The 72,089-nt window shown below is 40.1% G+C and overlaps 3 protein-coding genes across 8 annotated transcripts; 1 reads left to right on the plus strand and 2 right to left on the minus strand.

Annotated features, from left to right (window-relative positions):
* Window positions 1-478: 478 nt before the first annotated feature.
* Window positions 479-13,527, plus strand: CDV3 (CDV3 homolog). 4 transcript variants are annotated; one of them, XM_044456040.1, is made up of 5 exons: window positions 479-1,099; window positions 4,251-4,330; window positions 5,207-5,346; window positions 6,522-6,675; window positions 7,847-13,527. In XM_044456040.1, the coding sequence occupies exons 1-5, from the start codon at window positions 881-883 to the stop codon at window positions 7,971-7,973; spliced, it is 720 nt and encodes a 239-aa protein (XP_044311975.1). In that variant the 5' UTR covers window positions 479-880; the 3' UTR covers window positions 7,974-13,527. The 4 variants fall into 4 exon arrangements, with proteins under 4 accessions (XP_044311975.1, XP_044311972.1, XP_044311992.1 ...); XM_044456037.1 differs by having other exon boundaries at window positions 480-1,099; window positions 6,519-6,675; XM_044456057.1 differs by having other exon boundaries at window positions 480-1,099; window positions 6,519-6,675; window positions 12,960-13,527.
* Window positions 13,528-14,379: 852 nt separating this feature from the next.
* On the minus strand, window positions 14,380-48,033 carry TOPBP1 (DNA topoisomerase II binding protein 1). 3 transcript variants are annotated; one of them, XM_044456017.1, is made up of 28 exons: window positions 47,972-48,033; window positions 45,806-45,893; window positions 44,362-44,496; window positions 43,984-44,127; window positions 42,779-42,960; window positions 42,120-42,313; window positions 40,894-41,073; window positions 39,512-39,681; window positions 38,857-39,020; window positions 38,115-38,347; window positions 36,837-37,141; window positions 33,814-33,986; window positions 33,271-33,482; window positions 30,523-30,812; window positions 28,173-28,346; window positions 27,604-27,713; window positions 26,749-26,872; window positions 25,146-25,289; window positions 23,873-23,969; window positions 23,474-23,666; window positions 22,283-22,506; window positions 19,894-20,057; window positions 19,111-19,225; window positions 18,785-18,948; window positions 17,990-18,130; window positions 16,818-16,907; window positions 15,734-15,895; window positions 14,380-14,612 (listed from the first exon to the last, which is right to left on the minus strand). In XM_044456017.1, the coding sequence occupies exons 2-28, from the start codon at window positions 45,887-45,889 to the stop codon at window positions 14,469-14,471; spliced, it is 4,512 nt and encodes a 1,503-aa protein (XP_044311952.1). In that variant the 5' UTR covers window positions 45,890-45,893; window positions 47,972-48,033; the 3' UTR covers window positions 14,380-14,468. The 3 variants fall into 3 exon arrangements, with proteins under 3 accessions (XP_044311952.1, XP_044311944.1, XP_044311961.1); XM_044456009.1 differs by having other exon boundaries at window positions 47,930-47,984; XM_044456026.1 differs by lacking the exon at window positions 47,972-48,033 and adding an exon at window positions 46,157-46,516.
* A 2,159-nt stretch (window positions 48,034-50,192) lies between these two features.
* Window positions 50,193-58,076, minus strand: LOC123036670 (C-C chemokine receptor type 5-like). Its single transcript, XM_044456071.1, has 2 exons — window positions 57,913-58,076; window positions 50,193-52,632 (listed from the first exon to the last, which is right to left on the minus strand). Exon 2 carries the CDS (start codon window positions 52,622-52,624, stop codon window positions 51,557-51,559), a length of 1,068 nt encoding a protein of 355 aa, XP_044312006.1. The 5' UTR covers window positions 52,625-52,632; window positions 57,913-58,076; the 3' UTR covers window positions 50,193-51,556.
* Window positions 58,077-72,089: the final 14,013 nt, after the last annotated feature.

The raw sequence follows: 72,089 nt of genomic DNA on the forward strand, positions 1-72,089 counted from the left end.
AGATGTTTTATTCCACAAATCCCATCAGCCCTAACTAGCATAGCCTGTGGTGAGGGATGATGGGAATTGTAGGCCAAGGGGCTCCAGCTTAGAACGTCACTTCAGCGCGCGAGGCTTAGTTCTTGACCATGCGCACCACACCGCTTGCGTTCGACCCCACCCGTTTCTCGCCAACGATCCCTCGAGGACCTCGCCACACGCATGCACACAGTGGACCAATCACTAGCGCCGGTTCTAACGTCCTTTTCTACCGCGACGCTCTTCAATACGCACAAGCCCATCCTCTGCCACCTTTCTATTGGTTCAAAAGGCCTTTTCTTCCTTTCGGCGGGTTGGCCGGCAGGATGACCGGCGCATGCGTCTTCCGGCTTTCCCGCAACGATACCCAATAAGGAGTCGCCTAGAGTACCACGTTAGAGAAGCTCCTGCTTTTTGACTCCGCCCTTCTCTCTCTTCTTGCCTGCCCCCGCCCCCGCCTTTCCTTTGGCTGTGTCAAGTGGCGGCCACCAACGTGGAGAGCGGAAGCCGCCGTGATTCTCTTTCGAACGCCTCCACTGTGTGAGTTAAAAAAGAAAGAAGAGCGCAGGTGGCGGCGGTTTGGGACTGTACCATCTCGCCTACCTTGAGATAAACAGGGGAGCGGCTGGAGACCAGACAGATATAAGCAGCACGTGAGGCTGCTGGGTGGTGCCGGATTCTCACCTGTGAGAAGGGTCGCCACTTCCCTTCCCGGCACCCCCGCAGTCGCTGAAGGTTTGGCGCGCCCCAACCGCTCTCCTGAGTGAGAGAACCTGAGGCGCGAGGAGGACGCGGCGGGTCAGTCAGTCAGTCATAACCGGTTTGAACCGGAGCGCTAGGAGGAGCCGCTTCAGCTGCCGCCATGGCTGAGACTGAGGAGAGGAGCTTGGACGACTTTTTCGCGAAGCGAGATAAAAAGAAACGGAAAGAGAAGAGCAGCCGGGGAGGTGCCACGGCAGCGGCTTCTTCGGCCGCCTCTTCCAACGCCGCTGCCGCCAGTGGGACTGGGGGAAGCCGGCAAGCCGAAACGGGCTCTGGGGCGGCCTCTCATTCCAACGCCACGGCTAAGGTGGCATATAAGGTAAGAGGCCGGGGGTGCGAGACTCAATTTGGGTGGGTTCTGAGTTCGAGTATGGCCAGGAACTTGGGTGTCGGAAAATGGGGGGAGAGATTGGGGAGCAGGAGGAGGAGGAGTAGATCTTTGGCTGATAGCTTCCTGTGGGCGTTGGTAGCTTCCTGTCGGCAGAGGGCGCCGATGCGGGGTCAGCCAGACCTTACTATGAGGCGTGTGGAAGTCTCCTTTGCTTCTAGGGAGGTGACTGAGCTTGAGGATCCTGCGAGCCCCTCCTCTTTGGGAACTGAACGGTGTAAGGCCACAAGGGAACGTGGAGTGGGGGGAAGCTCTGCCCACTTCTCCCGTAACAGATCATGTCGTTTCAGTGGCAGAGCCTCTGTTCTCACTGTGGGATCGAGGCATGCTGTCAGATACTGACCTGGGAATTTATTTAAACTCTCATTACTCATAGAGTTTTATCATGTGAGATCGGGATTCATGGCTGTAGCAACCCCAGCCATAGCTTTCCTGGAGCTTGTTAAACTTCTAGCTGGTAGAAGAGGAAACTTTCTGCATTCTTAAAATCATGGCTATGAAGGCTAAGCAGAGGGGAGTATTCACCATCAGTTACAGGAGTAGACCTTTTATTGCCTTCTAAGAATGGTTGACATAACAGCTAAAGCTGGTAAAGGCAGTTTGTGCCACAAATCATTTGAGCTTCTAATGACAGTAGAAATCTAGGAGTACTTTCAAATTCATACACATTGTTTCAGGGGCTGGGGAAGTGTTACCTGATCCATAACAGCTAAATGCCATAGTTCTGTACCCACAGTGGCTGCCCAGCTGTCTTTAGGAAGCCCACTAGCAGGACGTGAAGTGGTAGCATCTTCTAGTTTATATTCCACAGAAGTTGGTATACAGAGATGTATGACCTTTGAGATAATAGGGTCCTGATTAGCAGCCCTTGGTAACTTTATTCTGTATGAATTTACCTAATCCTCTTTTAAAGCTGTTCATATTGGTAAACAAACAAAATTTGTTTTAGTTTATGAGCTGTGTAAAGAAGTACTTTCTGTCTCTTCAAGAAATGGATCTGGATGACCTCTTAGGATGACCATCTGAGATGGAGAAAAACTTTTCTCTATATGCTTTTTTCATACTGTGTATAACTAACTTCCCCTTATATTTTTCCAAGCGTAAAAAAGGCAAAATTGTAAATTTTCTTGGAGTTACATCTATGGTTAATATCTTTCAAGATTTGAGGCTGTGAATCTTCAAGATTCTGAAAAACTGAGGGCAGAGCTGTGTTTAAGTCATGTGTTTTCATTATTGTCACTAAAGCAGACCTTTGTCACAGAATAGTAGAGTTGGTAGGGGCAAAAGTGACCATCAGGTGCAACCTCCTGCTTGTGATTTTGTCACATCAAGTTTTATTCTTCCTAAATGTTACAAATGAACAGGTAGTTACATAAACTCTACTCTAAATTGTTTTGCTGCTCGAAATGGTCATCGTGCTCTTGTCATGTAGCCATAGTCACGTCTCAGTGGTCTGTCCAGAAAGATATTTCCAGTAGTATTTTAAGAAATCACTTTGTGGCAACCAGTTGCTTGCATACACCTGGCCAGGAATAGCAAGTACCATAATGAATGGATTAAAACAGCCTCCATGAGCCCTTGTTCATTCATATCAATAATAAGACCAAGTAAAGACTGTTTAACTGGTATTACATTTTCATCCTAGCAGAGCAAAGGAAATAGCAAGGGATAAAATCTTTATCAAATTCCATTATCATGCTTAATCTCTTTATCACTGTAACCATTTCTGAGTAGCTAAACATTTTGCAAGCCCCTAGTTCAGCTAAGATAATCTAAAACATGGTTTTGAATAGATGATCATGAGCAATTTAAGGCTAGCCTCAGGCTCATGTGATTTCCTTCTCTGTATTCTCTGTCTGTAAGAGGAGGAGAGTAATAGCCTTTATGTTCATTTTTGAAGACAGAATATTGCATCATGGTTAGGAGAAAGTACGCATTTATACATAATGGTAGACTATGGGTAGAGAGGGTAGAAGCTCTTAGTCTTCTCTTGTGTGCAGAAATGGGAGGGAGAATGTGTCAAAGCCTCTGCAGGCGAGAGGTTGCTCCTAATCCTTGTTGCCATAGGTAATGGTTTTCCAGTTGAAACTTAATTTTCTTCATGTAGGTAAATCATAACTTCAAAGGATTTTGATCCAAAGATCACATATTTCACTTTTATGATAGGATGTTCAGTTCTTCATTGTTTCCTGCACTCTGAATACTGGCTCTGGGACCATAGACTGCAACAGAATGAAAGAAATACAGCAAGAAATAACATTCTAAAAAATTCATGCAGTATACTACATTTATGTCTGCCATAAAGAGGTTTTAATTTTTTGGAAAGAAGACTTAAGTTGTAAAGCGATATGCCGCTTGTTTTGTTTTTTAAATATTTCACCTATTAAGGTCTGTTCCTATCAGGCACCCAGTTTGGATAGCATTAAAATAACATAATGTTAAATAAAAACCAGTTAAGACTCATAAATCACTTGGGTCATGGTTTGAATTAGTTATTTAGAAGTGTAACATAGCCATGGATCTTGTCACCATAGCTCGGTGCTATTCACATAGTTATCTGCCTGTTCTTGGCTCATTGTGTTGTGCCAGGTTGGTCAGTGTTGCTTGTTGAATCAGGAAAAGATTCTCAAATAACCCAGTATTGCTCCATCTAACAAGCCATGCTGCCTGGGTTCAGGCAACGGAACAAGTCACACTCGTTTAAGCAAATTACTCTCAGTACTCACGACTACTGTTTTGAGACAGTGTGGTATAGTGTTGGACTGGGAGGTGGGAGATGTGGATTCTAGACCCCACTCAACTATGAAATCTGGGTGACTTTGGACTATTCACTGCTTCCCAGCCTAACCTACCTCCCAGGGCTGTTGTTAAGATAAAATGGAGAGGAAGATTGCCTTGGCTTTTTTGCAAGAGGAAGAAAGTTTAGATATAAATGCAATGTAGCAATAAAAATAATGTATTTTAGGGATATATGTGAACACTTGAAATGTGTGTTGTGCTTCTGACACAGGGAGTGTTCTGCTTCTGACACAGCAAAATAATCTGAAGTGTTGATAATGAGTCTAATGTTTGCATTTTGCAGGAAGAAGATGACTGGAAGGAATTTGAGCAAGAAGAAATAGTTGACTACAGTGGTCTGAGAGTTCAATCCATGCAAATTAGGTATTACTGTCTATAAAGGACATATCTGTGAATATCCATAGTTTCCTAATTAGTTTTATGGGTATCACCAATTACACATAGGATTTTCAGAGTCCAGGTAAAGAAAAGCATCTAATCAAGTAATATTTCTAAATTTAACCTGTGACATGTTACATTGCTTCAGTGCAATCACATTGCATGTTTGCACATTTTAGCCATTATTGCATGTTTCTATATCTTATTAAAATGTTTTTAATATTTCTGTGCTTAGTATGGCTAACAAAACAGCCTGTTGACATTTCTGGAAGTTCTGTTCCTAGTCATTGGGCCTGTTCACACATTAATACAAGCAGACTTGCTGATATGTGCTGATTGATTGCTCTTGCTTCATTCCTCCCACTAGTGGAAGAAGGTAAACTATTAAGCCTCTGTCCATAGTTTGTCTAACATTATATCTGAACTGGCATCTTTGGTGTGTTTCTGTCCTAATAAGACAGTCAGAAGTCAGGGCTTAGATGTACCAGGAACCAAACAGAGTGATTGAATTTATACTTAATATTTTTATTGTTTCATTTTGCTTAGTAATACTATCCTGTATGATGTCCATTAAAGCAAGTGTGAGCGATGCATAATGACCTCTCCTACACCTTGAGATATATGGTTTATTTAGCCCTAAATCCTTAGCACCCACTTTCTTTACTAACCAGAGGCACAAAGTTTGATGAAGTGCTTATGTTCTACTTGATAGTTTTTCTTAGTATCAGATATCATGTTTTGGTTGATGATACACAGGGTTGGAACACTTCAGGAGCACTGTGTTTTATATCACAATTGGCCAAATGTACCATGTATTAAAATATACATGCTTGATGCAAGTGATGGTGTTTTTCCTATCAGTGAAAAAGATGATGATGAAGGTGAAAAAAAAGAAGAGCCAAGCGATAATAGTGAAGAACCAGGTGGGTGTGTGGATAAGGTGTCTGGTCCTTGGAATAAATCTGCTCCTACACAACAAACAACAGTTGTTGAAACTGTCGGTGAGTTTGGCTTCATGTTCATTTACTAATTAAGGAATGTCAGCTAAACTGTCTGTTTTGGGCTTTCTATTTTAATTTGAGCTTTTTATAGCTGCTAATCAATATATATGCCAAGTTCAAACATTTGTGTTATGTAGTTCATACAAATGGGTAAAATTGGTATTTGGGGGGAGAAAATGGTGAATTATATAGTGAATGTAGTAGGTCTGTATTGTTAAAACCAAATTAATGTTTACCCATTCAGTGGTAAGTAGAAATTGTATAACACAATTCAACCCTCTATCACTACATGTCGTTTTTTGTGCATAGCACCTTATACCCATTGTTGGAAGGATATATCAAATTCTTAGGTACCAGAACTTTCAGGTTTATTAATAATTAGACTTTAATTTTTATTACTTCAAGCATTTAGGAGAATGAAGAATATGCACTCATAATATTGTAGCAAGATAGTAACAGCAGAATATGTGATTACTACTATTCATTGTTTTGCTAGAACAATTAGCAGGAGATACAATGGTATTTCTCCCTTTGCCCAAAAGGGGTGTTTCTCTTTGGCTTGATATACTTCTTGGACAGCATAGGCTCTTGTCTTAATTAAACTAATAAATTTACAAGCCTCCTTATAACTAACTCTAAAAAAGGAACATTATGTATCATCTGAAACTGTCCTGGATTCTGATGCTGTAACATTTAGACATCATTTCAAACAATGGTGGTAAATCATAGCACAAAGGCGGAACTTATCTGAACCTTCTATTTGCAATTTGAAATAAATTACCTTCTTCATTGTATTGGATAATCCTAGTTTGTTAACTATGTTTTGTACAAACAACATTTTCCATATTTGGGTGAAATAGGTAAGCTGGCTTCTTTCAAACAGCAGTGAAATTTTCTTTCATTACTAACAGAGGAGAGCCTATAACAAATTATGGTTCTTGTTAGACCTGAATGCAGCAGGGAGGTGGTGGCATTTTTTTTTACTAGTTATGATAATAGGCTACGTGTTTAAAAAAAAAAAAAGATTCCCCCATACCATGTGATTTATTGTAATGTAGAATAAATCTCTTGATTTAACTGGAATCAGATTTGATGTATACCAGAATTATTCTGGTACTGAAAGTACCTCATTCATCTAATTCCATAGCATCTTTCTAAAACTGTTTCATTAGCAGAAAGCCCAGAGCCAGTGCAGTCCAGTGGAGTATATAGGCCACCTGGTGCAAGAGAAGGCAGGACACGAAAAGTGCCACAAGGACCCCCGGAGATCTATAGCGATACACAGTTTCCATCATTGCAGTCTACTGCCAAGCATGTTGATACTAGAAAGTAAGTATAGTAATAGCACTCTGCAGAATTATTTTGAAGTTGCTTTTTCTACCCAGCCACTTCTTCAGAGCTTCATAAACCTATCCAGAGATCAACAAGTATGTGGAGTGACTTGGACCAGAAGCAGCAAATGGGCTTTAGGTGCAAATGTGCTGTTTTCCACCATATGGTTTGAATTTGCATACATTTGAATAACAGACTTTCTAAATAATTTAAAGAAAGCTGTTCAGAGGGGTGGGATGGTAGAAAATTGGAAGGCTCAGTCTGTGCCCATTCAAGATTTTATATTGCAGCCTTGTATGATCTTAAATTTAGATCACTGATTGCAGGACTCCAGTACTTTTCATATATTAACAGAATGGATAGGCATTGGTTTAATTTTGTGCCTAAGAGGTGGCTTGCTCTGCTAAATTGCAACTTAAACCATATTGCAAGGGTTCTTTTGTTTTTGTTTTTGGTTTTTTTTTGGGGCGTGTTTTTGGCCTGTAGAATAAATTATACTGACATATAGCTGTTACAGGGAGACTCCTCCCAGTTTCTCACTAAACCTGGGATTGTAACTGAAATCCTGAGAGCAACTTCAGATGCTCCCAAGATCTTGGGTGCGCTTGGTGGAATTTCTGGTGCCATATTGCAAGTTACTAATGAATCCATGCAGCATATTTTGGAAGAGGTTTGCCAAGCAGCATGAAGAGCTTCTGTTTGAGGAACACAACTTCAGATTGCTCTTGGGCATACAGTTCTTTGGGTCTAGGCCTGTGCTTTGGAACAGCTTACTCAGTGTTGCTTTCAATAGGATGTTAACATCCATATTGTTTGCTTGTTGTGGCAGTGTTCAAATCTTCTATGGGAGTCTGTATTAGGATGGTTGCTTCTGGCCATGGTCCAGTGAACTACACCACTAGCTCTCCAGCATTTCGCAGTTCTACCACTGGTGTTTCAAAAGCAGTTTGTGAAAAGGCATGTAGGTTTGTTCAAAGAAATGTCATCCTACTGACATGCACAAGCCCTTAGACATGCCTGTGGGTAGCTCCCTGGATTTGTGGCCCATTATACATTGTCATTGGCCCTGGTCATGGAATTTTGCAGCCAAAACTAGTGTCATTGAATTAATATTGCTAGGGGGAAAGTGTGTGTAAGACACTTACTGATTACATTTATTTTCCCTTAGGGATAAAGAAATGGAGAAGAGCTTTGAAGTAGTAAAACACAAAACTAGAGGTAGGGATGAGGTTTCAAAAACCCAGGCAACTAAACTTCAGCTAGACAACCAATATGCAGTGCTTGGGGATCAGTAAAGCTGCACACACATTACAATTACAGTGGTTATTTGATACCCTTCCAGTCTTAAGGTAACTAAACTACACCTATTATGAATGTGCTGTCTTATTTCTGCTGGATCTTCTGCATCAAGTGCAGACTACTTTTCACGTGATTGGCTCTTCTGCACTATGGAAATATGCTTAATTTGGTACACCTGACTTTCTTCTTTGGATATGAGGGAAATTAATGTAAATGGTCGAACAAGAGTCCCAAGTGTTTTACTCTGCAGCCGGTGGTTATTTCACATTTTTTTATGTTCAGATACTGAGCCTTCGTAAGGGTTGACTACCTCAGACTTGCTGCACTCATTGTGGACACCATGTGGATCACAACTTCTGGAAAAGGTTACAACTCTTTAGTGGCCATCTGAAACTCGAAACCAGCTCTCCTGGATTCCTCTCAGAAACCCTGCAGAAGTCAGCCATTTGGGTTCTGGTTTACTATAGATGACAAATTTAAGTGACCTTAAATGAGCAATTTGTCCTTTGCCCCCATCTATTACATCCTTTCATATGTAGCCATAATTTACTGGGAACCTCTAGTCTATACCACTTTCAGACATATGCAGTATAGTGTTGAGCTGTAGTTTGTTTTTTATTTAGGTGGCCAGAAAATACACATCCAGGTAGAAAATGTAGGGATATTTGTCTGCATATATTAATTGGTGTCAGCTATGTACATTCTTTAATTACTTTCCTGGCTTGAGAAATTGCAATATAGACAAGTAGCAGCATGAAATATGCAGACTATCCATACTTTTTTTTAATGGTTTTCCAAGTGACGACTAGGATTTCTGTAGTTTGCTTCCAATGGCCAATAAATGTCTGTGCTCCCCTAATATCGGAAGCTCAATTTTTGGGGAAACATGCCATATACTTAGCCTTAACAATGTATTATGGCAAGTATCAGCTGTTGGTCGCACACACTATTGTATTTGCAGGATGGAAATAATTATGTCTCATGAAAAATGTCCATTGTTGTGGATTTTTACTGGTTGAAATGTGGAAATATTCTGGGAATGAGATGTACTTTTCCTCTGCTGCCCGAAGATTTAGTGACAACTTTAGTTGTAGGTCACTTTTCTGACCTATATGACCATGGAGAGTTACTGCAAGTATTTGTATGCTAATATTTGCATTATGGTATACTGTATAACATTGAGTGAATAAAATTCAAAACAACTCCTGGAGAGGTTCCTGGAATATAGATGGTAATCCTAGTTATTTTTTCCTCTCTTCTAAATCTTGAGGGGGCCCTAGCCTCCAAGAGTCCACCTTCTTTCTGGAGTTTTGAGCAGGAATTCAGACTTCACAGAATTATTGCTTTGTGAGACAGATAGGTACTTCATCAAAATGTGATGCCTTTTGCAATTAAAGACCTGCTTTGATGTGAAATTACTAATTTACTGAACAAACTTTTTTCTCTGCTTAGAATGGCATTGTCTTCATTCCCATAGAGATTTGTCATAATTGAGAAAAAAGCTACTAAATAGTTGCCTTTAATATAGAAATAAAGCCAGGTCAGTGGATGCCCAGATCACTGGAAGTAAACCTGCAGTTGACACCACTGAGTTCTGAGTCTTTCCCAAATATGTGTCTTTTTGCCAACAAAACATTTGCAGGGTATTAAAGCTTAAAAAAATTATGTGAAATTGTATGTCACTTGATGACATAGCAGAAACATACAATTTTAAATCCCAACTTTGCATTTTATTAAGAATGCTGTTACACATGAATCAGGTTTTCATATACTGTATGATAGGGTAGATGAAGCTGTCCTTTGTAATGTCTCTTGAGTAACTGGGCATAGATGGCAGAGCAGAATAACATTATAAAATTAATAAATATAATAAATAGCAATGTACATGTTTTCATGATACCATGCATCATTTAAAATAAGTATGGCAAACCTGATGTATGATCATGATCTTCAAACTTGAGGCTGCAATCTTATGCACATCATGAGAAAGTAAGTCTGATTTAATCCTGTGAGCTTACTTTTGAATAGTTGGAATTAGCTTTACGCTGTTGCTAAGGATGGATGGCCCTCAGCTAGCTGGATACGTCTGGTCACGGTCTACCTCACCCTGCATGCATACTACCACTAGCAAAAACCACAGACAAATGTGAAGTGGCTAATTAATTGATGGCTTGCTATTTGTGAGGAAGCAACTCTGCTGAGGATGACAGGTATTTGTACTGAAACAACTATTCACCCAGCAGTTCCATTTTAGTACTCTTTAGAAGCTGTAGATTTATCTGCAAACCCTGTAACTCTTGGGTGCTCCCTAAATGACCCTGAAGCCAGCAGACCCTTACCCACTTAACACAGAGTCTGGTTGATCTCCTGGGCTTTCAGGGGGGAGATGTTGTTTTCTGTCTTTTGAGATTGCCATTTTTCTGCTTTAAAGCAGCAGAAAAACTGCACTTGGTTGTACTTATAGGGATAGAAGATTTAACCCTCTGTAATCCTAGATACCAATTGAGCAGGATGGGGAGATGGGGAGGGAAAATATCTGCATGCTCCAATGGGATCCCCTGAGCCAAAACAAGATGTTTTACTTGAGGCTGAAAAGGAAGTGTACCCCTGCCCTGCATTCTGATTCCTCAGTTTTTTTTCACATTGAAGAACATGCTTTGATTGAAATAGTAAGCCACTAAAATTTATCTAAAACACTGAAATGTTTTTTTTTTTAAATTCAAGATACAGTCCTAAAAAATAAGATGCCTAGTTATTTGATACAGCTGAATTATCCCATTAGGGCTAATTGTAGTCTTCCTCACTTGATCAAGTTATATTTCTGTAGGTGATCTTTGCCCTCTTAACACTGAAGTTTCTGGACATTAATAGAAGCCTAACTAGCTCTCTTTGTGATAACATATATCCTATTATAGAATTCCTTTGCAGATTTGAGAAGTGAGGAAAAAGTAAAGTCATATGGACTGCAAATGGTAATGATATATTTTGGACATCTGTTTTTCAGTTAATTTCTGGTAAACTCTCAAGTAAGATTTTTGGCTATTTACTTGAAGAATGGATCTAGCCTACTGTAGCCACTTGCTAAAATTTCAAGAAATACCCTAATATTTCTGCAACTGAAATCAAAGCTGACCTGTAGGAATCCATTACGGACTTGTTTCGTTTAGCTACTTATTCTATAGATGGATGTAATACAGAAATACTTCTAGTAGACTGTATACCATATTACTAATTGGTCATACCAATCTTTAGCTGCATCACTGAATTACTGACACTTTATTAAAAGTCCATGTCATTGTCATGTCCAAAACTGATATAGTAGTCATAACCTATACTTCAGTCAGCACTTGAAAACCAACTTTGGACAAATGAATGTGAGGGTCAATTAAGTGAGGTGTGTATGGTTGTTTTTTTAATTTAAAATGTTGGTAGCTTAACAAGGAATACATGTTGAGAGTAGAGTTTGTGGAATAGCCTTTTTATTCTGTATATGGCTGCGTAATTTTAATACACCTGATATTGGGAAGTATTGGTAAAGGGATCCCATGGAATGGAGTGCTTGAGAGCCTTTACCTAATTTCCAGAGGCTTTTGTAGAGCTACTCTAGTGTGGAAATTGCAATACACTGTGCAGATGTAGCAGTGCCTATACACAGTGTGGGGTCATGATCACCTTACACTGTTGGTGCACCTGCTGGATATATCCTGGAAGCCACATTAGATAGGAGTCTAGCTGCACAGAGTGCTGAACACAACTATTGTTTCAAGAACTTGAGGAATACTGGGCTGTGTGCATACAGGCTCCTATTCCTAATTGATAGCCAGTAAATTGGCAACAGGCAGGTAGTATCTATCTTTAGCCTACCACCATCATTCAGACTCTAGTTAGAGCTTTCTGAAGGGATGGCATCTTCCATACACTTTTCTTTCTACTTTAGTAGGACTTGGTTATAGAAGTGCTCAGTGTTGCCCTTCGACCGCTCTTATGACCTCTGATACTTATAGCAGAATATGTGGACTACTGGAAGTAATATTTGAAAGAATAAACTAAATTTGCATTTCTTTTGATAAACTGTGCCTAAGCCTAGCAAATTAGAGACAGCTGATCTGACTGTTTTCAGTAATGGTTCTTGGGGCGAATTCCAACAGCAAAAGTTCATGCCATATTGAATAGGGCTATTCCTTTTATCCAACTTAGAAGTTGTGAAACAGCTAGCACAATGCTAGTTGACAGTAAGCATTAAATGTACTACAAGGGGTGAGAATAAAAGCTTTGGCATTGATTCCTTCCCTTCTATGACATAATGTAATTCAAAATAGACTGATGCAGCTGTATTCTGCATTGTATATAATGTGTCTGAGAAGGGAAGTGAAGAATTGTTTGATATAAAGTGTGTTCTGGTGTAGAGAATGTTCTGAGAAAACAGTATAAGACTCCTTTGGCCTAGCTATCATTCAAGTATGAGGATAGTCAACATGGGACAGAATGAGGTGATAGAATTGTGTGTCTTTTGGACTGCAGGGTTAGATGGTTCACATCTTGAATGCTACATCATGTTTCTTACAGAGGAAAAGATCACATAAGGGGGAGAGGACTACACTAAACTTTTCTCAGTGTACTTATCTGAAAAAAGGGTATGGAGGAGCATTCAGAAATTGTGCATGACTTTGAAGTGGGACAACCTGAATTCTTTTCACTTCTACCAACTCATTCTGCCAGATATGCAAAACTGCTCAATGTTAGAAGAGAGGAAAGTACAATGATAAGAAATCCTCTAGGATTGGGGTTTCTCTCAAAGCAAATTCAAAACTACATTGTTCTTATCTGGAATTGGTTAAGTAAATGAGAACATTACTGAAATGAAAAATCATTTACCTAATCATACATTTAAGTAATCTTAAGAATTAGAAATGTTGTCACTTATGCCATCAAAAATGAAATATAGTAATTTTGCTGGTATGGATTACTCCCTTTTATTATAGTGTTTAAATATGAAAACTTGTCAAAGAGCACATCCATGAACATGGATGAAGAAAGCTGAACCCATTGCAAGGAAAGCATCATTTGTTCCAAATACGACAGAGAAGTGGGTGGACATCTTTGTGTGCCTCAGTTTACTAGGCTGTAAAAAGAATCCTTCCCTACCTCACAGGGGTGTTGTGAGGCTGACTTCATTGTTTGTAAGATGCTTTTGAGTTTTCCTGAAGGAAGGTGCTATTGAAGTGCAAGATATAACTAATCAGCTGACATCTGGCTGATTCTGACACAATAAAAATTCAATTTAGTTTTCATTACAGTATTTTGCTACTATAGAAAGCTTCTCTACAAAACATTATTTAAATGTGTATGGATCATGTAAAATGGACTTTGCAAGAAGGCATGGTTGAAGTTTTCAATCTTTATGCATCTCCTTCTGGTTTTATGTGATTAACTCTGCAGATCTAATTGTATTAACAAGGTTCTTGGGTTTTGCATGAAAATTAAGTTGAACTATAATTTTTTGTAAACTCCCTGAATGAAATAAATTTATGTTCACTCTGTTTGTATGAATCTACTGTTCTTACAGTGGTTTGTAAAAACAAAAGAAAGCTATATATTGCTTCTGTATATCTTAAGTTCATTTGCTGTACCATCTAGCTCCATTTGTATACTCTGTTCTGTTCTTGATACTTATTTACTTTGATGCTTAATGTCTTGCTATTTTCTTTAGAAAGAATCAGGACACCAATCTTGCACAATTCAGCTCTGTAGTTGATGTAGAAGTGGGAAAAATTCCAAGTGGTTGATGGGATCTTGCTATTTACATGTTGGTCAGTTTGAAAACTAAGCAATATAGTTGGTTTAAGAAAAGGTAGGATGAATCCAGTTTGCTTTAGTATGGTATACAAACACAAGGAAAACAATTTCTTGACTGAGGATGAACTGTATCAGTGTGCATCTGCACATGTTTACTGTAAACATGCTTTCTTGTGAACTTGTTACATAAAAGGATTTCTTTCACAGGAGCAGTAGAAGACATTGTATGATAGATAACTACTCATAACTTGCACTAGGAGAAATTTGCTTTAAGGTGCTCCCTCCGCTCCCACCACAGCTGGTTGTATAGCAGTTAGAGTGTACTTCAGACCTCTAAGGTGCATGTTTTAAGCAACAGGAGGGAAAAAAGGAACTTGTACCATTTGGCAACATGCTGTATTGGTATTGTGTATCCTCAGGTCCTTGCAAGCAGTTGGTATAACTTTAGGTTACCACTAAATCATGAAGTGGCAGGGTTGGTCATAGAGAGCAGCATAAACTCCAAGAGCACAACTGAAAAACAAAAGCATATGTTTTTGAGCTGCATGTATATGTTTCAGAGCAAACAAAGAACAAGACAACATTTCAGAAGCCATACACACACAATATTACAAAAACATTTAATATCTTTTTATTTTCAAAGAAATCCAATATAAATAGAAATAGGAAATGCATATTTTAAAGGAACAGTCATCTCAATACATTCTGGATCGCTTTACTGTGTGTGTTTCTTCGGGAGCTTTTCGCTTTTGAGATAATCCAGTTCCATGTTGTTTGCTGTTCTGAAGAGAGACAACTGCCTCTGGCAATCGATAGCTTTCTGTTGGAGGTGGTGGGTCCTTGAAAAAAAGTGGTTACTTTTTAAAGATCCTATTTTAAGTATCATTAACTTTAGCACCAAAATTTCTATTACCTGGATCCTTCTTACCCATTATCAACATGCATATACTTACATTTCTACCCAACATTCATTCAAAGTTATTTATCTTACATTTTCTTTTCATGCCTTTACCTTAATCCTCTTGGTATCACATGGACCTTGCCTGCAGGCTTAGCCATTGCTAGAACTGACAGTTTGTTACAGCAGAAAAGCAATGGAGAAAAGAATTTACCAATTGATAGCATTATAGTATCTGCTTTCAATAAAAGTCATCTTCTTGTCCTGTCTAAAATTGAGCAAAAGTACCTCGAAATGAGGCATTTATTATTTATTCACAGAATTTTACAGTGGGCTCAGACAAAGCAGACTTCATAACTGCCCCATGTTTTCCCACATAGTTTTGGTGGTGGTGGTGGTGGTGGTGGTGTTGGAGCGGGGAGAGGATCTAGTCAGATGACCCTGCACAATGTCTTCTATTATGCTAGGGACACTATTTGGAAGCACTCCAAGCAGGTAAAGAGCAACTTAATCATTACAGCTCTTGTACCTGAAGCACAATGCAAAGCTAGGGAAATGCAAGAGTCTTTCTCACCTTTTCTCTAACCATGCGCACAATTTTTCTCTGGTTGTGGATTGGCTAAGGCTTTGTGAACACAATTGTGCATAATCAAGTAAAATAACCATAATAAAGGGGATATTATTAGATGTGGAAAGTTTTAGAAGTGTAACAAAAATGATATTCTGTCACTGCTTTACATAGCTGTATAAGCAAGTCAACTCTGCATGAACCCAGAAGTTTAAACATATTAAGAGGAAAATATGAACAAACCAGGTAGGAGAGGAGCTAAACAACAGAACTCTATCCTAGGCAAAGGCAGGGAAAAGAAATGAGCAGAGTTTAGCAGCACCACACCAAGGCACAAAAATCCTGATCATGTGATCCTAACTTTCCTGAGAAAGAAGTGATACCTCCTCACACTAAATTGAGTGATGCCTCCTTTTCTGATGTCTCCTCACACTAAACTGAAATGTAGATTGTTTTCTGGAAACCAACACAACTCATGCTACAGGTAGGCAAACCTGTATAAGGTAGTCAGCAATGTATTCCGGCTTCAGGCAGTTCACTCCCTTTGATGCAGCTTCTCCTATGTTGACTCTTATATTCTCTGGTTTCAGTTTACTGAAATCAGCAAAAAGGTGAGTCACTTCTCTAAAGGGGGGAAGCGAATGAGCAGGCAGCACCTGAAAATTCAAACACATGAAGAGATTTTGCTTGACCCTTATGTATACTATATGCATACTATTAAATTTCTACTAGCCTTGGCAATACAGTTTTCAGAAATAAACTGCAAAATAACCTCATGTGCAGCATCCTAAACTGTCTTGCAAATAACAGGACAGTCTATGTAATAAATGTTTATCTGCCCTTAGTAGTACATTATGGAACTATGGAGCAGTGCTAATGATAGTTGATCACTGCCCATTCCACTTGACTAAGGCCTCCTTACACCTCTGATAGCTCTTCTATGTTGGTACTCCCTCTTTCCTCAGCAACACCATGTCTACATGTCCTTCCTAACCTGGAAGACGCTGAGGGAGTCTGGATAGGTAAGGAACATTAGCAATGTACAACACTTTCAAATAATATGATCATGGTAGCTGTCCTCTTGTCCACATTCAATCTCCAAAGCCATTCTAGAGCCTGTTCAACCGGATGTCTTTGTTATCAACGAGTCAGTAGCTAAAAGGGAATGAGGACTTGGGTGGAATGTGGAGGCATGAATTACTTGCCACAGACAACTAAGGAAATGGCTGGCTAAATGTGAATTATACAGTGAAAAGCACCCACTTATTCTATTAAGGGAGAGCTCAACTGGGATTTAAACACAGGATTTGGGAAGGTAAGGGAATCAACTCAAGATTCTGATCTTATTTGTAAAATCAGGAATACTGTTTTCACTTTATTCCTCTGAATAGATTTCAATCAGTAACAGGTACTACAACTCTTATCACTGAAACCAATAGAAATGGTTTGAGTATGTTGAATGGATCTGGGATTGTGGGCCAGTGTGGAATCACAAGTCACTAATGCAACAAACAGCAGCAACCCAATACCCTCCTATGACTGCCAACTACATTGGCAAAAGGATAGTCAAAGAAATACCTTTCCTCCTCCTGACTCTAGAAGACGTTTGAAGCCTGCTTCCTTGGCTGGGTCCACATTCAAAATAACTCTCCAACCACTAAATGCTCCCTGCAAAGATAGGCTTATTAAAAATTAATTCCTTAATTTATTATCCTTTCCACATTGAAAGAAGCTTCATTTCTAATCTTCCATTTACGTTTAATATACTGTAGATCTTACCCAAGAGTTCTGCAGTTGGATGTTGATTCACCCAACTTAAATTGCCCCCGACACTGCTATTAGCTATAGGGGGAAAAATGTGGACACAAAAGCTGTGCCTTTATGATTTGCCTCCACAGCTAATAGTTTGGGAGAGGGGTCACATCAGGAAAGCAGTACAAGTATTGACTGCTCTTGCCCCACTTTCCATCCAGAATGGGTCTTTTAAGTAAGAGATGTTTGATCCTCAAAGAAATGCAGAGCACAAGGAGAATGAATTGTAACCTCATAATGATGGCAGTTTTGGATACTATACCTACCAGTACTTATTAGTATTTCTCAAATTATTTCCACATATGAACTATACTAAGTGTGATGATGTTTGATGATATGCAGCTCTGCAATGCAATCATGTACAAAATACATGTCAACAAAATGTGCATACACCATAATGATCTGATAAAGGCACTCAAGATATTGCTTCAGAGATTTTGGGTTCCCTCAGTCAAAATTCCACATCTAGGATGTACACCTTAACATGGTGAAGGGGTTTGTAAGTGTCAGACAAGAAGAGGAAAATGTTGCCAGGAACCCAGAGTGGCTCTGGCCTGCTTTCCTAGCAGGATCAACCAAGGTGGATTAGTCAAAAGCTGTGACACCAGAATAACATACATTCATTCTCTTCAGGAATAATAGCCGTATCAGCAAAAGAGAACTGAGGCACCAACTATGAGATGGATTGACTCCATAAAGGAAGCCAGAGTTTTGCATTTGTAAGAGCTGAGCAGGACTGTCAAGGACAGGACTTTCTGGGAGGCATCCATTTTTTTCTAGGTCACCATAATTCACCGGTAACTTGATGGCATGTGACAACAACAATCACACTCTACATCTAGAGACTGACATGGAATGTGACTTTACTGATTTCTCTGCACATCTTAAAAAGTCTTTCATCAGCAGTAAAGAAACAACTAGACAGGATTTGCAAATACCTCAATAATGCCAGTTTCCTCTCTCCGTTTTTGTATGGCTTTCCTCCATCTCATTGCTGCTACTGCTAAATTCTTCTGTACTATATTGATCCCAGGCAGAACACTGAGTATAGAGTTACTTCCCCATTCATAGTCTTCCTCCTAGAATGATGATGATCTCTTATTCATAGGAATTTGGTCGTGTTTAACAGGAAATTTAAAACAACAATCGCAAGAGCAAGTCGCTTAGATACAGCCATACTTATCAAGACAGTAAGGATGTGCTGAGTTTTCCTTGGTTTTATCTATTTACCCAGCTTGTTCCTCCCAAGCCCTTTTCAGCAAACTAAATTCAACTAAGTTGAATTCCAAAATACACATTTTTGCAAGTTTTCTAATATAGTTTAGTATCAGGAAAAATGTGTACCAAACGTGCATGTTAAGTGCAGACAAAACAGCATTTTCACAAGGTAAAATACTTGTGGGGGAATACATACATTTAAAATTCACATAAAATGGGGGAAAAGAGTTTAAATATTATTTTTAAATGCAAACCTGTATGGAAACAGGACTAAACAAGCTTTCAGTTCATTCTTCATTCCATTTACAATCCTGCCTTTCTTCCATGGAACCCAAAGCAACCAGCCAATACAGAGTTTTTCAGAGGGTTTTCTGACTCATCACTAACCACATCCAGACTTATTTAGCCTTAACAAGGTTGTTTGATGTGTTTCTGGGAGCTTTATGTTCTAGAATATGAGTAACATTAAAGTGAAGTTGCAAACAAGCCAAATTGCCCTTAATGCTGTTAAATACCTCTACAAAGTGTTGGGCTGCTCTGCACGCCTCCAGGTAGGAACGGTGAAGCACCCACTTTCCAGCTGCCATTGAGGCCAAGAATTTCTCATTGCGAAGAGGGTGTCCCACAATTGTGTGTGTGCAGCTAGGGTCAAAACACTGCTTCTCAAGCACCATCCCTCCTAAAGAATGAAATTTAACCATAGGTATTTTAAAAGGACATCCCTACTATAGGAAAGAACTATAGCACAAGCCACATAAAACAAGCAGGCCTCAGTATGCATGATGCACAGCGCAGAACTCAATCCAGCTACAGAATTTCAGAGGATTTATGAGCTTCTCACCTAGCTCTTCAATCAGATGGCAATAATCAATTCGCTCTTGAGGAATAAGGGAAGACAACTGGAATCTGAACTGTTTTTCTGGATGGCCATAGGCTTTTGGGTCCACTTTAATGACCTGAAAAGAACAGTTTGGAGATACATGGGAAAAAGATGAAAAGATAAAAAGATGCACTTGGTGGCCAGTCTTATTCTCTGTATGCCCACATGCAATGTAACTAAATAATAGACTGAGCTAATATACTCTGGAGAGGCCTGGCTACATTTGGTTATTTTAAAAAAATGTTGATACTCATATTTTCCCTTTTTTCTCAGCAAGTTTAGCTGAATTATACATCAAAGGTAAAGTCCATCTATATGAAATATCTGAAATACAGAGAACTTACAGATTTAGTTATAAGAGCTTGAATTTTAATTCTTGAATTTAACCAATATGCATATCTCAGTAAAACTGTCAAACCTTTTGAATCTCAGCAAGTATAACTCATTCCTGAATCACTATTGGTCATACTGGAATAATTTTAACTAAATAAACAGCAACTACTTCCTGTCTTACTTCTACCTCATCATTACTCTCAGGCTAGCATGAAAAAGGGGATTACAGGAGGATTTTAAAAGTAATCACTGTGAAGCAATTGAGATCCAAAAAAGTTTACTGCTGCTTGTAATCTATAATTTGTACTTTTAAGATTAATTTACGGTATCAACTGTGAAAGGTCAAAGATGAAACACTGGAATAACTTCTCAATCCAAGTATGAATAGCATATGTCTGTCATCTGGCCTACGTTTTCTTTCGGCTGGGGAGCCACAGGAGGATTTGCCAGTGGAAAGGCAATGGCAGGAGCTACTGGTGTTGGGATTAGATCTTCTTTCACAGGTGTCTCTGGATTTCTACAGATTTGAGGTTCCAAGGCTTCCATTAGATCTGTTTTGTCAAGATCATCAACACCTATAAATCAGAAAAATCACTATGTTTACTTTTACAAAGACAAACATAACATGGAACAGTTCTCAAAATAAGTGACAGAAAATGGACAAGAGAAAAATGAGTATAATTCAGGCCTGAACCTTCAGAGGTTGCTGTTTATAAAAATCTCCTCCTACACACTAATCCAAAAAATTCCTTTAGTCAGGAGTAACCCCTTTGATTTCAGTGGAATTTCCTTGAGAGAAAACATGGTTGCAACTACAGGCTAAGCATTATTTGCCTATGAAAAACAACAGATTAATTGTAAACACAGTTGTACCTTCTTGTACTTTTGAACTTCTACAAAAAGGAGAAAAGTAAAATTCTTCTACATGCAATACTGTAATGTGGATCTTTGAATAATCAAAATGCACCTTACGTTATTGACTACATAAATACTCGTACACCTTCAAGACACTTTACATGTCTCCAAGTCTGCTCCAAACACATTCTTTATGCAAAATCCACTATTCCCTCAAACCCAAAGACTTTGTGTAAAAATGGGATTTCAAATATACCAAAAAATACATAGAGGAAAAACTAGTACTAGTTTTCTAAATTAATCATCAAGATCCCCTCTGAGACAAACCAAGGAAATAATTAGCTAACAACAAACTGCTGACACAACAATATAGTAAGAGCAATCTACTTATATGCTTAAACTGTTTCTGGGTTCTACTGTCTGCCTAGGATGCTGGTGGATAAAGGCTTCCACATAATCAAATATTAAATCTTTTAAAAGCCATTTATAGCTAATATTTTATTATTTCAATTTCTGCAATGCATTTTCAATTTTTATATGTGGCGGTCATTGTTACCATCTTGTTTTTATTCATGTATGTCCTATACTTTGCATTCTTATGTTTTGAACAACACCTAGAGAAACTCATAGGACATTTAATAAATTCAATTAAAATACTTTCTCATTATTAAAATATCTTCGGTATACAGTATATATTAATATAAAGCAGTTGTTGTTAGAGAAGGGTTCTAACCTGGCCTTCTCCCAAAAATAGTAGTTACATGGAAGAATTTAAACATAAAAGGAGAAAGCATCCCAAAATCAGAAAGGCTACCTGAAGTGGCATTGCAGGCAATTTTTACCATGTGGGCAACCGTCTGCTTATACCAGTTCTTGGATGACCCATGTGCATGCAAATTATGGGGACAAGTGCACCAACTCTAATGGCATTTGCTAACACCACAAATGAAAAAAAGAGAACGACAACTAAACCCACTGCAATCCTAGAGATGTAGCTCACTCAACAGGTTCCTATGCTACGGAGCAGTCTCCCCAACATAGTGCCCTTCAGGAGTTACTGTACATCTTGATTTACAGTGAATCAACTGTATGGCAGAAGCAGACTTCCTGGCCTCCTCCTACCTATGGCAGCCCCTCCAGCCCATTGAAAGTGCTGCACAATCAACGGGCAACACTGCAGATATCAATCACATGTCAGGAGGATTTGCATAATTCTCAGCAGTGCAGGCTGATCTGTCATGCGAATCCAGCCCAGTTGGTTATTGTTGTGGGTAACAACCCATCCAGAAACAATGCGCTATGAGCAGCAAGTCACTTAGAATCCATGGTCTGTCTGGACATCACAAGAAACCATACAACTGAGGCTAATTATGCAAATCCAGCTAGCATATGGCTAACATGCACAAGCTATAGTGGCTAGGTTTGCATCATCATGGGGAAAAAACAAGCTATGGTGACTTCTTTTTCCTGCCTCCCATGTACCACTTGCATGCTGCAACCTGGCAAGACACGGGGCAGGGGGTGTCTTCAAGCAATGCTACAACAGGGGATCAGACATCATAGGAAGTTGCACACTGTGAGGGTAAAATTGCATGGCACACAATAAGGGTTAACCAAGTGGGGAAAGAAGTAAACCTGGCCAGGGGCTTATTAACCACTCATGGTTGTGAGAACCAGGTAAGAGTCTGGAGATCTGCTGAATGGGGTGAGCTGTGTGTAATGGGGGAACCCACAAGGAATCACACAGAGTTCTTCCACTACCTCTCCACTCACAGGCAGATCCAACCTCATATGTTTTGAACTAAAATTCCACCATCACTGACTGCAGCTGTGGGAAGTTGTTATCCAAAATATCTGGAGGGCATCCTGTTGGGAATGTCTGCAGTCGAGTCAACAAAGAAATGAAAATTGAAATCCAGCCCAGCTGTGTCTACTCTCTTCTTACCCATTTCAGCAATTGCTGTATCAGTCAGAGATTTTTTAACTGAAAGGTCATGCATGTTTACTGCATTCATTTGAATTTGTTCAGAATACTGGGAAGGACTATTGGGCCACTGTAGGTTGCTAGCAAGCCTTGCTCGCTCTTCTCTTGCAGTGGGATCATCCCAAACGATCTGCTCATTCTGGGATGGCTCTGTGTTGAGATCAGTCGCGAGCTGACGGGACTGCCTGAGGAATGAAACAGAAGACACACTGAGGATGTCTGCAGTGTTGATAATTCCTGGAATTCACACTACAGCAAAGGCAATATAGTACGTTAGATACAGAATACATTAAACGTAGGGCTTACTAAAATCGATGGAAGAAATTAGGCACGACATAAGCCTTACTGCTGATTTTAGTGAGAACTAAGGCTGCAATCGTAAAGTACCCTGAGAGTAAGTCCCACTGAACTTAATGGGATTGATAGCTGAATAGATACATACAGGATTGCATTCTAAGTGCAACTAACTTAGACTGGCTCCAGCCTATTGACAACAACCCATACTGGCCTTAGTTATGGCTTGGTTCATGGCCATTAATCAGTGCAGCAAAAATTACCTATTTCAATGTAAAAATAGTTACTTTTAAAAAATCTACAAAATGAGATATAGTTAAGGGGCACATTGTGTAATTTAAAGCTTTTAATCATCTATACATAGAAATACTGACATTGTGTGGTCACAAACTTCCAATTCTTAGATGGTGTGATACCTCAGTAAATAAAACAGTGTATAATAACTTTTGACAAGGAAATTAAGTTACAGAGCATCTTGAAACCAATATGCTTCTTGTACCAATAAAGTTTTACCTTGCTTATACTTAACTCAGCATCATAGACATCATCTCATCCTCAGGACCACATAGTCAAACAAAAAGCCTTATAACTTGGTCACAATATTAAGGGAGAGGTTAATTAACAGGATTGGAATTAAATTCCTGGTGGCAGCATTAGCTATCAAGAAAGTTAAAGACAGACCACATCCAAAGGAGGAAAGAAGAGTACTTGTGACACATTATTCGTGAATAACATTTATTCAGAAATCATCTGTTGCTGGAAGGCTCTATAAAATCCAGCTGGAGTTTCTCAGCATTTCTTTAGCTTTCTTGGCTTATAGTGCAGAAATCTAGGTTCCATTCACTTCCTACTTAGTACCTTAGGGCTTCCAAGACTCTGCTACGACCATTACGCACAGAACGAAGCCCATCAGGAGTGGCTGGAGAGTTGTCAAAACCATTCCGAGACAAAGAGCTCCTTTGTCCTTGCAACTTTGCCAGTGATGTTGCAGTCATGATTTCCTGTAACTGCTTTTGAAAGTTCTCCCTCATCTCCAATGTCTGTGTTAAAACTTGGGCACAAAAGAAATGCCAATAAATTATCTTTCAATTTAAAATATATCGATGTAATAACATAAAAGCCACGTGGGTCCCCTTTTCACAAACTTATGCAATATGTACAGTTACGCCTTCCATCTTTATTAAATTTTAAGAACTTACTGAAAATTACTTCATAACAAGAGCCAAGCCACACAGTAATCAGCACAGGAAGAGTTACCTCCTTTGGATGCATTTTCTGCTTTATCGATAGCAACTCCCTTATTTATTTGATCAAGAGTAACATCTTCTGGATCATTATCATCCAATGGAATATGCTAAAAGAGTAGAAATTCAGAATATGCACAAGTCACATCTCAGAACCAAATGAAGATTGAAGAAGTTTCAATGTTAAATATTGAAGCAAGAGGGATTATATACAAAATCACTTATAAATGGAAAAGATTCATCCATCCCACCATTCAAACCAATCTACTTTTCAATTACTAATACAACTGCTAACATAGGAGTAAAGACAACTGTCTCACACTGATTTAGACTGGAAGTTCATTTAGTTCTGCAGTGTCCACATGGGGTGGCAACAGCTCTTCAGGGTTCCAGGCCCGGTTCTTTCTTAACTCCACTTGGAGATACAATCAGTCCCCGAGTTACAAATGCACAAGTTACAAACAACCCATACTTACAAATGAACTGCCACAAAGCCTATTAATTTTAAAAAAATTACTGTGGAAAATAGTCATCACCATAGAGAGAGAGGAAACAGAAGGAAGGCCTCCAAAGCATCACCACAGAGAAAGAGAGAGACAGAGAGAGGAAGTGAAAGGGGAGAGAGGGAGGCCTCCAAAGCCATGCCTTCCTGCCTGGCCCATCCGGAAAGGGAAATCTCTCTGGCATTTGTTGCAAAGAGGCGGCACGGGTGAGTTTAGGCTGGGGAGGGGTTGTGTTATTCGTGATTTTTTCACTTTCAGAGGAGACATGTGTCCCTTACCCCTGGAAATGTGGAGAGCTGCCTACATGATCCGACTCACAAATTCAAATTAAAGACATAGTTCTGTTTTCTCTGGAACAGAACTAATTCATAACCCTGGGACTGCCTATATGGGGTTGAACCTGGGATTGTCTACATGCAGAGCATATAACCTAGTAGTAAGCTACAGCCCATTACATAATTTGCTTTCTCCTCTCAATCTTACCTTCACAGCAGCAACCCTGTAAGGAAAGTTGGACTCAGCGTCTGTGACTGGCCCAAAGTCACCCAGTGAGCTCCATGGCTGAGCAGAGACCAGAAACAAGATCTCCCAATAAAGTTATTGCTACCTTTATTATGGCATAAATACTGAGGCATATCAATAAAATCTACAACAATTTCATATCTACTAGATCTCAGAAGTAAGAGAAAACAATTCAGAAAGCTCTTCACTGTTTTGGTATTAATTCATCCAATAAAGATAAAATGAAGCAAAAGAAGAACAGAATAATTATAAATACTATACCTCATCTGCTTTGCCCATTTTTCCAGTTGAATCGAGCCTATCTGAGGATCCGTCATCTTGGACACCACTAATATTTAAACTCATTTTAGGATTGTATGTATGAGGATAAAGAGATTCAGGTAGTCGTTTATATTCTTGTGCACTCTGGAAAATTTAACAGGAAAAAAACAAGAAAAAGAGAAATTAATCTTGACAGAAGCAGAGGAGGGGAATGGAGCTCTCTTGTCTACAGCTTGTGTTCTTCTGCTGCAGGACCCTCTCCCAAGAGGAAAGTCTTCTACACTGCACTCCTTTGTGACTCCAGACTGATTCACTGGCTTTTCCCTACTGCCACACAGTGCTAATTTGCTTCCCAGGCAACCTTAGCAACTATTTTTGTATTATTTAGAGTAGGAGTGGGCAACTTGTAGCTCTCTGTCTAATTTCAAAAGGTTTCTACCAATGATCAGTTCAGACATACAGTGAAAGTGATAAAGGAGGACATATAAAGAGCAGTGATAAGGAAGAGAAGGGACTTTAGGGATTGGGCCTACTCCTCCTATAATACAGCCTTCAAATATTGTTTACTGATTCTGATTCAGAAGAGGCAGCATTGGATTCACAGCTGAAATGCCAAGGCACACAAAACCAGGGATAAGCCAGGGGCTGAGAACCAGGCAGTTTCCAGTTCAGGGGAGGGGATTCTGGGAGCAAACTGAGATGGGCAGGGATAGACTAACATCATTAGTCCAATTACATGCTCTCAGGTTAAGAGGCTGGACATTTTAGAAGCATCAGATGTTCTTGGCAATTGACCCATAAACAGTACAATCTATCCAGAAGGCAGAACCAGCTCTTTTAGGTTTGGAAAAGAGCAGTTCAGTATGGAACCAGTTTCATTAAGCCACTTTTTCCTAATTGGCAACTATTCTGACTTTGCATGTGTGTTTTGTTGTTGACTTATGCAATCTTCTTCTTCTGCACCGCAAAGCAGGCATACCTGGTCAGTTTTATCACAAGAAGTTTTTATTCAGAAAGTATTTTGTCCTATTTTGCAAACAAGGAAGAGGACCAGATCAGCTCAAGACAGTGGCAGAGAGAGGGGGTGGAAGCAGGCAAGAAACAAAGAGATGGAGCGAATAGTTGTGGCTGAGGGAGGGAGGGTGGAAGGGTAGCCCCATATACTATTGGTTTCAGTCTCACTTATTTTGGCTTCAGTTCCATCCACTGCCAGCATGCAGCCCCCAACAGACTGCCCTAAAGGGGATGTAACTCTTGGCAGAAAAAACTTCCCCATCCCTGAATTAGAGACTACATTTCTTATTCAGGGTTCCTTACCCACTTTTCATATAATACTTTCACATCTGCACTTAAAAGCAGACAAAGAGGAAACAATGTTGCTAAAACAACCATTTTGTTTTTGGTTTTTGTCAATTTCCCAGTCCCTGTGCCATCTCCCACTCTGTTCTGGAGAGTCTGAAGCAGACTAGGGACAGCATGGGAGCTGCAGGGAGAAATCAGAGCCTTCCATCAGCCAAGGGACACCACTGGATACAGTTCATGCAGGGCAGCCTGCTTTACCCTCATTCTAATATCATAAAGAAGCAAAGTTAATTCTCCATACCTCCAAAATCCAGTGTTCCGACACTATATGTATGCCCCTTTCTTTAGCAGATTTGTATTCCCGGCTGCTATCATTTTGCTTTCCCTGGTAGATGAAATGAGTTACAGTTTCATCAAAGCACCACCTAGAATAAATGTAAGATACCAACTTGATGTTAAGGAATTGCCAATTCCAAAGTGGTGGAGAGAGTGAGTTTAACTCTTGGGTCTTGGATTGCAGATTTGGACTCCCTGGCACCCATATACTAAATTTTTTCTCAGAAATATCACATATACCATCTTCACATGCAGGAGCTTCTACACTCCTTAAGAGAAAATCTGGATGGTAATGTTTTTCCTATGGGAAATATGCAGACAAAAATAATTGACAAATAGAATGACTAACAATGTCCTCTGCAATCACTTTCTTTTTCTCAAGAATATGAAGACAGTTATCTGAAAGGCTACTGAAAATCAAATACTCAGTTTTGGGGACATGCTTCTAGGAGGTGATTCACACTAAATTGGCCTAGTGTAAATTGCCCTAGTGTAATTGTCCCGTTTGTTTTAAAAAATATATAAAAATGCAGCTTTTATTTCAACACAACTCTTGCTTTTCAACATTAATTGTAGGCAAAGTCTGAAGTTGTGAAAAATTGCTTTTAAAGCGGACTGCAGCATTCCTACAACACAGAAATTGTCTATCTAAAACAAAGCAGGCTATTCGGTTTCCTTTGCATCTCTCCTTTTTGCACTATGACTAACAGATTGTAAGCCTGAAGGCAGAACTATGCTGCTTTCTAAAAAAATTGTTTAATAGTATCAAGAGCCAGATGTCAATATTTTCTCAGCAAAATACTTTGGTAACTCCACATACCTGTAATCCGCTCCAAGAGAGGCAGCAATAGCATTCAGCTCACCCTGCTTTTTGCTCAGCTTCTTACTCACACATATGACAACATTAGCTAGAGGTTTGGCCTCTTCCTCCTATCAAGCAATATTAAGGAAAATACAGTTATGAGTAATGTTCTCAGCACTTCTAAGGATGAATTTGTCTGCTTGTAAAGCTCTCCATTAAAAGGAAACCTGAAGTTACTTTCCTTCCTCTTCTTTCATTAGAGTAATTCAACAAGACCAAATTCATGAAGATACCTCCAGTCAGACAACTAGCAGTGCCAGCTATGATAGCAACTGATTACTTCTTTTGGGACACCTGTATCCAGGTTGCCCATTCTACTGCCCATCGTTAACAGGTGACTGGCACTGTCAGACCTAGCAACACTAACCAGCTATCCATTCCAAAAATACACATGCAGCCCATGACTGCCTGCAAGAAGGTTCTTGAACTACCCTGCATTAATGTTAAATCCCAACAGACATATATATTTGGACTGGAATAGCCAAATAGGGAAAAATCTACCCAATCAGCTTCACAGCTAAACTTACCACTTGTTGAGCTGCACTTTTCAACTGAGGACTGGCTGCAAGTGCAGCGTTTTGCCGAGCACTGTTTGCCAAAGCCAGTTTTAAGTTCCTGCCAATGACTTCTGAAAGAGGTGTACTCGGTTTTCTGTTTCGCTGGTTAAGCCCTTCAGGGGTTTCTAAAGCTGCCAAGGCATCCTAAAAAAGGCAATGAAATTAATTAATTTTTAAACGGTTCTATGCATTAAAAATCTGTTAGATAAAAACAATGCTTTACTTGTTATTAAGGACCATTTTTTTCTTCTAGTTGATGGAACAATTATGTAAGATAAGCACATTTCCTCATATATTTCAGAACTATTTCATGGTTACTGTTTTTCTTGACCAAGGGTTATATTAGTCTTACTGTGTGAAACTAAAATACTAAGAGGAAGTAAAGCAAATTGATCACCATCACAGCATTGCAGAGTCCCAGCCTAGGGGCATAAGCTTATACTGACCAGGTTAATTTGCTACCTTCCACATGCTCCTCAGCCCCACTTTGAAACATCAGCCAGCAAAGGTTGTTGAGCATGATGTGTGAACCCAGAGCACTGAGTAGTTTCAGAGCTAAACAGCAGTTAACGAAAAAACATTTTCCACTAGGTGCAAAATGCCCCAGTAATTTCCCAGAGGATGAAGATACTGGAAAGGCTTCACCATGGAGCTAGTGTGGTGTAGTGTTTAAGAACACAGGACTGGGATTCAGACAATCTGGGTTCTAGTCCCTGCTGAGCCATGTAGCCAAATGGGTGACTGGGTCAGTCACAGACTCTCAACCCAAGCCCCCTCACAGGGCTGTTGCTGTGGAGATAAATTGAGAGCAGGAGGAGACTGATATAAGCTGATTTGAGTCTTTAAAAAAGGAAAATGAGATATACATCTAATAAATAAAAATTATACCTTCTAGCACATGGTGCTGAACATGCCTTGGACCAGCAAATGCCATTAGTTGACCTCAGGATACTCCTCCAAATTCTGAAGCTGAGATAAGGTTCTTACCCAAGCCACCTGTACTCCACAGGTACTCTTCAACCTTAATTCATTCAACTCCCGCATATTTTTTGAAGCCTCTGTTCAATATATTTTAAACAAAAGTGCCAATCTCTCACTAAAATGTTTGACAGAGGCATTTAGTTTAGCTGTCATGGCAAACAGCAGAGTACATCAAATAATGTGGCATCCTATTTGCACTGCAGCTATCCCTTCTATTCCCTGCCAGGCAAAGTCCTTGAGAAATTTGCTCTTTGTTCTTGCTGTGAAACTGGGACCACAGGGTGCCAAAATAACAGAAGATGTCATGAGCGGAGCCGGCTGGTGACGGAGGTCAGACTAGATGACCCGGGAGGTCCCTTCTGACTCGCTCTGTTTCTATGTTTCTATAGGAGTTAATGCAATGGCCTTTTGCAATAGTTTGCAATGGCATTGTAGTGTTGACCTGATGGCTATTATGGAAATATAGGATGAATAAGTGAAAGATTCAGGACAACAGCTTATGCGTCCTTTGAGTACAAAAGCAGAACAAAACAGAACAAAACCTATGACTTTAGTGGCTTCTAAATGAATTCTAATGCAAAACAGAAATTAATGGAAGTAAATGTATTTTAGATGACTCATGCTCTTCCAGGAATTTTTCCCTCAGAAAATTAACTAAGCATACGAGAATTTATTATTTCCATATTTTCCCACACACATTATCTGTTAACGTTTTTATACAAACTTGGATCTAGAAAGAATAACCAGAAACAAGTCTAAAACATGGCATTTGTTTTATCAACAATATTCCTTTTCATGCTATTCTAAAAAGCTTTCTAAAGTTTTCATAACAGCTTGTTTATACTATTAAACAAAGGTTAGGGTTAGTTGCATAAGGGATCTCAAGACTCTTCATCAATAAAAGGAAACAATAAAGGGTTAGATTCAGATGTCATCATCCTTAGGGTAGATCCATTGAAATAAATGGGATTTGAGTTAATCGTGACTAAGGTCAATCCTACCAAGTTTGATAAGTGACCTCTACGTGTGGTTAAGACTGGCTCCAAGTCACCAATTACTTGGAACGTATTTTTAGTATTCTGGGCATATAAGAAGTGTTTTAGTAACACAAATAGCACAGGACTGACATTTTTATTGCAGTATTCAAAGTGTTTTCAGTTACTAAGTATTTTCAGTTATAGTAAAGGTAGTACAAGATAATAATTGGGCATGATCCACATTTCATTTCCTTTGAGGTCTTCAAGAAAAAAAAATCAAAGATGGTATGTGTTGTACATTGACATGCTAAGAGCTGAGATTCATAGATACACTACTAGAACAAGGTTTCCAAGACATTTACCTTGACATCAAAAGAAGGTTTGAAGAGCTTGTCTTTTGATAAAAATTTAGAAGGTGTATCCAGATGCAAAGATGGTTCTTTCTGTACTGGTTTCCCTCCTGCTGGAGAGCTTTGTTTTTTACCAATACGGTGTGAGATAACAGCCTGGAAAGCTTTACTCTGGAACCGGTTTATATCCAGAGGGGTAACTGCAGTTATCTTCCCAGTTTCAAAGAGATTTCTAGGTTGATCAGGTGTATTTGGAGCACTTGTCTCTGCTTCATCTGGCTGATTTCTGAACCTCTCCTTTTCTTGAAAGTTTAAAAAGCATCATTTTAAAAAACCTTATTTCTCTATTGAATGCAATTTTTCTTAAGTACAGTGGTACCTTGGCTCACGAAATTAATCCGTTCCAGGACTCTGGTTGTGACCCAAATTGGTCGTGAGCCAAGTTAAATTTCCTCATAAGCGTCAATGTAAATAAGGTTAATTCGTTCTGTAACCATTTTTTTAATCAGAAAAATGTGAAGCAAAGTGACAAAAAACAACGATCGCAGCCATCTCCCCCTCCCCACCCCAAGCACAAGCGCGGCCATCTCCCCGCCCCCACAGCACGACCAAGATTGTACCTGTCATCCCTGCACGCACCGTCATTCCCACATGAACCGTCATCCCAGCACGCTGGGACGGGGGAGAGACAGGCGCAATCACGGGCGTACTGGGGGAGAGAGAGAGACAGGCGCGAACGGAGTGTGCTGGGGGACGGAGAGACGGGCGCGAACGGAGTGTGCTGGGGGACGGAGAGACGGGCGCGAACGGAGTGTGCTGGGGGACGGAGAGACGGGTGAAAATGGGGCGTGCTGGGAGAGATGGGCGTGAACTCCACCATTCCACCCCCCCCCCAGCACAATCACGGCCATCTTCCCACTTGGGGGGCGGTGGGGAGATGGCCACAACTGTTCTGGGGGCGGGGGGGGGGAGATGGCTGAGATTGCACCCATCTTTCCTGCAGGAGCGCACCCGTGATCACTCATGTCTTCCCTGCATGAAGGCAACTGCGATCGTGGCCATCTCCCCACTCGGGTGGGGCCGGGGGAGATGACTGCGATCTTGGTTGCCACCCAATGTGAAGTTCGCAACCCAAGTCAACATTTTCATTAAATTTTTGTTCTGTGACCCGATTTGGTCAAGAACCGAGGCGTTTGTGAGCTGAGGTACCACTGTATTATTCTAACATTTCATTTAAAATAAATTCAGTTTTGCATAGATTTTTGTACAATTCACACCTTATATGAATGCCCTGTAACCAAAAGCAGTCATGTCCTTTATTACCATTTCCTACATGCCATTCAAATGCAAGTTGATTATCTTAAGTTTTAAAAGGGACTCTGCATAACAGAAGTACAAAAATATTAAATGTTCTAATTAGGTTTGTTTGTTTTTTAGTGAATGGATGTTTCATAACATGCTGGTGTATCAGTAGTATGATCAGTGTTGGCCATAATGAGGGACAGAGGCTTAAAACAGGCGGCGGCAGCTAGGAGAGCCTGAGGTTATTGTTCTGTCCCAGTGAAAAAATACTGCAGTACATTGCAGCTGTATTTAATAATTCATTTCCCAAACTGTTACCCCGCCTTTGAAATATGCTGCTCAAGGCACTTATTTATAAAATATGAAACAATAATAAAAGCAACATAAAAGTACCTATTTTCAAATAGAAATTATAAAAGCAGCAAACTAATCTTGGCCTAAACTGGAACACTGTACACACCAGCCTCCCCAGCCTTAAAACCACAAGAAGGATAGTGCTTGCTACCATGAGCAGTCTTCAACCTGTTCACACCCAGGTCACAACTTAAGTAAAAAGGTGCTTTTGAGTACCAACTTCTTAATTGGTTTACCATACTTTTCTTTGCTGGTGGTGGTGTTGTTATGACCCACCTTAGGTCAGACTGTGACCCTATCACAGGATCCAGATCGGTCTATGCTGGAACTGCCCTTCTCTTTTTCCAGACTGAAAGGATTGACCTTTCATCATCTCCCAGTTTTAGGAAAGCTGTATAATGAGGCTGTTATGCCACTATTGTGTGTGTGTTTCCTAAATGGGACCAAAAGTGAGGGCTGGGGGATGGGAATTGATCAGCTGCCACTCATTGTCCTGAATAGTCAGGAGGGAGAACTGATACTTCTTTGCCACTTCCATCACCAGGTGAGTGCCATCAAACATTCTTTTCCTGGGATTGGCATTTAACCGCAAAGAATTCTTGAATTAAAAAATTAAAACCATTTCCATACCAGGTCCTGCTATAAAGCCAGCCTTAAAACAAAATCTGGGCTACTGTTTCATATATATGCAACTCCTCAAAAATTAATCTGACTTTTTAGAAGTAAAATGTGTCAAATGAAGCCATCTCAATAGTTCAGTAGTCATTTCCATTACTGACTGAAAACTTATTTTAAAAGGTGAGAAGCAGAGTGGCAAACTGCACCTCTCCTTAATACACAGACATGCAGAGAAAGGGACCATAGTGAATATATTTATAAGCACTTATTAAAAAAATCTTAACTGATATAAGTCTCTTAAAATCTCAGTCCCAATCCTCAATGCCACTGTTTTAGGGTCCTTTCAACACCAACAGTACTTACGAATTATTTTATGATGGATATGCTGGAACCCAAATCAGGATGACAAAAAAAGCAAACAGGCTACACCTACTGCTAGACTTACACAAGCTGTTGGACAACCTACACAACTTCCAACTGACCAACCTTCAGTGACTACATTGTCAATCAGGAACTTGCTTTCATCAGCCTTCTTCCCTGTCCTTGCAGACTCCAACAGCCATGCCATAGTGAGGGCAGGGAGGTTCCACTTCTTTGCCGCATCATACTTGGAACCTGCTGGCTCCTTCACCACCAGATGGGTGCTGACTAACATTCCTTTCCGGGGATTGGCTTTTCTCACAAAGAATTCTTGAACTCTAAAATTAAAACCAGGCAACAGTTGTATACCACGCACTGCTACAATGGTAACTTTAAAACAAAACGTGAGCTACTATTTCACAAATGCATGACTCCTTAAAATGAAAATCTCCTTTGGAAAATCTCCTTCACCTCCTTTTTGAGGGAAAATAGGTCAAATCTAAGGCCATGATGAATGTTCTTTTCATCATTATTTTCAGTAGTTATTTTCATTACTGATTGAAATCTTACTTTAAAAGATTTTACGTCAGTCCTCCCCTTTTCAAAACTTCAGAAGTTTAATGCAACTATGTGCCAGAAAATAAACAGAAGTAAAGGCTGATCACATACCGTGCCCCAAGCATGTTAGCTAAATAGATTAAAGAATCTCTTTCTGCTCCACTGAACTGGCTGAAAGACAACACACATTGTTGCAATGGGGTATGTCCTTCCTTCATTGGGACTGGTGTGAAAAGTGGATTTGACTGAGGATCTAGCAGGCACTGCTGTTCTGCACACATCACCTAAAAATGATGAATTACATAGTGAGCATTGATCAGTAAATTAAAGATTCTTTCAGCTACAGCAATATAGATTCTGGGACAAAAGATTACCATACTCCAAATAATCCAGAATTATTATTTTGCCCCAAGCCCTAATCTAAAACTCTGTGAATGAAACAATATGCATGTCTATTTAATAAGTGGTTCATTTGTTTTAATTCAGCTGGAAAGTTAACCAAATTTATAGTTAAAGCTACTGTTTACTTCTAGTAACAGCAATTATCTGGGCCATCACAACCAAATAAAATATAAAACTACAGAGGTGATTGTGGCTGCTTTATTCAACAAATACCAATATCAATTTAACAATGGCATTTGCCAACAGAGATCCAATTTGCTGACTACTGTGGGCTAATTAACTCAAGATTAGTCATAACACATGCAGTTGCCATTTTGAATATGCTAACTCACCACCAGGGTGATTGGGGCTTATGGTGTACCAGCCACCAAGAGTTAATCCAGGTTTAAACAAGTGTTGGACTAGATGTAGGTTATCTAAACCTTGATTAAGCCACAATGGCTGGATTCACATAACATTCCACAACTCCCCATCACCCCTATTGGAGTCTGCATGTTCAAAATGTTAGAGATAATCAGTAAACAAAAAAAGGACATGTATATGAAGCAGAAGGAAGGCCAGACGACAAAGGAAGAGTACAGACAGATAGCAAAAAAGATTTGCAGACATAGCATTGGAAAGGCTAATGAACTGAGAATGAACTGAGGATAGCAAGGGATGCTAAAAGCAACAAAAAATCCTTCAGATTTGTCCATAGTAAAAGACAGAGGAAAGAAATGGTGGCTCAGCTACTCATTGTGGATGGCAAAATGATAACAGATGACAATGAAAAGGCAGAAGTGCTCAATTCCTACTCTGGCTCAGTCTTTTCCCAAAAGATCTCCCTGACCAAGGGAACATACAAGCTGAAGGAGCAGGATAGCAACCTGAGATTGAAAGGTAAATGGTCAAGGATCACCTAATTAGGATACATGAGTTCAAATCTCCAGGACTCAATAAACAGCTTCCTAGGGTAATAAAGGGATTGACAGAAGAACTCTCAGAACCACCGTCTATTATCTTTGCAAAATCATGAAGGATAGCAGAAGTGCCAGTTGACTTCAGAAGAGCTAATGTCCCCATCTTCAAGTAGAACCTGGGAACTACAGATCAGTTAGTCTGACATCAACCCTTGGGAAAATTCTGGAACCAATTGTAAAGCAGTTGATCTGCAAAAACCTTGACAACAATGCAGTGATTAGAGTTCAATTTCTTGGCACCAAAACCTGCCAGACTAGTCTGATTTCAATTTTTTGATTGGGTAATCTCCCTGATGGACTGTGGGCATGCTGTGAACAAAATACATCTTGACTTCAGCAAAGCTTTTGACAAAGCGCTCCATGATATCCTGAATAGCAAACTAGCTAAAAGTGGGATAGATGGAACAACTATCAGGTGGCTCCACAGTTGGCTACAGAAATGGACTCAAAAAGTACTCATCCATGGCACTTTCTCAAACTGCCACAGGATTCAGTCCTGGGCCTGGTGCTCTTCAACATTTTCATTAATGATTTGCATAAGGAAGTGCAAGGAATAATCATCAAATTTGCAGAAGACACAAAACTGGGTTGGATCCCTAATACCCCGGAAGACAGAAAGAAGATTTAAGGCAATTCCAAGAGCACTGTGCTGAAAACAACATAACGAAATTCAATATGGCAAAATGCCAAGTTCTGCATCTAGGAATAAGAAACGAAATGCTTTGTGAGAAGATGGGGATACTTGTGTCAACAATATTACAAGTGAGAAGGATCTTGGAATAGTCACAGATGTCAAGCTAAATGTGAGTCAACAATGTGATGGGGCTGCAAAAAGGGTAAATGCTATTTTAAGCTGCATTCACAGAAGTATCGCTTCCAAATCACATGGTATTTTAGTTCCCATCTACTCAGCATTGGTTAGGCCTCATATGGAGTACTGTGTCCTATTCTGAGAACCACATTCTGAAACATGCAGGCAAAATGGAAAGAGTTCAGAGGAATGTAACAAGGATGACCCAAGAACTGGAAACAAAGCCTATCAGGAGAGATTGAAAGAATAGGGCATATTTAACCTGGAAAAGAGAAGACTGAGGGGAGGTATCATAATATGCTTCTTGAAACATTGGCACACAGAGGAGGACGGGGGTCTCTTCTTAATCATTCCAGAGTGCAGGACAGCTGAACATCAGGAAGAACTTCCTGACTCTTAGAGCATTATGTCAGTAGAATCAATTACCTAGGGAGGTTGCGAGCTCTCCCACAACAGAGGCATTCAAGATACCGCTACATAGCCATCTGAAAGGGAGTCCTGCACCAAGCAGGGGATTGGACTCAATGGCTTGCTTTGCCCCTTCCAACTTTAGTATTGTATCATCCTATGAAAATGGCAGTCACACAGACCCCATGATAACCTGTTTTATCATGCCAATCAACCTAAACTCAGTTTGTGAATTTAAAAGGATTGTAACATCTGTGGCACAGGACCTTAGTAATTAACTAGTTTTTTCCCATGTTAATTCTCTGGGCTGCATGTGTATACAGCTGATGCATCACTAAAGACAGTTCATATCAGCACTGCATCATTTGCATAAGCACAGCAGCCTCACTGAGACTAAAATGACACCATCAAATAAATATACAAAATTCCTAATCTGGCAAATATTTACAGGCAGTTGCCATCCCTCAAAGCAGATTTAGAATTTTTACTGTTTTTCCTCACCTATAATTTTGCCTTCACTCACACATTCCAGATATCCTGCCACTTATACTTACCAGCCATGTATTTGTAACCACATCCCCTACAGTGGAATCCACCTTGTAGCCCAGTAGAGGAACCACAGCATAGTCAGCAATGGACTTATTTTGCTGAGGCAGAACCTTCCCAGCATACTCTTCGATCACAGCCCTTATGCAGGACTCATCCTCTTTTCCAAAACCCAGGAGGAGGAACTTCTTTCTGCTGAATAAGGCTCCTTCAGTGATGGTTGATGTCTCTGTCAAGGAACTGTGGCTGACAGCAAGCTTCTTTCCATCTTGAATGGTCACATGATCAACATCACTGTGGTCACCAGCACCAACTGGAAGAAAAGTGCAAATGATCTAAATGTATCTGTGAAATAAATATATGGGAAAGACAAGCTGCTATATCTGTACATTATATTATAGATGCATATTATATAGTTCATAGAAACATATTCTACACATTAAAGATCAGAGCAATATACTGAAGTAGAGTCTAACCATATTTAAACATGTGAAATATTTGAGATTATCTTGTTCAGTCTTAATCCGTCAAGCCCTGCTTCTACACTTTTCCTCATTTCAGTGAATGTTGAAGTGAGTTCTTGTATAACCTCAATAAATGAAGTGAGATTATATGACAGAAGCTGCACCAGTAACTCTCAATGATTCAGATGGATGAGGCACATAATCTTAGTAGCATAATTCATGCATGTTTGGCAAATGAACAGATGCCTTAACAGGGTTTTATCTACCACATATCTGCAAGCCTGTCATAACTGGGTGAGTTCCTCTGCTATCAAAAGAATATTCACAAACAGTATAATAGCTGAAATTTTCATCACAAAATGGTGACATTACAGATTCTGTGAGGTAATTGGCAAGTCAGTTGCCTGGGAATAACTTCATTAAGTTCTTGAGGGAAAGGATTTATGTAGTGTTGGCAGGATGGGAAGGGAAGAAAAAGGGACAGCTGGAAGGTAAGAATGCCAAACAAGAAGAGGTTCCATAAGATAAGGGGACTAAGAGCCATATATCCCAAGATGAGTAGTGACTAAAGCAAGATGGGCAAAATAAATGGCCAGTTGAAATGAAGGTCCTCAGAGAAGAATGGGTAGAAATGGCAGAAGTCTAAAGTAAAATGTGGTAGAGAATGAAAAAAAAAGAGCTGATTAGAAATAGATTTGGGTAAAACCTTACTCTAAAGATAAGAGATGCTGTGAGCTACTAATGTAAAGGAGGTGAGGCTAAACATAAGGGAATTTCAGATGATGAAAAAGAAGCCAAGGTAATAGCAGATCGCTTTCTTACCTACTGTGGAATCATGAGTTACATACTGAGATAGCAAATCCTCATCCGCTTCTGGATCCTGCACAATGTTCGCTGTTTCTTTCTTCAAGAGACTATTTATTTTGAGGAAGACAGGCTGCTCCAAAACTGGAGTGTTCACTAGCTGGTAGTCTGCAGGGGTGTACAGCTCCTCAGGCAGCAAATAGCCTTTTCTAAAACACTCCAAAAGCCACTGTGCTGCCACAACATATGGCCTAAAAAACCCCACAAAACCATGCATTACAAAGGAGATAAATATTGATTCTTGTTCAAGGGATCATCTATACTTTATATTCCAGACCAGATAAGGCACAATTTTGGAACATAAAAAGTGGTATACAGATTAGAAACATGTGTCCGATATATACCCTTTGACATGGTTAAATTTGCATTTTTACATTTTAAGGCTTGGGATCCTAGGGAAAAAGTTGGCCTGAAATTACTCTTTCTGTTTTTGTAAGTTCAACAGAAATCAATGCATATAACTCAGGGCAGAATAATCATTTTGGAAAGTAAAGGCAACAAGAGGATCACTTTAATTTAACCCTCTAAAAGACATTTCCATATTTCACATATTGAATTATATTTTAAAATTGCAACTGAGTAACAGACTCACCACTGTTCACTAAAAGATTTATAATGTGGAAAGAACTATTGCTTAACACATTTAATTGTTAGCAATATTTTAACAGAAGGAAAATGATAGTTGAAATTAAGACAGTACCTTTGTGCTGTCTTTTTCAAAAACTGTTTTAGTTCGTCATCATCATCCCCCACAATGACATGTGTCACATCATCACTGAGTTGATTAAAACGAACCCCACCTCCAGAATTAATAAGTCTTCGCATCTTATCTAATTTTCTGCCACTGAAGCCATGAAGGTAAATCTGCAAGGAATGACAGAGAAAAGAAGTGAATCAGACTCGTAATTTACAGATAAGTTGAGTCACCTCATATGAAGTTAAAGCCTAACTGTTGTTTGGTCTACAGCAGTTTCTACCACTGAAGAGGCAAGCCACTATTCAGTACGCATCAGCTATGGCACCCTCTGTCATTGCTTCTGATCTTCTGCAATATTTGTGAGGAAATGCAGAAAAACAAAACTTGTTTACGTTTAATTCTATTCTTTTTTTTTTAAATACTAGTAAAGAATGAGAGGATGTGAATAGTATCCTCCAGGTAAATCTCATAATACTTACTATCCCCTTCCTCACTGCAAAACAAAAATAAGAATGGCAACTGTTTCCACATTGTTATTCGTGAATCTAACATCCAATTCTGTCCAGCAACATTCACAATTTGTATCATTCTAGAAATTCTAATGGCCTATATAATTGTCTGGGTAATCTGACAATTGCATATGATCTGTCAGACATACTCTGCATCCATCTAGTAAGTCTTCCGGTGCTTGCAGAGAGCTAATATCCAAGTTGTTCAGCTCATCAGGAGGAGGATCCAATCTGCTACTCATAGCAGAGTTACAGGATGTTTCATTAATGCCACTTAAAGTGATATTTGAAATGTGGCTGACATCAGAGAGTGCTCGACCTTTGAATAAAATTCAGATAAAGAAATTAGGCATGATTTCAGAGGAGTGCATAATTGTACCACCTATGACCTTATCTGATAAATTTGGTAGAAGACAAGATGAAAATAACAATGGATAACTAGCCTTTGTTAACTAGTTCAGTTCTCTTACAGCACAGTTTGCTTATCAATGCCTACAGAAAGAACTTTCTGCTTCCTAATGTTTAGAGAAGATTCCCTCCATGGGAATTACTCAGTAATTCTTTCCAAAGTTATAAATTATCTTTTGTCCTTTTAGGAAATACAACAAACAGCAAGCAATTCAAAAAGAAGAACTAAGCATCTATCAGTTGCCAATTATATTTCAGGATTTTGGTATTTCATGAAAAACAAGCTTCAGGAACTTTAATAAGGAACAGATCTTAAAAAGAAGAATCCTTTTAATCATGGAAAACAGTCAAGTCTATAATCCTAAACACACTTAGTAATAAGCCCTAGTGAATATAGTAGGATTTACTTTAAGGAAACATGCATAGGCTTGCACTGTAAGGCACACTGTTGACAAATGTACAATGATAAAATGCTGGGTATGCTTTATCCTCAGTTTATTTATAAACACAACCCTTGCTTTTTTCCTTGTAAAGAGGACAGGATTATAGATATAGTAGCCATCTTGTATATTATTTCTCAAAGTGTGTATAGATGCTTAAGTAGCCAAAATGGCACCAACCATACACAAGAGAGAGGTATCAGCAGGCTCAGGTAAACACTAAGGTTTGCAGAAGAAAAGATGCCAGTGGCGGTACAGGGGGGAAGTCTAAGAATATATTGAAAAACAACTTGGTGTGTATCGATCCTGTTCAGTGGCCATGGAAAAGCAGTTGACTGTTACGGGAGGGGAAATGGTAAATCAGGGGCACAGAATGAAATGTCCTGAATGAAACCATGTCAGGAATCCTGAATAAGACTCCCCCACACTGCAACATTTTGCTGAAGGCTGCACTGCTCCACTTTAAAAAAAATGGCAACAGTTTGATCTTGGTTTTCAAAGTCCCACAGATTAAAAGAACACTAAATTTTATGCCAGTCCAAGATTTTGTGTGCCATTAATTTTCCCAAAAAGAGACACATTGCAGTGCTTCTGAGGTAGAATCATAAATCAAATCAGAATACTAAAAATAGAAGCATTGTTTATACTTTATACTCAGCTACTTTATAACATGTCTCACTTACAATCAGGCCTGCTAGCATCACTAGTAGGAGTTGATGTATTTGGTGCACTTTCTTCCCCAGATCCAGGGACTACTGTGTACCGGGACTCATCCTGGCAAAATCCCTTCTCAATGCTGTCAAAAAACCACTGGATTGATATACAGTGGACATTCCATCTTCTTGCACACTCATATTTCTGGCCTTCCCATGTAAAGGAAAAAAATATTAAAGTTTGTATTAGAATAATTAATCCACCCTAAGCAGGTTAAATATGTGGCTAGCTGTTACTCATAACCTTGTTAGGGCTATGTACTAACAGCATGACATATGCACATTTGATCCTTAAAAAATGGCTGCACTGAAAACCATGGTGGTATTTCCTTTGTATAAACATGGAGCTTCAAACATATACTAGGGATGAAATCAAACAGCTGTCCTTATACTAAACCCTGCCTGCCGTACGAGTACAATTTTCCATGTTACAAATGAAGTGGAAGCAAAACAGACTGTACCAGATGTTCAAGCACTTTTAAAAGTTAGTAAAGGTTAGCAAATAACAATGGTTCAGATTTTAATGTGAACCATTAAATTTTAATGATTCAGAATTCCTATTTTGGGTGTTACAGCACCATTTTTTTAAACACAACTCGTGAGAAAATGTAAATTAATTTTTTCAGTCAAAGCAAAACAAGACATAAGGAACCCTTCTGTTCACAGGAGGAAAAGTCTGGATCTAACACTACTAGCAGAAAATAAGATTCAGTTTTATTATTAGAAGCCCTGATTTTATCCAAAACACATTTGGAAAATATGGTGAGTGTGTACATATGAGATGAGCATCATATTTTTTATTTTAATTTAGCATGCTGTTCTTGGTCAAGTATTTCAATATATCTATTTTCATTATGTTCTTGGAGCAGTACGAGCAGATCCAGTGTGAAGACAGAAGTGTTTGGCCTTAAAAGACCCCGGAAGCAGCCATATTATATTGTTTGGCCACACATAAACCTGTCAATGATATAATGCACAGGGCAATATCTAATTTTAGTCCTACTGTCTAATGAAATCTTTACTAATTTAAGTCCCATTCATTTATTCTAGAATGGATACTAACCCTGTAACTGATAGTATTGATAGTAAACCTGAAGCACAATAAACTTGATACTTGCAATCTGAAAATAGTTACACAAATGCAAGCAACCTTTTAAGCGTGAGGCCAGTGAACAGTATTTAAGAGAGATGCTTACCTTTTGGTTCCTGAACAATAAGATGGGTACATTCATTCATCTTGAGCTGACCTGTGTACTGGCCACCATTCTCAGTAGTGAGACGCTGGACTTCTTTTCGGTCTGCACTGCTCAAACCAGTTACACAGATGGTACAACCAAGAAACAAAGGACATAGGTAGTCTTCCATATTTATGTCTGTGTACCTAATCATCCTGTCAAAAGCAAGAGCAGTAAATATATTTCTCATTTTTTTCTCTCATTAGCGAAAACTGAATTTGTTAGCTTGGATCCAGTCTTACTCATTCCTTGAGTTAAATACACCGTAACCTATATGACTTAAGTTAGTCATTGGCTAACTTAAGTACCACTTATTTCAATAAGATCTACTCTAAGTGATCAATCCTATATAAGTTATTCATGAGTAACTAAAGAATGCACAGACTATTATGGCTTTGCACTAGTGTCAAGGGTATCATTTTTCTGTTTCTACCTTTCTCCCATCATTATAAGTGAGGAACGAAATTTGAGATTATTTTCTCAGTAGTGACTCTTCTTGTTAAAGAATAAGTCACACACTTTGTAACACAGGTGCTAACAGATCACAAATTTTCTTGTAGAAATATTGCAGCTTTGTTCAAGCAACTGTATTTTTCTAAAGGTATAAATGGTAGCCTTACCTCTGTTGTGATTTTTCCCAGAGCACTTTTACCCAGGAAGGTAGCAAAATGTGTTTTTTCAAATTAGCAGCAACTAAGTATTTCTTACTTCCAACTTCTCCAGCTATAAGATGCGTTACTAAAACATTAAGATCTCTGTATACATGGCCACCCATCATCTGTACAAGTTTGTGGACCTCTTCCTATGGAAGATAAAAATAGACGTGAATAAAATAAATGAGGTACACAGAGAAAATGAGAACTGGCAGAGCATTATGAATACTAATGATACTGCACAGCTGTAATGCTCATAGAAAAAGCACTCCTCAAATAATGTCCAATTTTGCACAACATATTCAAAATCTTGAGTTGATTCAGAAAAAATAGACAATCCTGTAATCAGTAGAATAACTAGTAAATATTCTTATAAGTAAATATTCTTAACTGACAGAGTAGGTCAATAAAGCATGTCCTTAAGGAAGCTGCAGAATCTTAGATGAGAGATCTCTAAGAAATTAGATATTTCTCAAAGATGCTTTACATACAATAGTGTTGATGCCTCATTGAAGAAGCATGGTCCTTCTGATCTTGAATTCTAGGTTTCTATTAGAAATATATCTATTTTAGTGCTATCTTTAGGTTACATTTAGACAGTGAATTTGGTTCCTCATTACCATAACTGTTTATACAGCAATAAGCCACATATACGAGAGTAACCTTCAAAATACATCTAGTATGGGCAATGGATGGCCCTTAGATGTTCTCTGCTCCACTCATGGAAACTCTGATTGCCATGCCCATTTCTCCCTGCTGCTGGAAGCAGGTGGGGAATAGCTGTTTCCCTACTGCAAACAGTAGCAGAGATATACAGATTTGGGTCAGGGATACTGGGGGTCAGGGATAACTTCACTGCCTGCCCCAGAAATCCAATGCAGTGATTGCTAACTCCTCAGTCTCTCCATTCCTGCACTGTAAGACTGGAGCAGCAGTGGGGGGTGGGGGAGAAAAGTGTGTGCATGAGTGCATGAATCCATGAACATATGGGGCATCCATGTGTAAGCACAGTCTTGAAACAACCACTCAGCAATAGATGCAGCACTCAGGGTCAAATGGGAGACTTTCTTCCAAGCTAAAAAATAATCATTACTGAACAATTCATTCCACAAGGTTGTTGCTCTGAGGACAATAGAAGAATAGGCTTGTATAGGCTGTATATAATACATTACCCTAGTTTCCTTTGGAAGGTTTGTGCAAGATACTGTTACATCAGCCATTGCCATATTAAATACAGGATAGTCTGCCCTTGGGACACATCGCTGGTTCTGCATACAGAAGATAACCACTTGTGGTCCAACAGTTCTACAACCAAGCTGAAACAAGAGCCAAGATAAAACAAGAATTCAATAGGATACTTTTCCCTCAAAACAAATCTCCCAGAGCCAGTAAGTATAAGTATCTTGATCTACTAACTAAACCCATGTAAGCAGCTATTTAATCAGGCAACTTTAGATTTTTGCAGCTTGTCACAGAATATACACACCCACACACAAGATGTAAAAACAGATACTTATATAGTACAATTACTGCATAAATAAAATATAAACCTTCTGCAGGTGATTAAAAACAGTGCCACTGAACTGATCACAGATATAAAGTGATTTGTCATTCTCTTGTATCTTCAATGCAGCTTCATTTGCGAGGACCTGAAGATATTCCTCTGACTGAAATTCCTTAATGGACTGTAAGACATACAAAAGCAATATTGTTAAGTATTCTCTGGATTTGCTTGCACTTTCATTATCATAAATGCAGATACATAAATAGCTGAAGCTGCTTTTTGCAGTTTCCTATATTTAACCCAATGTGTATTGAAAAAAGTAAGAACAATCAAAATTGTTTTATCCACCTTGTGCATTAGTTCAATGGAACTTTCTCCAAGTAAACCGAGGGTGATGAACCTGAAATCCTCAGCATAATTCCATGCAGCCCTCAAAACCATCTGGCCCTCTGGATGTTGCAGATCCTCTTTTCTTTTGCCCTTTCACTCACCTGATGGAAGTGCTTCCTCTTTCATTTCATGTGTGTTCGTGTGAAGAGGACAGCAACCATGGGGTGGCACCGAAAAAGAGTGATGCAATACTGCTCTGCCATAAACTTTGACTAATTCTGACTCCAGCTTTGGCCCTGTACCCATTTTTCCCATAGGCCAACAACACAGGAAAATGAGTCCTTAACCTTAACCTACAGGATCACAGTTTAAATGCCAATAATCCTATTTATAGTTATAAAGTGAAGTCTCCTGAATGAGAGGTTTCTCCTCAATCATGGCATCAGGCATTAGCCTGAAAAGTGTAAACAGTTTATACTAAATGCTTTGAACCCTGCCTGGGCCCATGAGGGCTTCTTTGCTCTGTGGTCCCAGATGGTTTCCAAAACACTGTGTCCATCTTCCTTTGCATAGGGCTACAGAGATGTTGGCTTGTATCAGATATTATATGTGATTGTATAAGAAAACCAACGTATATTTTCATATGAGGTTTTCTCAGTAGTAAACTCAGGCTTGCAGACAGGCATTTGCAACAGAAAAGCCAATACAAGTTTTAACATTATTTGGGACCTATGCAGAGCTACATGCTTAGGGTCACAGCTATATTTAACAACTGTAATTTAATATTACAGGAAGAATAACTGTACATTCCAGCACAGGTTTCAGAACAAAAAACCCAGACCTAGGGTTTGACCCAACAGTAGTCCCACTTAGACCCTTGGAAATTAATGCGACTTCAAGTCATAACAAACCCTTATATTTAACTCTAAATCATGCTTAGAGTCATCACATTAAAACAATGGGACAAAATTAACCATGACTATGTTATGTTTCAATGATTTCAATGGGCCTCTTCTAAGTATCACTAAGTCTGAATCAAGCCCATCATATTAGCAAAAACCTGCTGTTTTAAGCATACACACACATATCCTTGGTCAACTTATATTCCAGGAGCACATTTCATCTACAGAGCAACTCAAACATGTACTAGATAAGCTTACCTCAAGGGCCTGAAGGAAAAAATCTGAGTTTTCTGTAGACTTTATAAACTTCACAAAATATGGTTCCTTGTTACTACTCATCATTCAACTAGCAAGGAAAGGAAGAAGCAGATGCAGCATTAATTAAATGGGGGAAATATATTAACAGATCAATAGAATAATTTATTTATTTATTTATTTATTAAAACATGTTTATGCCGCCCCATTCGCCTCGGGGCGGCTTATATCATTAATCAGCTGTTAATGAACATGTATCTAAGAAATACTTTCATGCATTCAAGATACAGCTCAATTTTCACCAAAATATTTTCTAGCTTTTAAAAACAGAGGAACATATTAGACAAAACTCACTCTACTTATGATAAGTAGTCCGATCTTCTGATCAACACTCTCCATTTACAGCCACATCAATTATCCAGTAAAAACACATTAGGGCACAGTTCTAATAGGATATTCATAACCTTCCAACTTGTAGGGTTATGCACATCCTTTGCAGGGCAGGAGAAATGTGGAGGCAAAGGTCACTTCCATACTTGTCCTACTCTGTAAAGCAGCTAGCCAGATTTCAGCTGTCTAGTTGCAGTATTCAGAGAGGGAGGGAAGATGGCTAAGGTGCCACTGGCAATGTTAGTCTCCTCTTCTTCCTGTCTGCTGAGAAAACACTGGATGCCTCAAGTCTTCAGAAAAGCAGCTGAGATTATGTTTTTCAGTGCCAGCTGCTGGAGGAGGGGGAGGATTGGGAATCCGAGAGTAGATGCCCCAGTTCAGAGATCAGAGCAATTTTCCAAACACAGGGATTAGAATCTGACCAATACTATGGCTCCCTAGACTCTGGCTCTGTCCATTTCGCATACTAAAGCAAGTTACTCTCAGCTAACTATCTTCAAGCAAGGCTTTCTATATGACATGTAGCTCTTACATTTTTCTATTTGAAAACAGTGTGATGACAGAAAGCCACATTGCCACGTTTCTCTAAGAAAGAGTGTATGCCCCATCTGTGTGGAGGAAGTATTAAAGGGAATAGCAGGTGAACCCAGATCAGACTCCTTCATAAAAAACAAAGCTGTTCCTAGTCTCTGGGTTCTTGACCCGATGCAGCTAAATCTACAGCAGAGGCCAACCTTTTGAAGCACAGGAGTGGCCAGAGAATCTATTGGTGCTTTGTGCAAAGTTGGCAAGGGTTTTTAACTCCCAATTATCTCGCAATAGCAAATTAAGTTGGTGAAAAAGTATGGCTTTCAGGTAAAAGGACTGCTGAGTTTGGTTCTGCTACTGATAACAAATTCCTGAGCTGAGCACATGGTAAAAAACACCTTGGTTCTTATTTAATTTGGCATGTATCTGCCTGCCTAAGCAGCTATGTTGCTTTGCCTCTGTCTGGTGGTCCTGGGGATACTAGTCAAAAATAAAATAGATACCACAAGTCTGAAGTGTCCAACCCCTGCTTTCAGGTGTCTATATGACAAGCAAAAACAAGAGTGAAAGCCTCTTAACTTCTTGAGCAGCTGTCAATGAATATTTTCTTGCTGGTACTGAATATTCGTAGCACCTTAAAAGCTAAGGAACATGGGTTATTGCCCACTTTATCAGGCACATGGACCGTTACGGAAGTTTTCAGGTTTAAATTTGGAGAGGAGTTAGAAGAACTGTAAACGATGATACCAGACGGAAATTCAACGCAGAAAACACGGGCAGGGCCTATCACATCGCTCTCAAAGAGGGGCCACCTGATGGGACCAGCAGCCTTGTTCCTACCTCGCTGTCCCTGTCTACTCCTCCAGTGGCACTGCTACACTTTGCCCGCAGCCCCTGCCAGGCGCTCGCCTCCTTCCTACAACCCCAACAGGATGCCCTCCACCGCGATGCATGGCACTACATAGCCCATCATCCCTAGTCAGCGAGGCCAAGAGCTAACACACGAGAGGGAACATTATTAGGCAATGATCACCGACGAAGACCCTCTCCCTATTCTTTCCCCGTCATCAAGCCGCCCACTTCCCATCGCGGCTGGAGCAGGAAAGCCTCCCACAGGCAACAACCGAGGGCGAAGGCAACGGCACTAAGAAACGCCGTGAGGGGAAGAAAGGGAAAAGTCGGGAGCTCCGTGCGGCCTCTGTCTCTTACCCACTACCTGCCCTCAGAGCTGCTTCCGTCTCTTCGCCTTACCGAGAACTCCAAGCTTCCGAAGGCTGGCGGGAAACCCCGGCTAGGCGAAGTGCGCATGCGCCAGTTCTCCCGGGCCTCTCTCCATCCTTTCCTCGCTGAAGTCAGATGACTCGGAATCCGACAACACCTTAAAGAGGCCACGATAGCGAGCCAGAAGACGACCGTGCAGATGGGAGAAAAGAACGCGTCCCCTTTAAATAGTGGGGCGGAGTGTGTTTCTGACTAGGACCGTTCTCTCTCTGTTTCCGTCGAATGAAAAGGAAGGAGTTTGTTAAGCACAGCAAATTGACTGGAGTCCCGGAAAACTTGTAAGGCAGCTGTGGATTTGGAGTTCGTGCTTTCTCTGTAGGAGGATCCTAGGCACCCAGAGAAAGGGGCACGACCGCGTCGCACGTGTGTCATTTCTTTGCAGAACGCAACGAATATAAAAACACCTAACTGGTGTTCTCCAGATGTTTTGGATTTCAGTTCCTATCAGTGTGGCCATTGCTCAGAAATCCTGGAAGTTGTAGCCAATAATATCTGGAAGGTTATGGGGGGTATATATACGATGGCAAGCCCTAATCTATATCTGAAAAGATTCCGGAGTAGTAAACAGAAATAAATTATACCAGTGAAATTGTGGCTGGTAATTCAGGAAAAACTTGTACAAAGTAAACTAGCCTAAAGCATCAGCTGCCACACAGAGAAGAAACCAGTACATGCAAGTTTTATCCCAGGTAGGCTCCAAGCAGGGCGGATAAAAATCAGTGATTTTTTAAAAGTCATGCAGCACGAGGCTGTATATTCATGAAATGTTTAACTTTCGATAAATGAATTCCATTAATTCATTCACAATGTCATGCTCCTCCAGAAATTTCTGTGAATTATTGGTCAATATTTCTATCTAGAAGATACTGGCACAGATGCTTGGTTTACAGTTTTCAAAACTGTGAATATGTGTCTGCAGAGATAAAGTGGGTAAGGTTTCAACCTACAGTCAGGATAATACCAGAAAAAGTTGTTGTTGGGAACAAAAGAGTAAAAGGAGAACACTGATCTCACTATGACCCACACTATAGAGGGTGTAATATACTGTCCCTGTAAGCTACTTCTCAAAACCAGCCCTGTTCCATGGCAGTCTTACTGCATTACCCAGATGCATTGTGTTATCTGACTAGGAAGTGGCTTTTATAAATATTGGTAGTTATACCATAAAAGAGTAAGTTTTCCCATTAAGTTGTAAGCTCCATCATTCCTTTAATTATAGTTAAAACCTCCTCAAGAATCCCAAACATGAGAAATCAGTATCAGTAACTACACATGAAATCAGTAACTACACATGAAAGTTCTACTACAAAAAAGTTTTTATTGCTGGATTACATTTGTGCGGAAATAGTAGTAGTAGTATTATTCATTACATTTCTATATCACTAATAGCCAAAGCTGTCTCTGGACAGTTCACAACATTAAGCCATATAGATTTCAACCAGACCCAACGCAGCTTAGTTTTCAAGATTAAGCAGGATCAGGCACTTCAGGCTAATATTATATAATGCACTGAGTTATGTGGATTTGTGCTCGCTGATACCTTATCTAGAGTGTATTGCTATTTGAGATGAATTATAGAAAGATGCAATGGCTGTTCACCACAGATGAAAAGTACTAGAATGCCTTAGCCAGATTCTGTGTAGCCAGTGGAATGTGTTAATGGCTTTTTGTTCAAGCGTTCATTCAGTATGAAGGGTCTTATCAAGGCCATGTAGGAGGGGACATGTTGGACCCAATTTTTCAAACAGAAAATCTGCCTCTCCAAAATGAGCAATTCCAAATTCAAGACTTACAAGTTGACCCTATGGCAAAAAAGACAATTGTGTGAAAAGTAAAGCGAGTATTCTGAGTTCTTTTAAAAATCCAAACCTTAATCAAATGAACAATTTCTCCTCTTAGCCTTAACCCCCGCAGACTCCACTGCTGGTCTCCACAGCCTGTTTTGTCTTGTCTTAAAAATAATTGTAGAGCACAGAGACCACTTTCCCGATAAGTGACTTAAATTGGATGCACACCCCTTCATGTCGATTTAAATCAATCTACTCTGCCTCCAACATTATGACTTAATGCTTCACTCTGTAGAAAATACTGTGCTACATTAGGAAGGAGTATTTGATGTATTTAGGGAAGAGAAAGGAGGAGAAACTATTAGTAATTTCTACAAGGAATTTTATCATAAATACGTCACTGACTATATATATTTATATATTTTCCATATATTTTTTCCTGGAAATAACAAAAGAAGGCTGTCAAGGCAGTTTTCACAACCTCTGTCTTGACAGCCACTTACAGCGCCTTCAGAATGCTCAGGCAGCACCTTGGAAAGGCTTGTGGTTGTCAAAACACCCCCCCCCCCGTCCTTTTTATGCACACAAAAAATTAGCCACAAGTGTGGGAATATGAAATCTTGACTAGGCAAAGTGTCCAGTGGGAAGGAGGACTACTGCCAGGGTGCAACAAATGCTGAACCTGGACATTACCCAAAAGTATCTCCAAATTGTTTTCACCTCCTCCTTTGACAACTGTCAGAAAACAAGATATCAGGAGAAACCAAAGGCTTTTTGCGCAGAAGAAAGGAGTACATGAGAATTCACACCCCCTTCATTCAAAGGCTGTATTCACACACAATGACAAGACATAGCAGGAATGGCTTGTTGTTAGGTGTGAATACCGGAAACATGTTGAAATGTGGCACAATTGCTTACCATGAATCACCATGGAGAACCAACAGTTTGTTTTAAGGTTTCCACATTTCAGCATCGCTTCTCATTATATATCCCATCTATACCAACAGGTCTCAAAATGGCTCACAACAAAGCAGAACAATTAAAATAGCATGTTAAAACATATAATAAATGAGGGATACATTCCTCCTGTTCCTCTCCCAGGACAGGTCATTGTACAAGGCAACCAAGGCAGTTTTAGTCCCAAAGCCAAAACTGGAATGAACCATGGTGGCTTACACAGTTCTCTTCCATTCCATTTTATCCTCACATCAACTCCTTGAGGTAGATTAGGCTGGTCCACAGTCACCCAGTGAGTTTCATCTCCAGAATTCCAGTCCAATGCTTTAATTATTTTGGCATGCTAGGTTAATGTGATGTGAACATGTTCACCAAGGAGAACTAATTTGTGCAATTTCCATAAGGGATAGTCATTTACTGCAAGAAAGCATCAGTCTCATGGCACCATTCATATTGGATCAAATTTGCCACACTTTTGTTCTGCCTTAAAATGTACATGCAGATGCATTTCAAATATTGCAGAGAAGAATGTGTATGAAGAGCTTGAGCAAGGGCTTCATTCTTTCTGTTTTCAGAAGCCCTGATGAAGTTTACAATAGCTCCAGTGGCCGGGCCCATCAGATGGCTTTATCGTGCAGTTCCACAAATGAGATAATCAAAGAAAAGGTGCATGGAAACCAGATTTTGTCTCTGACCCAAAAGCTGCCTTGTCACAAGTAGCTCCATCCTTCAATTGTGTTCCTGCAGCCCAGCTGGCAAGACAGTCTGGAAAGCTGAGCCCACATGTGGGTTAATTTCTCTCTGGAATCTCTTAAAACATAGCTGAAATGTCTTGCTCCCCAGTAGAACGGGAGTATGTAGAGCTAGCACGGCTAACGGACTCACTATACAAAAATCGGCAATTTTTTGTGAGACTGTGAGCAAGATACTTTCGAAAAAAGCTGAAAACAAATTTTCTGAACTTTTCACCAGCAAAAGCATAGATCACAGGATTGACACAACAATGGGCCATTGTTAAGGTTTCTGTCACTTGCACTGCTATACCTAAATTACTTACGCTAGTACACTCGCTAAGGGAAAATGCTTCTTGGAACGTGGATAGTAGAAGAACGATGTTGTATGGAGCCCAAAAGATGAAATACACAATGATGATGATGAAAATCAGTCTAACTGCTTTGTTCTTTTTATCACTCTTGCACCTCTTCAGGGTGCCTATGATCCTTGCATAACAGAAAGTCATAATAACCATTGGAAGGATCAGACCTATAAGGTTCCTTTTCAGTGTCATAAACTGGTTCATATGGATGTGAAGTTCTGGTGGGAAATGAAGAGTGCAAGTTAAGCGATTGTTTTGCTTTTGTACTTGTTTGAACATTAGCTCAGGCACAGAGATTAAAAATGCTATTCCCCATGTGATGACACTTGTTAAGATACCATAGGCAACCGTCCTAGTCTTTAATGCAAGCACTGCATGAACAATTGCCAGGTATCGGTCAATGGTCAAAAGGATGATGAAGAAACTTCCACTGTAGAACCCTGCCAGGTAGATTCCAGAGAGGATTTTGCACATTGTATCTCCAAACACCCATTCATCTGCTGCAAAATAAGCCCAAAATGGGAGTGAGAAAATGAAAAGCAAGTCCGAGATGGCTAAATTGAGCAGGTAGATATCAGTCATGTTCTTCAGTTTCTTGAATCGGATGAGGGTCAGCACAACCAGTGCATTGCCCAGCAGGCCAACTATCAGCACTAAAGAGTAAAGTGTTGGCAGGAAAGTAGAAGTAAATGCTTGGACATCGTCACTTGCACATGGTTCAAATACATCATAATCATATGTTGTGCTGACTGCATTGTAATCTGTATACATGGTGGTGTTCATTTTGTTTCCTGTAATATGAAGAAGATAAGATTACCCACATGTTTAAAAAAGGTGTGCTGTTCTGAACACAATGTTAATTGCTACACTTCTTGAATTTTTAACACCAGAGGGAAAAAAATCAAGGGCAGTATCCAACCATGTCATTCCATCAGTGCAAATAATATTGTCCTGGGGGAACTAGGTTCCAAACTAAAAATGAGGAAAATTCAATTAAATGTACATTTGTGCATGCACAAGCAGTCACGTATAACTCTTGTGCAACATGTTACACAACTGGTTGTGTCCTCCATTTGCACAACCCAGTATTCAACCTATTGTACAACTGCTTACTCAACTGTTTATACAAATGTAATGGTTGGTTTTGGAATCCTTCTGGTCCCACCACATTCAAACAGATAGGGTTCTCCCTACTGTTAGGATAGCTCAAGATGTGTGTAGACAATATATCAATTACACTTTGACCCAATTCATGCTAAATTGACTTTATGGCAAAATTCAGACTTAAAAATTGGTTTACAAAGATTCTGTGGCACACCTGGACAGACAAGTTGATTTTTAGTTTGGATCAGTTAGTAGGAGAAGATAAGATTTCCTCATTTCTGATTTGAGTACCAGATACAATTTGCCAGTGGTGGTTGGGTAGTCATCTTCAGCATTTGCTAGAAACTACGTTTGGCCTTGGAAGCATTTGCAGCCTCACATTTCCTTAGTTATTTGAATACTTATTGAGCTCAATAGTTACCTCAGCCCACAATCCATATCTATAAATATCTATTAGCAGTGAATAAATTTTATAAATTGAGTCTAATGGATGGATGCAACAGAGAAATCTTTCATGAAAGGAAGAGTCAATTGATGTGGCAGACTTCATTGTTGTCTTATTTTAAGAAATTGTCACAGCCACCCCAACCTTCAGCAACCACCACCCTGATCAGTCAACAGCCTTCAACATCGAGGCAAGACCCTCCCCCAGCAAAGGCTGAGATAATGGTTAGCCTTTTTTAGCAACGAAAGTATTACTAAAGTATGTACATTTTTTAGACATGATGCTATTGCACACTAAATAAACTACAGTATAGTGTAAACATTTATGTGTCCTGGGAAACCAAAAAGTTTGTGTGACTCACTTCATTACATTATTAGCTTTATTGCAGTAGTCTGGAACCAAAACTGCAAAATTTCCAAGGTATGCCTATATAGATAGGGATGATTAGTCTATTTGATTTATTTATTTATTTATTTATTTAAAACTTCTATATGCTGTCCTCTATGTGTGGTATCTCAGGACGGCTTACAAGCATTAAAATCAAAAACAAACAATTGATACAAATAATAAAACAATAAATATAAAATAAATCAAATTTAAATACTAGTTTTTAAAATAACACTTAAAAGGTTTTGACCTGGCACCGAAAAGAATATAAGCTTGGCACCAGGCGAACCTCTCTGGGGAGTGCATTCCACAATCTGGGCGCCACAGCAGAGAAGGCCCTACTCCAGGTAGATGTCCTTTTTACCTCCCTCAGGGAGGGTTCCCGGAGCAGGGCCTCTCCCGCAGATCTTAAGGAGCATGAGGGCATATAAGGAAGGAGACGTTCCTTCAGGTATCCCAGTCCCAAGTCATTTAGGCTTTTATAGATCAAAACCAGCACCTTGAATTGGGCCCAGACTTCATCTGGAAGCTAGTGGAGTTGGTAGGGTTTTTTATGATTTTAAAACTTCTAAACACCCCCGAGAACTATGTTGAATGTAGTGTGTGTGTCTGCGTGTATACAGAAAATAATTTGTTAAAAAAGAAGAGTATCAAATAGTTGTAGTGTTAAAAGAGTTGTAATGTCAAAATCCATATTACTTTAACACCTTTAACAACCCACCCACCCTGCTGCCCCCTTTTGGACCAGCAGTAGAGGACCTTTCAGCCAAAAGGACAAATTCAGTTTTGGATGCACTCTCAGAGGCCAGTGTTGAGTGGAGCCAAATGTAAAAGGATCAGGGCCCAAATACCCAAAATAACAGCATGCTTTAGCTTAAACCTCTTACAGCCCATAACTAAGCTGTAGAAGATGCAATTCAGCTTTTGAGAATGCAGAAAAAGCAAGCAAAAGTTGGGAAACTACAGGACAATGTTCAGGGAACAGGTTATAGCCCACAAGCTAAATTTGCCCATCCCTGATGTAGCCTGATAGAGTTTTGAAGAATTCTATACTTGCACAGTATTTTGTGCCCTTTGAGTTTCCCCCATAAAGGTTGTTCACTAATATGGACTTGGGCTTTTTTCTTTTAAGCAACATGACTCTCATCACCTGATGCCCTGGGGAATAACACATTTTCCCTTTCAACAGTAGGTTCCTCCAATAAAGGAAAATGACCTTAAACCCTATGAAAGCCAGTATGGCATAGTTCTTGGACTGGGACCCAAAAGACCCAGGTTCTAGTCATCACTGGGCCAGTCATGAACTTTTAGCCTAACTTACCTTGCTGGGTTGTTGTGAGGAAAAAAGGGAAAGCAGGAGGATTATGTAAGCCCTTTAGGTTACATGCTGCAAAAAAGGTGGAATGTAAATATTATGTGCACATACACACATGTACCACCACCCCATACTGGGGCTTTATCCTCCGAGGGTCTATCATGTCACTTCAGTAGATAAAGCTAAATAATTTGGCCTTCACTGCCTTGTTTTTCTCTACTTTATCAAATTATCTAGTCAGCTGTTTAGTTTCTCTCACCTTCTGTTTTCTACATACTAAGAAATTCTAGATTTTATTTTCAAAAATGGTGACCCAACCATTGTTCCCTTGTTTGTTTGTTTCTTTCTTCTTCCTAGCTATCATTTAGTGACAGATTTTATCTTCCTGGGCTCCAAGATCACCCCAGACGGGGACTGCAGCCAAGAAATTAAAAGATGCTTGCTTCTAGAGAGGAAAGCTATGGCAAATCTAGACAGCATACTAAAAAGCAGAGACATCACCCTGCCAGCAAAAGTGTGTATAGTCAAGGCTATGGTTTTCCCAGTTGCAATGTATGGCTGTGAAAGCTGGACCATAAGGAAGGCTGAGTACCGAAGAATTGAGGCCTTTGAATTGTGGTGCTGGAGGAGACTCCTGCGAGTCCCTTGGACCGCAAGGCGATCAAACCGGTCAGTCTTAGAAGTGATCAACCCTGACTGCTCTTTAGAAGGCCAGATACTGTAGATGAATCTCAAATACTTTGACCACCTAATGAGAAGGAAGGACTTACTGGAGAAAAGCCTAATGCTGGGAACAATTGACAGCAAAAGAAGGGGACGGCAGAGAATGAGATGGTTAGATGGAGTCACTGAAGCAGTCGGTGTGAGCTTAAGTGGACTCCGGGGGATGGTGGAGGACAGGAAGGCCTGGAGGAATGTTGTCCATGGGGTCGCGATGGGTCAGACACGACTTCGTGACTAGCAACAACTACAACAATAAAAGCCATCATTAGAAGGATCCCAGGTGCTACCTGAAACCATCTCAGTACCTGGACAGTCTACTTTGTATGTTTGCGGCCACTTGCAACTTTCCATCTGAATACTGTAACCTGATGCAGACTCTTGCCTGATGAAGAGGCCTGCAGAACTCAAAAACTTGCCCCGTATATTCTGACCACTGAGTTGGTATTACAGTAGTATGTATTTCTGAGATTTTTTGGAATGGTTATTTATGTTAGTGTCTTCTTCTTCTTCTTCTTCTTCTTCTTCTTCTTCTTCTTCTTCTTCTTCTTTTTGTCAGCATGGTAGATATTGCACAGAGTCACTGGTATAACAAGTTACCTCCATTAGTATTATAATAATTAAAGGGCCTACAGCCAATGTGCCACTCCATACCGACTACATTCACCATTCCCTGTTGGTATATATCATTGGAAGCATGAAAAAGGGGCAGAAAACTGCCTTAAGGAGAAAGTTGCTTAAAAAACTGAGGGAAACCAAATGTGACTCTTGAAACAAGTAGAACTCTGTTAGAATTGATTCACCTATAGCTGTGTGTGCATCGTTCAGTGAATTCTGCACTTCATCACTTGAAGGTGAACCATTGGAAGGTTTGCATTCATGGAGATATGAATCAATTAAGAAAGTGCTCTTTGTGATGACCACTTCATGTACATCTTCAGAACACCAGCATGCCAATGTCAACCCACCCTTCAATTCAGGTCCCTCTCAAGAGTTTTGTTTTTTGTTCAGAACCCTGATTATTTTAAAAGACCCGAGACTGTTGGGTGCCCAGTAGTCTCTGAAATTAGATTTGCTCAAAGCTGGGAGTGTGGGTGTTTTTGGAAGAGTCACTGTTGCAATGTTCCTTCCTTGCCACTTGGAGGAGCTGCAGTTACGTTCCTGACACTGACATATGAAGATCTAGTTTAGGGCTGAAACAGATGTGGTGGGATTGGCAGAAGCATTTTCCCTTCAATAGTTGCAAGAGGTTCCGATTTCATCAGAGAAACAGAGCTGAGGTTGGAGAAAGTGGCATGCGCTGTTCTTCCTGTGCTTCTCTGCATTTTAGTTTAGCCTGGGCCAACTCGTTGGGATCCTGGCAATGTTACATATACCTGACACAACACAACCATTAGGACAAGCGAGGCAGCCAGCCGGGTGCACCCTCAGGGACTAAAAAAACATTCCTGAGATGCAGTACACAGATAAGGACTACCACCAGTTTTTGACCAGGAATTAGAGACATTGAAGATTCCCATGCATATTGATACTAAGAAGTGACATAGCTTTTATACCAATTTAACTCTGGAGATTCCTGGAAATTTCAATTAATATGCAGAGAATAAGTTGCTAGCTTGATTCTCCAAACCCTGCCCCCACCCCAGGACTGTAGTTTCCAAGGTTCCAGCAGGAGAGGGAAACCAGTTTAAAAACTGCAGCTGAATCCATTCTTGTCCTGTCTGCAAGTAGGACCATTTGATTATCAACTCCCAAGAGGTCACTGTGCAATTACAGAAGAGGGTTCCACAAGCGGAAAGCAAGTACATTGCAAGGGCTGATTCAGAATGAGTTGTACAGCAAGTGAGCTGAAGGAGATGAAGACATGTCCCCCAGTTAATCTGAGACTTGTGTCTGAACTAAGAAGGAACAAGGAGGCCTGCATGAGGTGACAAGTGATGTTCGCATCCCTGCTAATCACAAGGTCCCAGCATATCCACCCTGTGAGCTCTAGCTCCACTACACCACTGCCTCCAGCTTCTCCTCATTCTGCTGCTCAAGGCATTGTGCCTCAATGGGCCTAGTTAATGCTTCAAAGGAAGCAATCCAGTCATTTTGTACCTGGGTGCCAGCAGAAGCCCTGCTGGCCTTCTTTGGGTGCAGAGGAAGTGTCAAAATGACAGTATCTGCTGCAGACCAAGCCACCCAGCTGGTCTTCTTCTTTCCTTTGCCAGCTGTAGTGTCAATCTTGCTCTTAAGCAGTCAGCAACTCATTCTCCTGAACTTTCAGCCTCAAAAAACAAAACCAAAAACCCTGTGATGTACAAATCAATAGGTATAACTTTTATAGGTAAAATCATGCAGTCATTGACAAATAGCTCAAGGAAGAGATAAGCCATCCTTTTTAGAAAACAACATGCATATATCCTTGAAATGTAGCTGAAATTAAGCAGGTGCCATTCCAAATAGGGCCAGTTCACACTTGACAGATAACAACCAGCTCAAACAAATTCCCCCTGTTCCATCTCATCTCCAAAATAGTACCCCATCCCCCCACCCCCACCCCCTTCAGAGCATCTTCTTTCTGCTTCGGTACACAGGCAGCAAAGATCATGCCATTGTAACTTTTTACCTCTGTAACCCATAAGAAAATATTAAATCTGTAATGGGGGAAAGCAAATATTTGCTCACCTACTTGTTTGCCTGAGGGGACTGATTCCCAATCCCAATCATCTCAGAGGAGATGCAAAACAAAACAAAAATAAAACACCAGACCCCAATGGCTCTTGGTCCAAGAGCATCTTTTAACTGAAAACAAGCTGCAGCAAGGGTGAAAGCTCTGGCTTCTGCCACAAAGAAGCGCTGCACACCCTTGTCCCATCTGATTACAGTCCATTATATTTTTCTGTCCCCTGTGGGTGTACAGCAGGGGTCTCGCACCCCCAGGCACCCCTGCCTCACCAGCCCGCAACGGTCACCACAGCCTTTCAACTGGTGCCCTATGCAAAAAGTTTGAGCACCCCTGGCACTGTAACTGCACAAACCTCTGCATGTTTACTCATACGTAAGTCAACATTTACTCATAACATGGCTTACTACTATGGCTTACTACTTACATGGCTTACTACTGAGTAAGTGTGCATAGAATTGCAGCCTGTTTCCTCTACACACCTAGGGTAGTATAAATGGAATTTGTGTAAATGAAAAGCAGGCTTTTGCAGTAATCCAGGCACATTTTTTATAGCTGCAGTATTTGTACCGCTTACCTTCTGACTGGCTGCAACACAGGAGCCAAGAATGCAAGCACTTTGGTTATGAAAAGGTCTGCTTAGATCCTGAAACAGTGTTTCTTTCTGATGTAAACTGAATCATTGAACTGAGATGCATAGACTCTGGAGCTGCAGTTCAAGAAATACTCCACACTGACTTCACGTTTTCTCAAAAACCACACTGTGAAAATTAATAACAGTTGGGTGTGTATAGGTGAGTATAACCTGTATAATTAGGTGAGTATAATTTATATAAATAGGCGAGTATAATCTGTTGGCAGCAAATTACATATATAAAGACAGACTTTCTGCAGTTGCACCAGTAGTGTAGGGAAGGAGAGGCAGGAACGTGACCCAAGTCAAGTTTGAAAGTCAGGGATGGTGGGATTCCAGCTGAAAATGTAGATGGGGGCAGGGATAATTGGCCCAAGAGGCCAGATTTAAATAGGTTTTCTGGTGTCAGCCGGAACTGAAACTTCATGTGTACGTAAACTTCATGTGTGGATGTAAAGTCAGTATGGTGTAGTGGTTAAGAGTGTGGGCCTGGAGCTCAGGGGATCTAGGTTCTAGTCCCCACTCAGCCATGAAGCTCGCTGGGTGACCCTGGGCCAAACACACACTACTCCCAGCCCAACCCACCTCACAGGGTTGTTTAATGCAATTCAAATCACAGAAGCTGGAGGCTATATCTCAAAGTACTTTGGCCCTACCAACCTTAGGTTCAAAGGCCTGGCAGCTTCAAACAACAAACTGCCAGGGACAATCTGTATGAGGCCATTGCCTCACACTGAAGGTAGCTCTCCTCTCTTAAAGAAAGGGAGTCTAGAAAACCTCCCTCCATTTGGGCCTTCCCATTAGCAGTGCAATTCCTAATTCATTTAGTCTGGTACTTATCCAGCATAATGTATGTGGATATGAAGTTATGTTCATACAGAGTGTTGAACAAAAGAGCAAGAGGATCCCCATGCGTTAATTCAGAACATCTGACCTCAGCCTCATATATACTGCCACTGGACATCAGGATGTCAGTGTGTGCTACTTGACAGGGGATGATCCATTATTTTGAAGTGCTCTCAAGTTCTGGTCTAATTTAAAAATAAAGAACCATAAGAAGGGTAGGCCTGGGCCTTGAAGCTGCCCATTTCCTAGACAATAAATGAAACGGATCTCATTTCTTTCTATTTGTCAGCTATAGTTATAACAAGAAAAACAAGTGAGAAAGTGATAAAAGTGCCTATGTGTCATTTGCTCTGGGCAGCTTACCATGTAATAAATAGCTACTGCAGTCAATTTCTGGTTTCTGTCTTTAGCTTGTGACTGGAGTGCCTTACTTCTGCTTGTCTAATTGTAGTAATACCCAGCAGGAAACAGGAAAAAGACTCACCTTCTGTGGCTTTTCTTGCAATAGTAAGAACCACAAGCAACTGAAGCTGAACTTGCTCAGCAAAAATCAAGTATCCATTGATAGCTTTTAAATTTATACCTTGTTGTAAAATGATGAAATTTGAACAATGTTTTATTGTGTTTTGTCTTTGATGCTGACCTTCTAAATTCCAAAGATATCATAGTTTTTTTCTAATAAACAAATGGTTGCTGCTATAGCATTCCATTAAGAGCAACACTGTCCTTTCATACGCAAAACCTTCAAGGTCTATATTTCTGTGAATGGTGAATGCATTCATAGATGAAATGTCAGGTCAGCCAAGCATACCTCTAGGCAAGAGTTTTAATATTAAATCACTTTGCCTGGAATTTTGGAGGAGGTTCATCTGATAACATCTTCAGTATGGAAAGGCATGCTCTTATGGCTAGCAGTAACTATTAAAAATCCACTACAGAGGATACTATGGAATAGCTGCATAAGGTATTTTAACGATGGCAGGAGCCTTCTCTTTGGAAGCAGCCCATTCTTCTGAAACTTCCTTCTTCCAAAGGAAAGGCTTTTCTGTCTGGCTGTGGATTTAAAATCATGGCCCCACATACTTCTGCCTCCTCCTAACTTCAGTGCTCGATAACAGCCAGAGAAGCACAAGCCATAGCTGTAGGTACTCATAGACTTACATGTCAGCAAGTTTCTTGTTTGGATTCTTCTGATTCTACATTTGCAATTTTTGTGACTCAGGTGTATCAGATAAGGCAAGGATGCAAAATCACAGTGGGGTGGCCAAATATAATCCTCCTGAGATCATTGCTCTTCCCCGCTCCCCCCCCCCTTGATGTTTTCCTGACTTTTCCACAGTTTTTTCCTCATTCTAAAAAGTTGAAATGGCTCTTCTAAGATTATGTACTGTTTTTTTAGAAGCTTTAAGCTTTAATGCCAACATTGCTGGCATTTTTACATTTTGTCCTTCCTCTTTTTCCTGTGGCTTCAGTCAGTGCTAGAATGCCACCCCCAAGAGCTTTTTCAAAACAGAATGTAGCCCACTGGCTGAAGGCAGTTCAACATCCTTGCTCTACAGACTTAGGTAGGCACTCAAATGGTGCCACCACCTCTGTCTCCATAGTGTCCCTCTCCTGACGAGCAAAACGTAAGACCAGCCACGGAGAACTCATCAACGATCATTTCTGATACTGTGATCCATTCCTTCTCCAATATTATTGCTAGCCTGAGCATGGTTGAGTCTGAGAATGTGACAAAATGATGTGGGGGTACTGTCTATATAAGCGTGCAAACAGAAATTTCCATTGCATTTGTAGCTTGTGACATTCATAGAACATAGTTCACAGCAACAGCATTTCGGATTGACAAATGAAAGTGTCTAGCATCACAATTATCTTTATCTTACTCAGATTCACTCCATGGCTATATATTATGATAAATCAAGCTACCCTATTCTAGTGGAATTATAAATTGGGTTGAAATGCTGTGTTAAGCACCTCCTCAATAACCTTCCTTCACAGAACCAAGACAGCAAGAACTCCCTAAGAGGTAGCCTATTGCTGATTTTATAAATCTGATGCTGACTAAATTAGTAAGTGGGCTTTTAGAACTTTAATAGGCTTCTTAATCATATTAAACATTTCCACTGCACTTTTTTTTTCTGGCAAGTCTCCTTCTATTGGTTTTCAAATAAATGAGTTTCTCATGTATATTAAAAAAAGTTTCATAGAGGTGCAACCCATATATGCTCGCAGACAAGCTACTATTTCCAAGCTGCTTGTTGAGGGCAATGCATTCCTATTATATAGTAATTGTATTACTATAATAAGTAATACAATCATTACTTATTATAAAGACAAATAGATGAATGAAATAAATACTCACCAATCTAAGCTTCATAACAACAGAGGAAAAGTCTATATTTAGTTTCCTTGTCTTCAGGGAGCCTCCAAGTCTCCTTGGAGGAAGTACTTATTACGGAAATTTAGCATTTCCTGCATTACAGTTTCAGTATCTGTTTTGCGAGAAGTTAAAGGAGAATGCCTTTTTTAAAATGACCCTTTATTGTAACATCACCCAGCTTTGTAAATTTTAAAAACCTTGGTGAAAAATCCTAGTTTTATAAACAGATGCTTTACCATGGAATTGTATTGCTACATAATGTTGGTAGGGTGCTGCAGAAATGTGTCTGTTTTTGGAATCACTGTGAGAAGCACTGTGATTTAGTGCTTTGACTGATGGACTGGGACTCAGAACACCAGGGTTTGGGTCCCCCTCAGCCATGAAGCTTGTTGGGTGATGTTGGCCCAGTTACTGACTCTCAGCCTAATGCACCTCCCAGGACTGTTGTGAAGATCAAATGGAGAGGAGAAGAATCATGTAAGCCAATCTCTCCCTGTGGTTTCATGTTATATAGCATGGGAGATGCCACCATGCACACCACAGGCCAATGCCCAAGGCATTGAGCAGGAATCCCCCAACACCTCCTTCTGATATCACCTGTCCAAAAGGTTCTGGACCCATTGCCTAACAGTACCTCCCAATCCCATCTCAGGAAGATGCTCCAGAAAGATGCCAAAAGGCCCTACAGAACCAATGTCCAGTTCTCAGTGTAGGTTGTCCATCAAAGCAACCAAACTAGCCTCTGTCCCATAATCGGGCATACAGCGAGACTGAAATGGATTAGATAGTCTATTTCATCCAGAACTCCCTGGTACTGAAAAACCACAACATGCTCAACATGTCACCCAAGAATGAAATAGTAGAGACCAGTTGGAAATGATCTGACATAGTGGGGTTCAGGGAGGGGTTTCATTTGATTTCAATATAAATGCTCCCCCCTGGATTACCATTTGAGGCCTTCATGGACCAGTACAATTAGCCTATATGTCTATAATGACATCAGGTACAGCTGTAGATCCCTGGATATCTTGCATAAAGAACATCTCCAGGATCTCCATATAGGGGTCTGAAGCCATGGAGAGCTGTCATCACTTCAGACAAGGGGCTAAAGGGACCAATGGTCTCGTCTGGTATAAATAGGATCAATTCTGAGAGAGCAACATATGGATGTCAAGAGGTCAAGGACACCAAGTAACCCTCAGCCAGGTAGCAACTTGCATGGAATTGTTGCACAGTGCTGCTTCTTGTTGTTGCATCGTAATGATTATGGAGAGGAGTAAGTATGAATTGAAAGAGATGGATTTTGGATGCTTTTCTGTGGGGCTCTGAAGATGTTAAACTTTCTCACTGTTCACTTTCACAATAGATTGCTTCTGAGTTCCAAGGATTGTTTTTTGCCTTGCTCTGAAGATGCCATCATCATGGTTATCATTATCCTCTTGTGTGGCTGTGTGGATTTCTACACAAAGTACTCATGATACTTTGTGTAATGGGAATTGTTTGTGAAACAGAATAATCTTTCCATGGCTGTGTTCAAGGTACTTTTAAGTGGCTGTGTGGATTCTCCCTGCCTTTTACACACACACACACACACACACACACACACACTATATGAACAAAAAGAAAAAAATGTGAGAGTGAATCCTATGTAGCAGTTGTCAGTCTGGACAGGTTGAAGTCCATTGGTTTAAAGAAAGCCTCTTTTTCTGTGATCTAAACAAAAGTTTAAGTATCTGAAAATACAATGGCATTGCTAATTGTCGCAATGTTAATGAAAACAATCACAGAAGATAGCAATATCCCAGTAAAACTATATTTTCCCCATGATCCCATTTCATAATTTTCAGGAACTTAATAGCACTAGTGTGGGAAGAGTAATCAAAACTATACTTTGCCTACAGAACCAGGAGATGGCATACATTCCCATTTTTCTCCTGGGTCTGACTGGGCAATGTTTTGCTTGATCTTTTAAATTAGGACAAAACCATATGTTTTGCTAAAGTTTTCCCCCTCCCACTGCTACTCATGTCCGAAATGTTTGCAATTTTTTTTTCTATTTAAACAAATTATTTTAGTCAGACTTGTGCAACTGCAGAAGTATGTAGTTCTATGGGTCTGAAAATGGTAAGCCTTGCCTGGGCAATGGCCTAGTGGGGAAGCACTCACTGTCAAAATGTAGCAGATATTATCCAGGTATGAGCCAGAGAAGTTCTAAATAGTTTTTGCCCTTTGCTTTGATATGATAGATATCAAAGGGGAAGCTGTAAAGATAAAGCAAAGCCATGAGCAATATTTGTTCAAGAAAACAGTAGGTGCAATTCCTCACTTTCACAGCAAATGGTCAGGATTTTCAGTTTCTCCACCTACCCACCCCCCACACACATTTCCCCATTTATTACCAAAATACTAGCTGCTTGAGAAAATGGAAAAGTGCACTCCCCCCCCCTTTGCTAACACTTGCTTTTCATAGCTGTCACAAGCTGGGGGTTCTTTGGAAACCTTGAATTAGAGAGGGTTAGAAGGGTGAGTTTGGACAGCAAGGCATTACCTTATATATTGGTTTATTGCCAAGGTTAGAGTAATGTGCAAACCTGCTCAGACCCAGTGGGTCTCAATGACTGAGTTTATACAACATGTTAAGTCCCTTTATGACAGATAATCAGGCACAGTGGGGGTTTGGGGGCACCCCACATCCTCTCATCCATTTTGAAAGTGCACCAAGATATCCCTTGAGCCACAGCAAGCCATTTAGCTTGACTTTTCAAACCTGTGCTTCTGTGTTATCCACACTTGAGAAAGTGAGGGCAATCCAGGGCCACATGAACCCCAACCCCCACACACACTTATGCTGCAAAGGATGCCTTCCAGACAGCCTACCTTTCAAAAAATTTGGGACAAATAATTAGCAGTGGGCTGAAAAATTGGGATGGACACAGTACACAAGCCAGACTACAACACCATAGCTCACTACTATTTTTAACTATGTGTTAGTGGGGGGGGGGTACTCACTGGAGAAGACCCTAACTCTGGGAACAATTGACAGCAAAGGAAGAAGGAGATGGCAGAGGATGAGGTGGCTAGATGAAGTCACTGAAGCATTTGGTGTGAACTTAGGTGCACTCCGTGGGATGGTGGAGGACAAGAGAGCATGGAGGAATGTTTTCCATGGTGTCATGATGGGTCAGATGCAGCTTCGCAACTAACATAACAAACGTGTGTGTGTGGGGGGGGGAGCAGTGTTTAGAAAGCATCCTTTGCAGCAGAATCCTGAGGGATGGGTTACTTACTCATATGGCCCGGGGCTGCCCTCACTTCCCCAAGTTTGGATAACACAGATGCATAAGCCCCCACGTATAACCAAGATCCTGTAAAAAAGAATGTCTAGGGAGAGGACACTCCTTCAGTTTCCCCCCCCCCCTTCCAAGCAGGATTCCCAGGTGGTTTTTTTTTGGGGGGGGGTAGCAAAACAGGAGGGAAAGTCCAGTGGAGGGAGTGAATGGCTCATTGTTTAAAGGGACAAGCCTTTAAAGGGAGGGGGATCTTTTCCTAACTGTCCATCAAGTGTCGCTTTGACCCTTTGGGTGCCTGAGAAAGGCATTCCCCTGCTAGTCTCCAGGCTACAGTGCCAAGACTTTTTTTTGCCAAGGGACTCTCTGGTAGTTTGATGTGACCATGGTTAATGTTGTTATCTGGGTTTGGACAACACAGTAAACCATGGTGGGATTATTAAACAACATTACTGCTACTTTCATTTCATTTCTATACCATCCCATAGCCAAAGTTCTCTGGACAGTTCATGACAAGCCATGGCTAGTTGGGGTGGCTTATAAACCACCCTATAGGAGCAGTGCTGAATTCAGACAAAACCCAACACCCTAACCCTAAACCACTGTGACCTATAAACAAGCATGGCTTAATATGCTGTGCAAACTTTGTCAATGTGACAACCACCATTGTCAGAAACTTCTATTGCTCCTTGTCTTTTTTGCATCACTTGTCTAATTGACAGCCACACAGCCAGTGAGCAAGAAGGCCATGGGACCCAGTAATCCTGCTTCTCATCCTCACAAGTGTTCAGGGCAGAGTAAGGCAGACAAATAAGCAGGCTGTCATGGGGAAGAGAAGAACCACTCCAACAGACTCTTGTTTGTGAGGCCTGGCTGCAAGGACCCTCAGCTTGTGGCCAAACATGGCTACCTTGATGTCAGGCCTGCACCTAAATTTTAACTAAGTACAGCAGGATCGACCATCTATATTTTGACTATAGATGTGTGAGTCTATAAGCAGAAGTGTGGTTTTTCACTTGTGGATAAGGTTAAAGAGGCTAAGCTGAAAGGATGCCTCATGGCTGTTAGAACAACCAAAGGACAATGAGTGCATTGCTCCAATGTGAGTCTTTCATCATGGATGGCATATTCGCAAGAACAATACTGCTTCTTCAGAACTGGTTGCTGAGTGGAAACTTCTTTTTACCATAAATTGAATGACATAGAATATAGTATGGGGGAAGGGGATTGCTTGTTTTGCATTAACCTTCATGAGCAAAACTGCAATTATTTATCCTTTTAAAGTGATACATCTTTTTTAATGTTGATTTTGTTATTGCTATATTTATTATTTTTTGCTGCAGATGTATTGTTCTGTCTTTTTGATGATAGTAAATTGTCCTGAAGGCATCTGAGTTAGGGACTTCAGAAAATATGCAGGCAGGTGGATATTTCTAGTTGTACCATGTATAATGTTGGATGTTGTTGTTATGTTCTGTCAAGTCGTCTCCAACTTGAATGAAGGTTCTCCAAAATGATTTGGCTTTGACAGCCCTGCTCAGCTCTTGTATACTCAAGGCTATGGCTTCCTTGATGGAATCAATCCATGATGTACCCAAAGTATGATAGGTTCAATTTTGTCATTGTTGCCTCCAGAAAACATACTGGCTTGACTGAATATATATTTGTTGGTCTATGGCAGTAATGAATAAAGTTCCTTAATACTTTATTCTGACTTGCCTTTACAAGACAATATGTGTCTTTTTTATAGATAGATGTGCGTCAGATGAATTCTTAAGAACCAGTGTGGTGCAGTGGTTAGAGGAGAGGACTGGGACTTGGGAGACCCTGGTTCTAGTCCCCATTCGTCCATAAGGCTCACTTGGTAACTTTGGGTCAATCACTGAATCTCAGTTTAACCTGCCTCACAGGCTTGTAATGAAGATAACACAGAGAGGAGAAGGGATATGCCACATGTTGCCTTGGGCTCCTTGAAAGGAAAAAAGGTGACTGTAACTGCAACAAACCAGCAAACAAATTGGGAGGATGCCATTCCAAGTAGAGAAACGGCAGGCAGAGGGATGCAGAAGGATGCTCAACATTTCTTGCCAGCTATTTTCCTGCTCCAAATCACCATCTGCATTTTCTCCCCACTGGATTCCAGCTACATATTTATGAGGGCTAACATGTATCTGAAATTGTATACTGGGAGGACAATTTAGAGTGGAAAAGAATAAGTAGGAATTCTGACCCCTTCAGTTATCTCCTCAAAATCACATGCTTATTAATTTAAATTTAGTGGGATTCTGTTATTCAATGTGGCATGCATACAGTACAGTGTGATTTGTCCTCTTCCTTCTCCAAACATCTTCCCCTTTCATTCATTTCAGCAGCACTCATCCATTTCAGCATTGTTCTTAGCCTAATAGGAACTATTCATGGTGGCAACCTATTTTGAGGATGGAGTTCTGAAACTTTCAGGATGGGCCTGTTTGTGTGGTTTGAACAACAAAGGGGCTGAGCTTCCTGCTGCTCACCACACCACCTCACTCCTTGGTCCTCGTCACCACAAAATACTCCTTATGATATCAACAAAATTGTCTGAAGCAAGGGGATGTTTCCCTCTTTCACTCCTTGCATACACACAACTTCTTGGCTGAATTTTCTGTTTCTCCTTGTCCCTGTGTACCCAAGTTAGTTGCAATCATAGGATGCCCTTTTGGCACAATGTTTGGGTTCAGACAAACCACGCACAAAAGTTGAACTATGGCTTTTTGTTGAAATGCAGGTTATTGTGCTGTCTAAACTCAGCAGCAGCAACAAACCATGGTTAGTTAAGCATGAACAAGCCATGTAAAGAACTCACGTTTTGCACTTGGGTTGTGAACTGCAGGTTGTTTGTGGTTGGCCAACCATGGTTTTTAGCTTGACTGGATTCAGACAACAGGCTATCCCATGTTCCAGCAGTAACCCAAAGATTAGTAACAGCCCACACTCAACCTTTGAGTATTTGTTATTGTATTGTCTGAATCCAGTTGATATACGAGCATGCTAAGCTCTTACACACAGTCACACACACATAATTTTGGACTGGATGTCTACTAATGGCAAGCTATTTTGGATCTCTGTCCTCTGTCCAGTTGTTGAAGTCCAGTTACAGGAGTCATCCCACCAAGTTTCACCTATATCTATCAGGTTGTATTCACCTCCTGTATTAAGAGTTCAAATTCATGCGGTTTCTTTCCCATACTCTGGACATTACTATGTAGGCACTGAAGACCATGTGCTTTATACTCTAGCTCTCTTCCTACATGTTTGAAAGACTATTATTGGGCACTGTTAGAGCTTCTCTTTGTTGTGATGCATAAGCCTTTGTCTGTTGTTATGTCTAGGTGTACTTCTTTCTCCCCTGGAGGATTCAATTTAAAGCCTTCCTGGTAAGCTTCATGCTGTGGACAAACCCATTCTTTCCAGTACTTGAAGGGCAGAACCCATCCCTTGCCAGCAGTCCATCTTCCAAGAAGTGTAGCTCATGGTCCCAGAATCCAGATCTCTCACATTGGCACCACCTTTGTAGCTAGCCTTTCACTTGGAGTATTTTCTTTTCCTGTCTAATTCTTTTCCAACAACTGGAAGAATTAAAGAAAAAAATATCTGAGCCCCAAATTTCTTAACTTTGTTCCTAAAACTTCATAATGTGATGTGATTTCTTCAAAGCTCTGCCTAGCAGTGTCATTAGGTCCCATGTGTATAAGAAGGAATGGATACTTGTCAGTTGACTGTATGAGCCTGGGCAATCTTTTAGTTATATCACTATAACTTCAGTTATATCTTCTCCAGGAAGACTGCATACTTGATGAGTCCACAGGTCTTCCTGAAATAAATATGTTTCCATCCCCACCCACACAGCTGCTGCTAGTAATTGAACCACTCCCTTTCAGTTGTAACTCTCAGTTGCAGCTCTCAGGAATCCCCTTCTCTGAAGGAAGGTTCATCCTTAAATAGGTTTCCCTAAACTCTACCATGCAACAAAAGATAACCAGAACACTTTTAATGGAGTTTGCTAAGATATTGGTATCAGGATTCACACTTTCCAACCTTGTGCCCTCCAAATATTGTGGGCTACAATTCCCATCAGTCAGGAATTCTGGGAGTTGCAGTCCAAAACATACTACATGTGTGAGTGCCTGATCCCATTGAGCTGGCTAGCAGCAGTGGGAATTCATTTCAGATTTATAGTCCTTCAGAGTATGCCCTAAACTTCTTCAGACTGTCTTGTAAAGGCAGCATTTGAGAAGAGAAGTTGCACAATAATTATGTTCCAATATTGCATACATGTACAGATGCAAAATCTCATTATAGACTGTGGTCAAAAAGTTTAGGTTATTGGCAAATAAGCTAGTACATATACAGAGTCCACCAAAAACTGTACACACAGTTCCGGAAAGGAAAAACTTGTATAAATATTTTAATACTAAATTTATTGAGACATCATGAGATTAATACAAGTGACCTTTGGCCTCTACAATTACAAGAGGTGCTCAAAGTGGTGGTCGTTAGCCAAAATGCTCAAAGTGTCCATTGAGATTGCTGCACATGTATACATTTTTTGGTGGACTCTGTATAATCACATTACTTGATGTGTGCACACACAAGAGAAAAGAAAATGAAATTCAGTTATTCAAACTATGTACTTCCCTGAATTTTGAAAGATAATTTTCTAATCAAATACAAATGCAAATATATTTATACTGGGGGAAAGGACATACAAAACTGGATATTTTCATGAATGTAAATGTACAAAATCTATTTAAATATGCATATGTATGTTCATGAGGATTGGGAAAAAAATCTTCAAAATTTGTGAGAAACCAAATTTCAGACTGGAAAAATAGAAATTGCAGGTGCAATCCTAGGCAGATTTAGATGGAAAAATCCTATATTTCCCAGTCTGTTTTTTGTTGTTGTTATTGTTGCCTAAACATGCAGAGGATTGCTTCTTGAGAGAAACCAGAATGGACACATTTGCCCATCCCTAATAAGCTCCTTTGGGGAAAAAAATCCCGAATATCAAGCATAGTTCTCTATATTTCATTGTTGAACAAATGCTGCCAAAGAGTGACAAATCCTGCTTTGGTATCTTGTGCAGTTCTTAGAATCCTGGTCAGAGCGGTCAATGCTCTGATGCACATGACATGACAACCCATCTTGCGCAGCTAGTTGCAAACTGGACTGCTTTCCAAAGAATTTCTTCCCCAAACAATCCACCCCGACAATGCATGGTTTGTTTACAGGGTTGTTGAACCCTTTGGTTGTCACGTCATCCAGACTTGAGAGATGGGTGGCTGGGTTCAGCTACAGAGGCTCTCAGCAAAAGCTGAGAGAAAACCTGAACCACATACTTTTCAAAATCTTGTCAGCGATTTGGCTTCCATGGAAGCCAAAATGACATTTGGAAGAACCATCACTGGGTGTCTGTTTTTTTTTTTTGTTTGTTTGTTTTTTAATGGAGCCTCAAAAATTGGGATGATGCAATTAGGGCTGTAACTTTAAAACAAAAAAGTCACTGTTTTGCAAGTATGCTTTACGTCTAATATGTGTAGTCTTTCCAGTTAATTTCCTTGTCTGTTTCAAAGGAAGTAGTGGAGTGGTAACATACAATGAGACTGAGGCAGTCTGTTGCTAATTTATGAGCAGTTGCAAAGGAAAGGAAAGGAAAGGAAAGGAAAGGAAAGGAAAGGAAAGGAAGCACTGAAAAGGGGAGAGGGAAAAAGCCAAAGGAAAAAGTTCACCAAAATGGGAAGGACAATATTTACTATTATTTCTTCCTTGGCTCTTTGCAACTGTGCACAAATTGTCAATAGACAGCCTCATCTTGTCAATTAAAAACATAACATTCCAATTCCACATATTTGAAGCTCAAAATATGAATAAATGCCCCAGGGAACAAAATAGGTAACAATCAAAACTTGAAGAGGGGCCAGGAGACAATGTCACCTAGAATATGTACTGGAGGCAGTGGAAGAACTGAGGGGGAAGCACATGGAGAACAACTCATAACAAACCCAATTGTTTGTGAGGCATATTAGGGGTTGTTTCAGGAACCCACACTGCAAAGTTCGTTCACAAGGTTGGCTTAGTGTTAAGTGAGAACCTAGCTAGTACATTCATACTGTCCTGCTCAATGGCCTTGACCTACCTCCAGCTTGGAAGATGACCTAGGGGAAGCACATGACCCTACCAGATGCTTCCTGTCAACAAGACATGGCTTTACCTGACCCACTGGATTCAGAGGACTTGTTCCCAGTGCAACAGTCATCACCCTTTGACATAAGAGCCAATCTCCATTGAATAATGCAACACACCTTTATTAATTGTGGCGTTTCCTGTGCAGAAGGCAGTTAGGTAAACTGTTACTCACCAGTCTGACCCTAAGACTTTCTTTCAGACTTGAAATATGGCAGTTTAAAGTGATTAAAG

The sequence above is a fragment of the Varanus komodoensis genome, unplaced genomic scaffold (assembly GCF_004798865.1).
Source record: "Varanus komodoensis strain SLA01 unplaced genomic scaffold, ASM479886v1 scaffold10, whole genome shotgun sequence".
Lineage (NCBI taxonomy): Eukaryota > Metazoa > Chordata > Lepidosauria > Squamata > Varanidae > Varanus > Varanus komodoensis.

Coding starts and splice junctions, on each gene's coding strand:
- TOPBP1 (XM_044456017.1), bottom strand. CDS start 45,889: ATGATGAGTAGTAACAAGGAACCATATTTTGTGAAGTTTATAAAGTCT. Junction 20,058..22,282: donor TACAGCAATTGCTGAAATGG/GTAAGAAGAGAG, acceptor TCTGATTTATAG/GTGTTGATGATCTTGACAAA. Junction 18,949..19,110: donor CCATCTGATTGAAGAGCTAG/GTGAGAAGCTCA, acceptor TTCATTCTTTAG/GAGGGATGGTGCTTGAGAAG.
- CDV3 (XM_044456037.1), top strand. CDS start 881: ATGGCTGAGACTGAGGAGAGGAGCTTGGACGACTTTTTCGCGAAGCGA. Junction 1,100..4,250: donor CGGCTAAGGTGGCATATAAG/GTAAGAGGCCGG, acceptor TGCATTTTGCAG/GAAGAAGATGACTGGAAGGA. Junction 5,347..6,518: donor AACAGTTGTTGAAACTGTCG/GTGAGTTTGGCT, acceptor CTGTTTCATTAG/CAGAAAGCCCAGAGCCAGTG.
- LOC123036670 (XM_044456071.1), bottom strand. CDS start 52,624: ATGAACACCACCATGTATACAGATTACAATGCAGTCAGCACAACATAT.